At 37.5% G+C, this 72089-nt stretch overlaps 3 protein-coding genes across 4 annotated transcripts; 2 read left to right on the top strand and 1 right to left on the bottom strand.

The window, feature by feature from the left end:
- Positions 1-11591: 11591 nt before the first annotated feature.
- Positions 11592-20006, top strand: LOC104105086 (homeobox-leucine zipper protein HDG2-like). Of its 2 annotated transcripts, none has more exons than XM_009613343.4 (13): positions 11592-11892; positions 12506-12626; positions 13490-13704; positions 13938-14055; positions 14728-14919; positions 15557-15991; positions 16674-16775; positions 16893-17093; positions 17335-17506; positions 17592-17866; positions 18107-18202; positions 18715-19077; positions 19589-20006. In XM_009613343.4, exons 2-12 carry the CDS (start codon positions 12525-12527, stop codon positions 19072-19074), a joined length of 2268 nt encoding a protein of 755 aa, XP_009611638.1. In that variant the 5' UTR covers positions 11592-11892; positions 12506-12524; the 3' UTR covers positions 19075-19077; positions 19589-20006. The 2 variants fall into 2 exon arrangements, with proteins under 2 accessions (XP_009611638.1, XP_009611623.1); XM_009613328.4 differs by having other exon boundaries at positions 11593-11892; positions 17335-17515.
- Positions 20007-36589: 16583 nt separating this feature from the next.
- On the bottom strand, positions 36590-39110 carry LOC104091990 (septum-promoting GTP-binding protein 1-like). Its single transcript, XM_009597454.4, has 5 exons — positions 38605-39110; positions 38121-38244; positions 37876-37972; positions 37594-37717; positions 36590-36972 (listed from the first exon to the last, which is right to left on the bottom strand). Exons 1-5 carry the CDS (start codon positions 38968-38970, stop codon positions 36808-36810), a joined length of 876 nt encoding a protein of 291 aa, XP_009595749.1. The 5' UTR covers positions 38971-39110; the 3' UTR covers positions 36590-36807.
- A 9054-nt stretch (positions 39111-48164) lies between these two features.
- LOC138893623 (uncharacterized) lies at positions 48165-52208 on the top strand. Its single transcript, XM_070178267.1, has 3 exons — positions 48165-48291; positions 50906-51023; positions 51854-52208. Exons 1-3 carry the CDS (start codon positions 48165-48167, stop codon positions 52206-52208), a joined length of 600 nt encoding a protein of 199 aa, XP_070034368.1.
- The last annotated feature ends 19881 nt before the right edge of the window (positions 52209-72089 follow it).

Raw genomic sequence — 72089 nt, 5'->3', positions numbered from 1 at the left:
TTCAAGTATGAAGTCACTCTACTGGGAACATAGTCTATAGAACTGCTCCACCCAACTCTCGGCAACCCCGACATTGCCAACGTCATAGTCTTAGCGTGACAATCTAGAACAACATGACATGGAGACAACCAATCCATACCCAATATCACATCAAAATCAACCATAATGAGCAGCAAAAGATCCACTCTGGTCTCCAGACCCCCAATAGTCACCACACATGCCTGATATACGTGGTCCACAATAATAGTATCACCCACAGGAGTAGATACATGAACAGATAAAACTAAAGACTCACGGGGCATATCAAGAAAATGAGCGAAATACGAGGAAACATATGAATAAATGTAACCAGGGTCAAATAATACAAAGGCATCTCTGTGGAAAACTGAGACAATACCTGTAATCATAGCATCCGAAGCAATGACATCTGGTCTGGCAGGGAGGGCATAGAAACGGGCCTGGCAACCCTTGATATTCCTCCCCCTCTCGGGCAACCCCTAGCTGACTAGGCTTCATCCCGAGCTGGCTGAGCGGGTGGTGGAGGGGCTGGTGCTGATGGCATAGATTGGCTCCTCTGTGGAGCAGGACCTACCACTATACGGTGACACTCTCTCCTCATGTGACCAAACTCCCCACACTCAAAGCAACTCCCCAATGCTGGTGCAGGGGACTGAAGGGAGCCCCGAGCATCGGGATAACTGGCAGAAGGACCTGGCATAGACGAACCCTGACCCGATGGAGCACGTGACAAACTCTGCGCTGGGAGGGCACCAAGAGATGAACGACCCTGCTGATAACTGTGAGAACCATGTCCAGATGATACACCACGGTGAACTAGACGAGCCGTATGAGCATGTCTGAAACAACGGCCTCTACCATGCTAGAACTGACTCCAGAAGGAGCACCGCTAAATCCTCCCTGTCCACGAGGCCTCTTGGCCTCCCTCTCAACCCTCTCTTGGTTGCGAACCATCTCAATCTGACTAGAAATGTCGACAACCTCATCAAAAGTAGCACCATACACTCTCTCTCTGGCCATAAGCAATAGCAGCTGATAAGTGAGGTCATCTATAAACCTCCCGATCCTCTCCCTGTTTGTGGGAACCAACCAGATAGCATGACGGGACAACTCCGAGAATCACATCTCATACTGCGTCACAGACATATCACCCTAACGAAGTTGCTCAAACTATCTGCGTAGCTCCTCTCTACGGGACTGAGGCACGAACTTCTCCAGAAAGATACCGGAGGACTACTTCCAAGTAAGGGGCGCTGCGCCGATCGGACTACGCCTCTTGTAAGCCTCCCACTAACTGAATAGAGCCCCAGAGAACTGAAAGATAGTGAAGGAGACCCCACTGGTCTCCAGAATACCTGTTGTACGGAGTATCCTCTGACACCTGTCCAAGAAAACCTGTGCATCCTCTCATTTTGCACCACTGAAAGATGGAGGCTGGAGTCTCCCAAACCTCTCCAATCTACGCTGCTCATCCTCAGGCATAGAAGGAACCACATAGTCCTGAGCAGCTACAACCGACTTGGCTGGTGGTGCCCCTGGTGTCTGGAATCCCTGTACCACCTGCACTGGTATGCGGGCGACGGGAGTCTGAGCGCCTCCCCCGGCCAGAGAAGTAGTTGTTGCGGCCAGAACAGAGACCGCCTGAGCAAGATCGGTACACGCGGTCAAAATCTGAGCTAAGGCCTCCTGAAGGCATAAGCACAAGAGGTGCCTGAGCTGGTGCATCAACAACTGGAATCTGATCATGTTCTAGGGCAACTGGTGGATCTGCAGGTACTGCCCCAGCTGCTGTGCGGGATGCACCTCTACCCCTACCCCTACCACGACCTCGGCCTCTCGCGGCGTTGGCTGGTGGTACTGGTGGCTGTCCATCCTGCCCGGTAGTGCGAGTCATCACCATCTGTGAGAGAATGAAACAACAGATGTTTACTTACTAAAATCAACAGATTCGCACGACAAGAATTCAAGAATGTGGAGTTTCCTAAGGGTTCTGCAGCCTCTCGAAGATACGTACAGACGTCTCTGTACCGATCAGCAATACTCTACTAAACCAGCTCATGACCTATGTAACCTAGGTGCTGATACCAACTTGTCACGACCTAAATACCTAACCAGTCGTGATGGCGCCTATCGTGGAACTAGGCAAGCCGACATTCTCAATATGCTTTCAATATATAACAGAAGTGAGCTAAAGCAATTATACTAACTGAAGGTTTACATAATAACGGGGTAAAAACCGAAAACACAAGTGCGGAATGATAGCCCAACATCGGGGTGTCACTAATTCATGAGCATCTAACAACCAATCGAGAAAATAGAGTCTACTACAGTCTGTGTCAAATGCCAATACAAGAGAGAAAAGATAATAAGAAAGGAGAAACAAGGAGCCCATGCACGAACTCAGCGACCGCCAGAACCGTACACACCTGGATCTGCACATGATGTGTAGGGTATAGCATGAGTACAACCAACTCAGCAAGTAACGGAATTAAATAAGGAATTGAGAAGCAGTGACAAACTATGAAAATACAGATCATTTCAAAAGTTTTCAGTAAAGAGTGAACATGCTTTCAAATCCGGTGGTATAAGTCAAATCAGTTCGAGCTCAAGTAAAACAGATATAAATCTTCCAGAAATTTCACAACAACAGATAACAACTAAGTGCAACAATAAATAAAAGCAAGTACAGCCTCTCAAGGTAGCAGTCACTCAACTCATCTCAACAGCTCATACTCTCGGCTCTCAGCCCTCAATACACACTCTCAATAGGTACATGCGCTCACTAGTGTGTATAGACTCCGGAGGGGCTCCTTCAGCCCAAGCGCTATATTGTTGCGACCCACAGCCCAATCCAATATTGTTGCGGCGTGCAACCCGATCCAATATTATTGGGGCGTGCAACCCAATCCAATAATATATATAGCTCGAAGGCTTGTTGCGGCGTGCAACCCAATCCATATACCTCACAGTTCGGCACTCAGGCCCTATCTCAGTCACTAACCTCTCCAGCCCCTCAGGCTCACAGAATATCATAATAATTAGCCCAAACAGAGAATACAACAAGTATCAACAAGAAATGAAAGGGAACGGAGATATAACACACAAGTAAGACTATGACTAAGTACAAGACAGCAATTAGCAGTCAATTCAACAAGTATACAACCGTTGTGGGTCCCAATAGTGATATCATATGGCCTAAGAATGGTTTCTAACATGAAAGGCAGTCAATTGTTCAAAAATAAGGAAAAACAAGTAATAACAATGGCTATTCGACTTCACAATCTCACGGGACAAACCAAGTCACAATCCCTCACGGTGCACGCTCACACGCCCATCACCTAGCATGTGCGTCACCTCCAAATATTCACATCATACCAATTCTCGGGGTTTCATACCCTCAAAATCAGATTTAAGATTGTTACTTACTGCAACCGCGCAGAAATCCTACTCCGAAATGCCTTTGCCTCTCGAATCGGCCTCCAAATGCCCCGAATTTAGCCACAAACAATACGAGATAATCAATATTGGCTAAAATGATCAATTCCATAAGAAAACTACTAAAATATAGTCCAAAATTTAAAATCGGCTCAACCCCCCTCCCCTCCCCCTCCCCCATCTCGAAACCCGACGAAAGTCACAAAACCCGAAAGCTCATTCACTCACGAGTCTAACCATACCAAATTTATCAAAATCCGACCTCAATTGCCCCTACAAAATCCCAAAATTCACTCTCCAATTCCCAAGCCCTAATCTCATCTCAAGCACTCACCAACTAGGTGTAAATTAGTGGGGAAACACCATTATTGAAGAGAAAATAGGAACAAGGAATTTACCTAAGTGATTACTCCGAAATCTATCTCAAAATCCCCAAAATCCGAGCTCAAAAATGATGAAAATGGTGAAAAATCTCGAAGTATTCTATTTATAGGTTCTGCCCAGACTTCTCGCACCTGCTGCTCCATTTCCGCATCTGCGGGCAAAGCCCTGTTTCTGCAAAAAAATCCCTAAACACTGCCTCCGCTCCTGCGATCAAGTGACCGCATCTGCGCTCTTCGCGGGTGCGGGAACTACATCGCACCTACGGTCCAAACTCGCACATGCGCCCCTAAATACGCTTCTACGACCATCGCAGGTGCAGGAATTCCATCGCACCTGCGTCCTCTGCCCAGATCCTCCTTAGCCACATCTGCGGCTCCTCCTTCGCTTCTGCGGGATCGCACCTGCGGTTCCCACTCTGCAGATGCCGTTACACCAGTAGCAGCAGCTTCAGCTGCATTTCCTCAACTCCCATCAAGCCGTTAACCATCCGAAATCACCCCGAGGCCTCCGGGACCTCAACCAATCATACCAACAAGTCATATAACCCCATGCGAACTTAGTCGAACCTTCGAATCACTCAAGACAACATCAAAACACCAATTACACTCGAATTCAAGCCTAAAGATTTTCTAAACTTTTAAATTCCACAAACGACGCCGAAACCTACCAAACCACGTTTGATTGACCTCAAATTTTACACACAAGTCAAAAATGACACCACAAACCTATTCCAACTTCCAGAAATCCAATCCAACCTCGGTATCAAAATTTCCACTGCCGGTCAAAATTGCCAAAATTTTAACTTTTGCCAATTCAAGCCTAATTCTATTACGGACCTCCAAATTATATTCCGGACGTGCTCCTAAGTCCAATATCACCTAACAGAGCTGACGGAACAATACAATTTAAATCCAAGGTCATTTTCTCACAAGTCGACATCCAGTCGACTTTTCCAACTTAATCTTCTAATTAAGAGACTAAGTGTCTCAATTCACTTCAAAATCGCTTCGGACCCGAACCAACCAACCCGGTAAGACATAATACAACTGTAAAGCACAAAAAAGCAGAAATGAGGGAAACGAGGCTATAACTCACGAAACGACCGGCCGGGTCGTTACAACGAAACAACTACATAATATCAAACTCAGTTTATGAATTTCAAGCTTCAAGGTACTTCAATGGTGGATTTTTTAATACCAAATTTTCAAACACACACTCATAAGCAAAACAAGTACTTCTAACCTCCAAGAAACTTGGCCAAACATGCTCTAAATGGCACAATTTAAATAAAGATTAAGTGTTCAAATGGTTATAGATTTAATTTGGATGGCTAAATTAAATATTCACACAGATTTAGAGGGTTGTCTATGCGTTTGACCTTTTTAAAACTCTAAATCATCACCGGTAAATTAAAATGAAAAATCAGCATAGCTACTAAGTACAAAGAAATCTTACTTTGATATTTTTTTATAAAAGAACAGAGGGGACATAAACGTTTGGAACCAAATATAAGCTTCAACGAGAAAGGAAAAAAAGAGAAAAGGAGAAGAAAAAGATGGGGATAAGTGCAAGACAGTTGCAGTAGAAGAACAAATTGTGAAGTTGGGTATGGGGGTAAATACTTTTGGTCGCATAGGTATTTAATGTAACTAGTTTGAGAGTAGGTAAAAACGGGTAATCATGTTGTATTAGGTAGGTATATAGCATAACACCTAACTAAAATATAGCTTTCTCTTGAATTTTGGATCAACTCCATAATTATCCAAGACAATTTGGGCCTCAACAAGGCCCAGATTATTGTGTTTGAAAGGAAAAATTCAAAACACTATTTAACGAAGTTCAAAGAGCCTTTTTTCTCTTTAATGCAAAAATACTAATTCAGGCGAGCTTGTTTTGATTAACATACTATATCAAGGGATATAATTTAATGTAAATTTTAATAGTAACAATAGTAATAAATATAATAATAATGTTAATAATAATGACAGTGACGACAAAAATAACAACGGTTCTACAAAGTTCGTTTAATGGTTAAGAAATCACACGAATCACAATGACGAATTTGAATCCAAGGCGAAAGGCCAATTGTCTAGTTGAATAACGGTAGTTCTACAAAGCCAGTTTAATGGTCAACAAATCACACGAGTTATAATGATGAATTTAAATCCAATGACGAAAGGCCAGTTGTCTAGTTAAATAACAACAATTCTACAAAGTTAATTTAATGATCAAGAAATCACACGAATCACAATGACGAATTCGAATCCAATGGCAAAAGGCTAGTTGTCTAATTGAATAACTTAACGGCTCTACAAAATTAATTTAATGATCAAGAAATCAAACGAATCACAGTGACGAATTTGAAACCAATGGCGAAAGGCCAGTTGTCTAACTGAATAACAAAGGTTCTACAAAATCAATTTAATGTTCAAGAAATCACACGAATCACAATGAGGAATTTGAATCCAATAGCGAAAAGCCAGTTGTCTAATTGAATAACAACGGCTCTACAAAATCAATTTAATGATCAAGAAATCACGTGCACGAATCACAATGACGAATTTAAATCCAATAGCCAAAGTTCGGTAGTCTAGTTGAGTTCCCTTCTTTCACTATTATATTTAAAAAAAATAAAAAAAAGCCACCACAACAATAATAATGTTTCCTTAGAATATATGTAACCTGCATGAAAAAGATAGTTGAAATACTCTCCTTTATTGTATTTAATTAATGAAATATAACCATCAACATTCATCACATCTCTGAAAAGTGATGCAATATGTACCATGTCTCCTCAAGAAGTACTGAAGCCCATAATCAATTGTACATTAATAACATTGGGGTACAAGATGGGAAAACTTTAATGAAAGTGATCAACAAATAAAATCTAAGTAGTGAAGTTTCTTGTTTATACCATTCTTCAATTTCTTATTCTATAACAAGATCGACTAATAATTTGTTTGGCCAAGATTTTTTTTTTTTTTTTTTTTACTTCTAGAGGATTTTCTGGTCAAAATGTTTGCTTTGCATTTTCTTTAGGGCTAGCTAAACTCTTGACTGCTTGAGAATGCGAGGACATAAATGCAGGGTGGTAGTTGGTATTCAGAGAATTATAAAGAGAGAAAGGAAAAGTAGGGGTATGAGGAACAGGAATTCAGTATTTGGATCCATATATGTTGACTCATTCGTTATTAAACAACTTTTTCATTGTTTCAAAATTTTGCTTTCGAAGAGTCAGATAAACGGTAAAGGGTCAAAACAGTCCTAAAACTATACGAAATGAAATAATTTTATCCTTCGTTAAAAAGTGATATCGAATAGTTTATCCTTGTTATTGTTAAAGTGGCTCAGAGGACTAACGGGCTTGAATCATACACATAATATAAGGACAACACTAATCATATCAGGAGTGTAAGGATAAATATCGTCCACTTTGGTTTAATTAGGACAAGTGACATATAATTTGGGCTAAAAATGCTAATTAAAAAGAAAAATACACAAAATGAGGTTCATTAGTCCACAAGGGCAAGTTTATTTGAGTCATTTTGATAAGTACGGGGATACATTTGAGACTAATTTCTAACGGAAGATAAAATATTATTCCATTTATTATAGGTTAGGGGCATTTTGACCCTTTTCCTATACATATATTTCGACTAACATCTTTGTCATTTTGATTTGAGAAAAATTATAATTTGTAGTATATTTACGTGGCTTTTACTAGTGTTATATTTTGATTTAATAGCTCAATTATATAATTAAATCACTATTTTCTGATTATTTGATGAGTAAACAGTCGAAAAGCTGAAATTGCCAAAAGTTTAAGATGAAGGGAGTATTTAATCATCTCCCTCAGGTCAAATAAATTTCAATGCATGTCAGCTGATTGATTATACTTATAATGTATTAACGTGCTAACAACATTAAAATTCTTAATTCAATATAATCTTTGAACAGTTATTTAATAACAAAAACTTAGATACATGAAGGGTGGGAAAATATGCCTTTTTAAACATCCCTTTTGATAATTTAATTACCTTTGTTTGAAAATTACTCATTATTTTCTTCCGCTCAAGTCAAGAAAATAAATAGCTCAAAGTTATTTTCAAAATTTAGTGGACACTTGAACAGATCATGAAAAAAGCTCTAGTATACGCTGTGGCGGAACTATAGTAAAGGAACATAATTGAATTCACTTCATCGAAAATTATAATACGCATATAGATAAATAATTTATAAGCATATATAACTTGTTCAGTCCCTCTGAATCCCCTTATTAGAATTTTTACTTTCGCCCCCGTGTACGAGTAGTTACTTCCAAGACCAGGGCCAGAGCTAGAAGCTCGGCTACAGATTCGGCAGAACTCAGTAACTTTTGCTCAAACAGTATATTTGTACATTTAATATGTACAAATATTAAATTTAGAACCCAGTTATTAACACTTGAAATCGTCATTCTAAAATTCAGGACCCATAAAGTTGAAATCTTCGATCCACCTCTGTCCAAGGCCTTTACGTCGTGGTGATGCCACAGTGACTTCATGCAATATACAATTTATGTTTTAAATTTTGTCTAATTATAATTAATAATGGGATGCTCAATAGAGTCAAATAATCCAGGTTTAGTTACAAAGTCAGTAACTTCACAACTGACTTGTGATGTCTTTTTTATCTCTATTATTTTTGTGAACTAATCTCTAAGACTCAAAGTACTGATTATTCAAATGAAAAGGTAAAAAAGTCCAAAGACAAAATTTAATGCTAATTTGTTTACAAATATGGTTGGGATTCAGATGGTTGAGATTATATTGCATGGAGAAGCACAAATGTCAAGGCTGTGCCTTTGCATGTAGTACACTTGTTTAAGCTTTGACTAATGACTTGAAACATTTTTAGTTAAAAAAATGATTAAGGTCAATTTTTTAAGTCCACAACAACAAATACTGATTTTTAAATAAATTAAGCTTGCCAAAATAACTACTCAACAAATTTAGTAAAAAATACATGAGTGTCGCATTGCAACAAATTTGGTAAAAAATAAGTGCCGTATTGCACGAATTTGGTCAAAAATAAGCGTCACTTTAAAAAATCAAAGAAGATATTAATTATCTCTTTCCAAATCTATCAATATAATATTCTGATAAATAATCTAGATAATCTTTTAAAGTTTTCTCATTGTTTAATACTCGTTTTGACCAAAGATAAAAGGATAATTTAATTTGTCAAATAAGCCTAATGATTAATGTTATTAAGTAATTTATTTTATGATTATACATGGAGTATTTCTTTTATGAGTATATCAAAATCTTAAACGACATTCAACAACGCTGGAGGGAGTTATAAGTTTTGGATCTGGACTAAGTATCATTTACGCAAAGAATTGTAAAGGCTAGTCATTAATAAAACGTAATTGTCTCTGTTTCTTTTTTCTTTCTAAAATGCAAAAAAAATCTTATTTAATTGACTTTCAGAGAAGGATATGTTGTAACAGGTAAAAATGACGTGATAAATAAAAATTAATTACACTAACCATGAATATAATTTAAATTTTTTCTCGTAAGTTACCTGGAGCATATCACCATATGCAGTTCTTATACTAAAAACACGTGGAAGCCGGGACAGAGCTTTACGGTTTCAGCCGAACCTAGTAATTTTTTTCTAAATTCTGTATTTATCTTAACAATTCATTGAATATGTGTAAATTATTAATTTAGAATCTATTAACTTAAACAAATTAGAATTTTGAACCCATACACATCAAATTCTGACTGTGCCCCTACGTGGAAGACTTGATTGTTGAATTAACTTTAGTCAAAACAAATTTAGTTTTCACGATTCTTGTAATCTGAAACTTAATGAAAGTTGTAGTCAACAAATTTAATGTTTTTCTCGAAGTCTCTAAATTTTATTTTCAAAAATACAAATTCTATGTTACCTCAAAAACTATTAAAATGGAGCCATGGCCTTTATTCAGAAGGCCGGCTTATTTTCCATATCCCAAATTGATTTAAATTTTCACCGTGCTACATTTTTTCTGCAATTGTAATAAGTTATATAATTCTCCTACGTGGATTGCATAAGAGCTTGCAAGATTTTTTTGTTAGATATTCAATTTTTTTCATACTTGAATTAGGCCGTATTAAACTTTTTAATTATGTTTTATGAATCACTAACTTCCAACTTTGGTAGATTATTTTGGTTTACTTCACTAATTTTGGCGCGACTAAGTGTTCAAATTACTAAAATCAAGTTACACGTGCATAGTTAAACTTTTTTGCTATTTCACCCATTTTGAACGGAATGCACAGATTACTATAATTTTGTTACGAGTGCATTTTAGTTTTTTTTCACACGATTTACATGTTCAAATTTTTTCACACCATAAATTTTAACTGATAATTAGTGGCGAAAGTAAAATTTTCATAGAGGGAATTTAAATTTTTTTAAAAGTAAACACGCAAAGAATTGATATCAATAACGTGTATCTTAAAAAAGACTCAATATTTGCAACAATTTAATTACTTTCATAAACAACTTTGGTCTTTTTTTTCATAATTCACGAAAAATAACTTTAACCATTAAGGTGCTATGTAGGGGTGTACATGGACCGGGTTGGTTTGATTTTTCTCAAAACCAAATCAAACCAACTATATCGGTTTGGATTAGTTCAATTTTGTCGGGTTTTTTGTTCATTAAATAGTATTTCAATCTTACTTTGTTAAATATTTGATAAGTAAATATATATTTAGTAAAAATATATAAAATTGACAAACATATTATCGATTAAAATATTCTTATGGGAGAATTCTATTAGTAACACATAATAGTTATTTTTTTAGTCATCTGACAATAATTTTTTGTTGATGTACACTTTCAATTTAACCGAATTTAGTAATTATACATAAAAATCAATATGATACCTAAATATTAATAATCATTTCACATTCGAAAAATATATAAGAATTTAATAGATCTTAACATATGATATGAATATGGAAGAACAAAGAGATAGACATATTTCAGTAACACTTGATAAGAAAGTGATCATATAACCCATTATTTAAGGTCAATAAATATAGAGCACTTCATATTCTATTAAAATTTATATCCCGTAAGAGAATTCTAAATATTTCTAGACATTTAATTCTTAAAGAAAATTCTATATAAAATCTTAAAAGTATATATAAAAATTATATATTTATATGTCGGGTTGATTCGGGTTTTTTACTCAATACCAAACCAAATCAAACCAAACCAAACCAAGTCGAATTTTTTAATCAATTTGATTTGATTTTTTGGTTTGATGCGATTTTTTCGTTCGATTTGTACACCCTTAAAGAATAAAAAAAATCTTATTGGGAACGGTTCTCCCTTAATGGGTTCTAAGCGACATCAGTTTGATTTAGACTGGGCCAATATATTTCCGACACCTGAAAGTTAAACCTAAAAAGAGTTTTATGAAAATAGAGAGGAGCAGTAAATAGATAATTCCACTCTAATACGAAATTCAAACTCTGAAACCATTGTTAGCATTATTCGATTCACGTAATCTTCACCCCAATATTGTACATACACACACATATACCTACACACAAAAAGACATACATACACATATACATACATATACACACTGTTTTTCACCCCCCCCCCCCCGGAACACCCCCTGGGGAGGGGGAAGGGCATGCATGTTGCTTCTCTATTGCAATAATAACATCCTCAGACCTCCATTTAATGCAATATCACCATCTCTCTTCACATAGCATTTACTCCTTCTTCCTCATTTTTTCTCTCCATTTTCTCCATCTCCTTATCTCTACAACACGAGGGGGTTTGTCCACGCTTTCTTCTTCGTCTTTTTCAATGGTCAACTTCATCTCTATATACTTCACTTCTTGACTTGTTTACCCTATAAAACCCCCCCCTCCTTTTCACTATTTCTTCATCACATTAGCTAGCCACCCACAAATTACCCCCCTCTATTGTTAGATCTCACAAATTCTTCTTTCTTCGTAGCTTCTTTAAGTTCAATTTAAAGCAAGAACCTCCCTCACTAGAGTATGTACTCAAAACCATTTATTTTTCCTTTTCAGACGCATTTAAATCATTTATTTATTATTTATACACTCGTGTACACATACATATAGTCTGTTGTTCCTACCAATTCTTATGTAGTAAGCTTCTGAATCTTTCTTTTTTTGGGTTTCATCTAGGTTTTTAAGGTTGGTTGATATCCACACACACACAGAAAGAGGAGAGAAAGTAAAATATTTAGTTGCATTTCTCAAGATTTTCGTCGAAGTGAGTTATGATCTTTAAAAAAAATAAATTGGGGGTGTGATGTTTTTTTTTCTTCTACATAACTTAACCCCTATATATATCTGTAAAGTTCACTCTTTGACACTCTTACTATAAATGCAGTAGTCTTTTGAGATTCTCTAATAAAGACACCTATTAATTTCAATAGCAATAAAAAAAATAGTCAAATCTGCCTCATCCTTTCCCAATCCGCTCCCTTTTATTTCCTTCTCTTTTTACTCCATTTTCATCAGCTAAGCAGCTGGTTCGTTTGGCACAATTCAAAACCATAGCTGAAATAAAAATGATTAAGAACAAAAAATTAGTTTTTTTTTCTTTGACTTTCTTGAGCTATATGGAGTTTTGGTTTTAGGGTTTTTGCAGAGTGGAGCATGCCGTCCAGAATTTCTCGTCGGGCAAACAAGATGTCATCGTTGGTCGTAAATGATGGAACTGATATTGGATTTTCTTCTTCTGGGCTTCCACTTGGACAGGTCAAATCTAAACACTTCCCTTTTCCGCAGTTGAACGTGTAAAAATTTCAGTATATATATAAACTTTAATTCCTTAATTTATTTTTCTATATCTGTGTCTTTTGGGTGTTTTAAGATCGACTGAACTTAAAGTAATGCATATTTGGATTTCTGAGAAACTTTTATAGGTATGATGTCATCAAATTGAATTCCTTACTCGCCTAGTTTGAATTTTGAGGGTCAAACGAGTTTTTTAATTTTTTATATATATTTCTGAAATTTTTTTTAAAATTTTAATTATTGTAAATTTATAGTACTTTTTATATAGTTTCCAAATATATAAATTTTATTTTAAAAATATAAAGATTATATGTCCCAGTCAAAACTAAGTAGTTTGACTTTTCCTCATCATAAATTTGGTTATGTATATATCTGTTTTTCGTTTTGTTTTACTTCTTGAAAAGAAAAAAAAATAGAGTCGAGATAATTTTGTTCTCCTTTTAATTAATCCTTTTAATTTAGTAAAATCTATAATTTTGCAATTTCGAGTGAAATCCTTCTCGAAACTTGGAAACCGCGTCAAAGGAGGTTTTTTTTTTGGGGGGGGGGGGGGGTATAAATATTGGTCAACCAATAGTTTACTGTATTCCAGACATTTTCAACATTGGCTTTTATTTACTAACCAAACTAATTAAAAATAGACCATTTTACTCAAGAAAAGACTTATGTCCCTTTCTCTGTCTTCTGTCTATTTATAGTAGTAGGGTTCTTGACTTCTTTCCTCACTTTCTTAACACAAAATCAAAAGCATTATTATATGACAATTTTCTCATTATTTTTACGATCAAAATTTTAGCTTAAATAATAAATAATTTTTGTTACAGTCTAGTAGCATGATGGACAGTCAGCTTCATTCACTGGACATGTTATCAAATACATCAGAAAGTGAAATGCCAAGACTGAGTAGTGAAGATTTTGGAAGCAAATCTGGTAATGAAGGCAATTCTGCTGGTGATGAACAAGATGTCAATAATAAGAGCCTCAATAAGCGAAAGCGTTATCACCGCCATACTCAGCATCAGATCCAAGAATTGGAAGCGTAAGCCTGAATCCATGAAAATTAACAACAAAAATAAAATAAAAAGCTTAACTTATATCCACTACAGTATAATAAAATATAACTAAAAAAACAATCGCGAGAACTTTATGGAATTTATGGTTTGACAAAATGTGAGGGATCATGGTATCCACCACTTGGGTCTTTTTTTCTTTTTTTGCTATAATGTTTTAATATTTATACGATTTTATTTGTTTTTTTTTTATGGTGTTCAGATATTTTAAGGAATGTCCTCACCCAGATGACAAGCAAAGGAAAGAGCTAAGTCGAGAATTAGGGTTAGAGCCTTTGCAAATCAAATTTTGGTTCCAAAATAAGCGTACTCAGATGAAGGTATAATATATTGCACTTAATTCATTGATTCCACAAAATATTTGTTTATTATAATAACTCCACAAGGAAAAGCAAATAAAGAAAACATGACAAACATGTTAAACAAATCATATATATTTTGCAAAAATAACAATGAAGTCAGCGGTTTCCTTGTTATACTATGAATTTGGACAATACTTAATCTATTCTAATTTATATGACACTCCTTATAGTCTATTTTTTTTTTAAAGGTACATGCTTATAATTGAAATATTTTAACTTTAAACTTCACATTTTACTCTTGATATATATATATATATATATATATATATATGATTTTATAGCTACAGAAATTATCATGATATTATTAAAACCACAATCTAATTAAGTACTAAAAGTTCTACTTTGTTTTTTTGAAACTTTAATTTGTACCTGATCAAACACCACTACATAAAGTGAAACAGGAGTATACAATTTAGAAAATGTGTCAAACATGGCTAAGTGAGTCATTTTCTTACCTTTGCTATTTAAATTAAGAATAGAATATGTATCCAAAGTCATGTCTTTACACTAACTTTAATTCTTCTCTGAAATCTTCATGTGATGTAGCTAGCAAATATATTCACACATAGCATTTTGGAGTCCTTAATTTTTAACTTTTATTTCATGTGGATGCAAATTCTACCTTGACAGACTAAAAATGAGCGCAGTGAGAACTCACAGCTTCGAGCAGAAAATGAAAAGCTTAGGGCAGAAAATCTGCGGTTCAGAGAAGCTCTGGGCAATGTCTCATGTCCTAATTGTGGTGGCCAACAACCCCCTATTGGCGAAATGTCATATGATGAACATCATTTAAGATTGGAAAACACTCGACTTAGAGAAGAGGTAAACCTTCAACAACTAAACATAGTTTTTTTGGATTCTCACCCGGTATTCACATCGAAAAGTTTCACATTATGGATAAAGTGTTCTCTAACAAATACGACTCCATACATAGGACTCGAGCCCGAGGCCTATGTTAAAAACTAACCATATTGATTTAATGTTTAGTCCTATTTGCGAGAGATTTACCTTATATTCACGTATAGTGTAAATAAAGTTTTACCTAAATAGTGCAATTTAACCTTCTTTGGAAGAAGTTTATTTGCCTTATTTTTCAGGTAATTATTTCTACTAGTTATGGATCCTCACCTATACTTGCCTTTAAGATGACCTGATATTGTAAATAATTTTTAATTTGTCAGTGTGTAAAAATAAACCCTTTTTCCACGAGTTTTACTTCTATTCTATACACTGACATTGTAGACATATTTGTATACTATCAGGTCATTCAAAAGATAAATATATGTAATTTTGAATTAAAGGTAAGATTAATAACTTAAAGAATAATGCTTTTAATTTGCTACAATATGTTAAAATACATTGATAGTCATGTAAAAATTCTTTTATATTAATGTCACTTGGAGGTTGCTAATGTAATTTTACTTTTTTTCTCCCTACCATCCCCACCCTCTTTTTATAGATTGAGCGCATTTCAACTATTGCATCAAAATATGTGGGGAAGCCATTTTCAAACCATAACAATGGTTACTCTCCTCCGCTTGACCTCGGCGTTCCTGCATTTTCAACGCCACAAAGTGTCAATGGAGACGCGTATGGAGATGGTGAAGATGTTATAATGAGTTCACTAATCGGACCGAGTGATACTGAGAAGCCATTTATCATAGAACTTGCAGTTGCAGCCATGGAAGAGTTTGTTCAATTGGCACATATGCAAGAACCACTTTGGTTCCCAAGCATTGAAAATGGAACTAGCTTGTTAAATGAAGAGGAGTATTTTAGGATTTTCCCTAGAGGAATTGGACCTAAGCCTGATGGATTTAAGACTGAAGCTTCAAGGGAAACTGCTATTGTTATAATGAACCATGTTAACCTTGTGGAAATTCTCATGGATGTGGTACGTTTTTATTTGGTTTTTGTTTCACGTTTGGATTTAAGTTATATCCACTAACAATTAAAATAATTTTGTATATTATCTATACAATTTAACTGGTTGTAGCACGTTGTCACTTTTTTTCCAGGTTATCATATCAGGATTGATATGAAAAGTTACCTATATTGTAGATCAATTTTACTTGATGGCGTAAAAACTTAAATATTGTCGGTGCATAGAACTTAAACTCTTAATAACATTCTACCCAAGGAGCTAGAATTGAGTGTCCATGATATTGAGTTTGCAAATAAATATTAGTGTAAAAGAATATGTTAATTAGCTTTACCCATAAACTATAATTCCTAGTCCTAGGACCTCTTGTAGTGTGCTTAGCTTGTTGCTGTTTTAGATAACATACTTTTTTAACTTTATTCACCAAAAGGTCAACTAATAAGATTATAATTGGCAATTTGGATTCAAAATAAATTAGTTATAACAAGGTCACAAATATAAAGATATATTGCTGCTCTAAGTAATTGTCTTACGATCACTAATTGGAAATAATGTTTTCGATATAGTCTTGTTTTCCAATATCCAGGCCCCACTTGTGGGATTTCACTGGGTTTGTTGTTGTTGTTCTTGTTTTCCAATATGTCGATACGGGAATAACGTATTAATAAGTCTTAGTTTGTCTTGTGATTTCCAGAATCACTGGTCAAGTATGTTTTCTGGTGTTGTGTCGAGGGCTTCAACTATTGATGTACTATCAACTGGAGTAGCAGGAAATTTTAATGGAGCATTGCAAGTGGTAATAAATAGCATTCTCCTTAATTAATCAATTAGTCCAATTACTATACCTATGTGTGTCCCTGATTGTAGAAAAAATTCTTTTACTATAAAAGTTGAACTCTTGTGAATTTTGCAGATATTAGCAGAATTTCAAGTACCCTCTCCACAGGTTCCAACTCGAGAATGCTACTTTGCTAGGTATTGCAAGCACAGAGTTGACGGTACATGGGCTGTTGTCGACGTTTCATTGGACCATTTACGCGCTATCCCATCTGCTAGGTGCCGGAGAAGGCCCTCCGGGTGCCTTATTCAAGAGATGCCAAATGGGTACTCAAAGGTAAAAATACTTATCAAGAATCATCCAACTACATTGCGATACAAATAGATTAAACTTATATACAGTGACAATATAATTTAACATATTGTAACAAGTTACTTGTCTTATTTTCAAGGTTACTAGTACATGTTCTTACTTTTTAAGTGACATGATCGTGTAAAATCTTTTATTAGTGTATAGAACTTAAACTTTTCAAGAATATGCTAACAATTCCTATTAATTGATGTGATTTTTGCACTAGGTCACATGGGTTGAACATATTGAAGTTGACGATAGTGCAGTCCACAATATTTACAAGCCTTTAGTGAGTTCTGGCCTTGCCTTTGGGGCAAAGCGATGGACTGCAACTCTAGATAGGCAATGTGAACGTCTTGCAAGTGCTATGGCCACAAATTTTCCAACCAATGACCTTGGTAACATTGGTAAATACATTAATATAACTGTTAGATGTCACAAGTTAGTAATATATATTCTCCTCAATTAGTATTTCTTATGCAGTGTTGACAAATCAAGATAGCAGAAAGAGTATGTTGAAGTTAGCAGAGAGAATGGTGAATAGCTTTTGTTCTGGAATGAGTGCCACGGCTGGTAATCAATGGTCGACGCTTTCTGGAAGTGGCTCCGATGATAATGTTCGAGTTATGACTAGGAAAAGTGTAGATGATCCTGGGAGACCACCTGGTATTGTGTTAAGTGCTGCAACTTCATTTTGGCTGCCGATTTCTCCTAAAAGAGTATTCGACTTCCTCCGCGATGAAAACACTAGGAGCGAGGTATCACATCGTCGAAGACTCTTAAAATCTAGTTTTATACAAGAGTTTTAACTTATGTCCGATGACAATATAAAAGATTCATTGCACTAACTCTAGTTTTATGCAGTAGTTAAACTTATATCCACGACAGTATAAAAGATTCATTACACTGACTCAAGTTTTATGCAGGAGTTTAACTTATATCCATTGACAGTATAAAATTTTTATAACACTGACACTGTTACTCTCCTCTGGTTATAGTGGGACATTCTCTCCAATGGGGGTGTTGTTCAAGAAATGGCTCATATTGCTAATGGAAGGGAAACAGGCAATTGTGTCTCATTATTGAGAGTAAATGTAAGTCAACTATAATCTTCACTTTTACTTTCTTACCTCAATATTCATAAAGTTCCATGGAATTATGTAATCATCTCATCTAAAAGTCTAAATTGCTAGATGATGCACTTTTATTTAATTAATTATACACGACACATCACATGTGAATCTGATTTTTTTTGTGAGCCATGCATGCGAAAACTCTTTTTTGGTAGTGTACTGGATCTCTGCTCACTCTATTATCATGTTGAACTGACGACCTTCTCTAAAAGTATAAGTTTTTAGAAAAACCACAATTTTGATTAATTAATCATATTCTTAACAAGTTTAACTAAATTAGAGGGATGAATTAAGATACTAATGACTGTGCTTTGCTTGAGCCGAGGTTCTATCAGAACCAGTCTCTGTACCTTTGCAAGGTATGAGTAAAACTGCATACACACTACCCTCCTCATACCACACTTGTGGGATTACACTAGGTTTGTTGTTGTTGAATTAAGATACTAATCCAATCTTTCATTTGTAAATTACAGAGTTCAAACTCAAGCCAAAGCAATATGCTAATATTGCAAGAAAGCAGCACTGATCCAACAAACTCCTATGTTGTCTATGCACCTGTTGATATTGGTGCAATGAACATAGTATTGGGTGGTGGAGATCCAGATTTTGTTGCACTTTTACCCTCCGGATTCGCGATACTACCAGATGGCCCTCCAGGAAATAGTAGAGTTGGTTGTGGTGGATCTCTACTAACTGTTGCATTTCAGATTTTGGTTGATTCAATTCCTACTGCAAAGCTTTCACTAGGATCAGTTGCTACTGTGAACAATCTCATTGCTTGCACTGTGGATAGGATCAAAGCTTCTCTTTTATCCGAGAGTACACCTTCTTAAGCTGTAAGTATTTCTTTGGCTATTAAATATGAGCATAAATATATATTTTCTATGGAACATAAATATATATTTGAATTGAATGAGGTATTTAAAGGAAGATTTGAAATGGGAAGAACCTATTTTATGGAGGGTCTATGAGTTTTAATGATAAGGGACCGTGTACACTGATGCTTTGGTCTAGGAGTAAGAGTGCAGCACATGAAATACGGCTGAGGTGCACGTCACGGATTCGAGCCCTACCACATTAAGAGGCGAGCCCGTTATCCTTCTAATTAGAACCATGTGCTACTATGCACACTCTTTATTACTTATGCACAGAGAGTAGAAAAAAATTTCGTCAACTAAAAGATATTGCGGTTAATTGTCCACAATGTTTGAAATTAGTAAATTGGGAAATTAGTCATGCAACAAGGTACCACAAATTAAAATTATGCCGATAACTTAAAAATTTCCTTACGTTATTAGTGTACATAAATTAAATTATTATTTTATTTTTTTACTTTTTTGGTTGCAGCTGTGTATGGACAAGGTGAAATAGAGAGGACGGCATGAAATAAGTTAAGCGGAAGTCAAGAGCGCACCTTCATCCTTTGGTTGTATTGTTTGTACAAATCAACCAAGGCGTCTAATTTAAAGCTTTTTCTACAAAGTTTAGATAGGTTAAGTAGAGGTTCGTGAACTGACTTCCGGTGGCAATTCCAAAGAGAATTAGAAAATATAAAGATTATATAGATTCTAGAATATAGAATATATCAGTTGGTCTTTTTTTTAATTTCCTTTTTCAATACAGGTCTTGATCCTGTGCAATTAGGGTTCACCTCCTGTGTGTCTAGTGCTTCTAGTCTTTGAACTTGAGAGCATTTGGCAGACTTTTTTGTCTGCTTTTGCTTGACTATATCAAAATATATTAGAATTGTGGTTTCTCTTGCTTAGTTTTTTGGAACAAGTAGTCGAATTCACTTCACTGTTTACTTTTTTTGCTGGCACATAGATTATATACTAATTATGCATAATTATACAAATATTATATAATTGCTGTCTATTTTTAATTTAAGCGATTGAGTAGTCGGCTATTTAGGTTATTTCTCCTTCTTTTTTCATTCGCTTGAGATGAACATTTCTCAAGTTCTTTTTTTTGATACCTCATAGTTATCATCGGTACATGAATAATACTCGGCCAAACAAATAGAGAACACCTTAAAGTTAATATGTCTTTTCAGAGGCGGATTCAGGATTTAAATTTTATGGGTTCAATTTTAAAATTTTTAATATTGAACTCATTATATTTTTAAAGTTATGAGTTCATATCTACTATTTTTACAATTTTAATAAATTTTACATATAAATTTTTACTCTGCGTCGAAAGTTATGGGTTCAGTTGAACCCGTAACTAGTAAGCTACATCCGCCTCTGTGTCTTTTCATTTAGGACAATTTAATGGAAGCTATTACCTATTAAACCACTGCAATGTTTGTCCAAATGATTTTCGCTTGAAGTTAAGCTCATAAAATAACGTATATATATATATATATATATATATATATATATATATATATATATATATTATTTTTTTGAAATCTTTCATGCATCTTTTTCTCAAAAGTTAATAGTAATTTTAAATCATAATCGTAAGTTGATGAGTAAATTTGAACCTTTTTTTCCATAAAAATTTTGGACATGGAATCTGCCCATTTCATAGAGTTCTATTAATATCAAGAGCAAAAGTATACATGAATTAAAAATATAATGAGATCAAATCGAGCAATCTCCAATATTATAAAGGTAAATTGACATTTCCTACATAAATACTAGTATACTACTACTAATATTTATATTGAAACCGGCACGAAAATTCCTCCTAAATCATTTCTCAAACTATTTCAAAAGGGAAAGAAACTGAAATCAAGTAACTTGAGACAGTAGAGAAGGAAGATAGTGAGAGAGTCCATGGGGAATGCCTGAAGGCGACAACAGACAACCAAAGCCCCTCAGATGCAACGAATGGGCGACAACAGACACCCATTCACCATTTGAGTTATTGGGTTCAAATTTTAATATTTTACACTTTTAGTATTTCTTGTTGCATATATAGGGATTGAACCAAAGCTACTGAGTTCGACTAAACTTATAAGTTATATTGTACATCTGCCCAGTACATATAGTTGGGCTCTAGAATGTGTCCGGAGATGTTTGTTTAGGTACTTGTGTGGCAGTAAGTAATGTAGAGAATGTCTAGTGTTTTAGATAACCCTTAGTTTGTCATAAACTATTGTGTATTGGAATTAAGCAGGAGAGAGATGGATATAGAGGATTTATATAGCTTATGCATTACCATGATGTTGTTATTGTTGTTGATGTTGAGGTGTTGTTGTGGTATCCTCAATTTAATGGGGAAGATTGTAGACTTCAAATTTTTTGTTCAACTTGATTTTAGGTTCCAAAATACTTGCGTTAACTTGGGTATGTGGTAAGGCTAGAGTGTAAAGAGAGAAACTAATTTGTTAGATCCAGTTTGTAGTGTCGTGGAGTCATTGACTCATTTTTTACCAATAAAGATCGACCCAGTATTTCATTTACACTTGAAATGCAAAGATCTTAATTTGGTTAAGTGTGTCATTAGATGATTAAGCATATTATCTGTTTGGACAGTCAGTGTTTCTTTCAATTTACTCTGTATGTGACATGTGACTGGGGAGGTAGTTAAAGAACATGTTTTGTTTGAAAGGGGAAAAAAGCCTAGCACTTTGCATTCTGTTAAAGAAGCTTGTTGTGTCAAAGATAAAAATGTTTGAAGATGTAAGATCAATAATATAGACTAGTTTTTCCTTTATTAATTGTTTCCTTTTCACAAAAAAAAAAAAAAAAAAAGTCCTGTCCGACTGACCGGATGTTTGTTAGCTAACCAAAATCTATTATTCACTGAGTTTCGAAGTTGAAGAAAACTGATTTCTCAGTTATTTAAGAAAAAGGTTTACTAGCTAACTGAAAGGCTCAAAACTCATTATCAAAGTCATTTTATGATCTTTCTATACTTAGACCAAGTTGGTAAAGTTTTTTTGTACTAAAAGTTGTTTATGCCTTTTAAGTTGTGAGATATTGTACTAAAAGGGTGATATTCTCTAAAACATGGTCTCTAAAGCAGAGATTTGAATTCACTATCTGTATGGGTAAAAGATTATCTCTAATATGATTAAGTCATATTAGCATTAATGAGGCATTCACAGGTCGTCGTGTGTTACAAATGCGACTTGTAGAGACCTTTCCAAGGTCGAAGTGGTTCTAGAAACAATGAAGGTTGCGATCGAAGAGTCAACAAGGATTAAGGTCGAGGAGTCGTCAAAGATCAAGATCGAGGTCGAACATCCTTGACAGAGTTATAACGGCTATTTTTAAGATAGGAAACTAAAGAGAATATTCTAGTAGATATTCTCTGCACCTATACTATTAGGGTTAGCAACATGTTCCCTATAAATAGAAAGATACACAATGATAGGGGACATGAGATATTCATTTGTAAAAAAAACACATTGACGTGATAGAGAGAATCTGGTCCTATTACAAGCATACAAAAACAACTTTTTTACTAAGATTCTTGTCTAGCATTTCCTTTGGATCCAAAACAACCTAAGTGTTCAAAGGCTTATCAATCATTCATCATTATCAGAGAGAATATCCACTGATCTCATCCCTTTTCGGGTGACTCGCACATTTTATTTACTTAAATAACACTTATTGCTATTTATTACTATTTAATGTCATATTCCATCTTTTTGGATCATTGAATACTGTTATTATTGCTTATATTCATTGCTATCCAGACAAATGTCCAAGTTATTTGTCACAGCACCGATAGCTTTGTCATTAGCATATTATTATTAACTAAGATTAGGTCTTCTTTATTTAAATCTAATTGGTTGGACCAAGATCTATATTTTTGATCAAATAGTTTGGTACCGTCTGTGGGGACTTCTTAGTTAATTATTTTGGTTTCCTTTAGATATATAGCTAACGTGAGTCACTAACCTCACAAACCCCAAGATCTTTCTCTTTCTTTGCACGTACGAAAACCTACATGGCAGGTAACCAAGGAGAGAGGACTAAAATAATAAGTTACTTCCCTAGCTACCTTATGAACGCTATCAACGAGAGCTGTGAAACATTAGGCGAGGACGTGACGCCCACTGCGTCCCAAAGGAGCGAGAGGTCGCGCATAACAAAATCAAACGGAAAAGGGGCCTCCACGTCCATAGAAGAAGGGACGCCACGGGCCGTAAAAAGCTCCTCGAAGCATGGTTGACCGATACGCTAGTGAGCATTCTCAACAAGCCCACTCCATGCAGGACCACAGAGACTGCAAGAACCTACATAGTGCAACGAGCAGACGAACATAACGACCAACCGGACCCTCTAACACCAGGTATCACTCATAATGTTACTAACAATACAGGTGACATCGCCATCGCCGATGTTCTAAGGAGGATGTAAGAAATGGAGAATGAAAATAATGCACTCAGAGATCGAATGAAAGAACACTAAGAATGAGTCGATAAGATACCGGGCGCCCCTAAGCTATTGCCAAAGAAGGACGCTGGCAGGTTCGTAGAGTAGCCGTACAACGAAGAAGCAGCCCTTCATGCCATACCAAAGACCTTCAAAATGCAGTCATATCTCAGGATATACGACGGAACGAATGATCTCGAAGATCATGTGACTCATTATATCACCACCGTGAAAGGAAACAACCTCACTAAGGAACAAGTATCTTCTATTTTGCTGAAGAAATTTGGAGAAACTCTTACGGGAGGGGTATTAATATGGTACTCATAGCTACCAACCCACTCCATAGAAACCTTCAAGGAAATGGCCGATAAGTTCGTAGTGGCGCATGCCGGAGCCAGGAAAGTCGAAACAAGAGTTGACGACATATTCTTCATCAAGCAGTCCTTGGGAGAAGGACTTCCTCGCCTGATTCAACAGGGTAATGATGACCCTATAAAACGTGTCCCGAGGGGATGGCGGTCGCGACTTTTCAGAACGGGTTGAGTAGAGATGGTTTGAGAGCGACTAGAAAACTGCTGAGCCGATTGATAAAATATCCTCCAACCACTTGGGACGAGATCCATAATGCTTACTGTGCCGAAGTCCGAGCAGATGAGGACGACCTCAACGGACCAACTCAGCTCATCTTTGTACAAGCCGAGTCCAGGCAAGAACGAAGAGACAACATCAGGAGGGATCACCTTGTCTCACGACCCAACATGGAATGACACCAACCATACGACAGGGCCTCCGCCCCACCTTCTATTTGCTATGAGGAGGGCCATCTAGGCCAAGAACGGGGACTCACCGGAACAAGAGAGGTATGCCCCCTTATTATCTGCTCATAATTTTTGTGTATCACTTACAGAAATAGTCTATACCCTCGAGAAACTCGAAACAAAGGTGAAGTTGCCGCCAAAGATGAGGTCCTATCTGAGCACCAGAAAATCTGACACTCTCTGCGAGTTCCACCAAAAGCGCGGGCACAAAATAGAAGATTGCATCTCCCTCAGGCAAGAAGTTGTAAACATGTTGCGGCAGGGACACCTCAAAAAGTTGTTGAGCGACAAGGGGAGAAATAACTTCACCAGAGGACGTGAACACCAAGGCCTGCCAAAGCTGCCATCACCAGCTCATACTATCAATATAATCATTGGCAGCAACGACGATGCCTCCATCAACGGTGTTAAATTCACCACCACTCACAAACTCAAACGATCTATCACCAGTTAACTGTATGACGGACTCGAAAAAAGTATCATCTTTGACGAGTCAAATGCCGACAGTTTGAATTTCCCTTATAATGATGCTCTCGTCATTACTTTGTACATTTTAGATATTGATGTCAAACGTATCATGGTAGACGATGGAAGTCGAGCATACATTATCCATCCCCGAATCCTCGCCCAAATGAGACTCGAGGACAAGATAGTGCCACGCTGCATCACACTAACCGGTTTTAATAATGCAGTTGAACGGACATCGGGAGAAATTACACTCCCTGTCTTGGCTGGCAGCGTAACACTAGAGACAATATTTCATATCATGGACCAGGCCACCGCGTACAATGCCATAGTAGATGACCATGGATACATCCTATAAGAGCCATCCCTTCCAACCCATACCAAGTAATCAAATTCCCAACACCTTGGGGGATATTCAGCATACAGGGAGAGCAGCACGCGTCCCGGGAGTGCTACCGCATCGCCTTAGACGACACCACAAACGAATAGAAAAAAGATTAGGAAAATAAGGCATAGCAATCAACAGGGTCGAGGTCGACACAAGAAGAGACCAGGGACCTCATCATGGATCTCGAAATGGTCGAAGTCGCGGACTCGACTGTAGAGGACCTCTACCCCATTCAATTAGACCCTATCGACTACAGCAAAAAGGCCTACATCGGCTATAAACTCCGAGAACCCGGTAAATTTAGCCAATTCTTAATAACAATTGCAGATTTGTTTGCCTTCAGCCATGCAGATATGCCAGGCATCCCCAAGGAGGTTGCCACACACAAATTAAATGTTGACCCGTTCTACCCCTCGGTAAAGCAGGTCAGACGTAAATTCAATCCCACCATCAACGATGCCGTCCATGAGAAGGTGGAGAAACTATTAGAAAATAGCTCTATCAGGAAGTCAAAGTACCCCAAATGGATTGCCAACGTAGTGATGGTCAAAAAGAAAAATGGAAAATGGCGGATGTGCGTAGATTTCATGGACTTGAACAAAGCATGCCCGAAGGATTTGTTCCCGTTACCACATATCGACTAACTCATCGACGCAACGGCCGGACACGAGTTGTTGAGTTTTTTAGATGCGTACTCAGGCTATAGCCAGATACTTATGGAAGAAGAGGACCAAGAGAAAACCACGTTCATCACTCACCGAGGAACATATTATTATAGGGCCATCCCATTTAGGCTGAAGGACGCAGGGGCTACATATCAAATATTGGTCACGAAAATGTTTAAAGATTAGCTCGGCAAGACCATGAAAGTATATATAGACGATATGCTGGTCAAATCCTTAAAGGCTGAGGACCGTATCGACCATTTGAAGGAAGTTTTCGATATACTAAAACGGTATGGAATGAAACCAAACCCAGAGAAATACGCGTTTGGCGTAGCCTCTGGAAAGTTCTTGGGCTTCTTAGTGTCACAACGGGGGATCAAGGTTAACCCCGACCAAGTTCACTAGGTGAATCACCGCCTTATCGAGATTCAGCTCACGGTCGTCTAACAGATGTCACCTATTTTTTGGCGTACTAAAAAAGGACAACGACCTCGAGTGGACACCTGAGTGTATAGAAGCTCTACGATAACTGAAGGCGTATCTTTCATCACCACATCTACTCTCAAAGCCCGAACCCGAGGAACATCTCCTCGTCTACCTAGCCATCTCCGAAGTAGCAGTAAGTGCAGTCCTGATTCGAGAAACCAAAGGTAAGCAGTCTCACATTTATTACATCAGCAAAACACTCGTCGACACTGAGACGAGGTACCCTCACCTCGAGAAACTGGCCTTGGCACTAATCGTAGCTTCACGAAAGCTTAGACCTTATTTCCAATGTCACCCTATCTCGGTTGTTAACACCTTTACCCTAAGAGGAATTTTACATAAAACCAAGCTGTCGGGAAGGTTGGCCAAGTGGGCCAACTAACTAAGCGAGCACGGTATCACGTATCAACCACGAACGACGATAAAGTTGCAAGTGCTAGCCGACTTCATCACAAAATGCAGTGCAAAAATAATTACTGAAGTCGAGAAGGAAGTCGTTCAAGCTTCTCTCCAAACACAAGAACCCTGGATCTTATACACCTACGGCGTATCCAACGCCTCCAGATCCAGACTGGGACTCGTACTAGAGGTCTCTACCGGCAAAGTAATTTTCTAGTCCATATGATGACTAGATATGACTAACAACGAGGCCGAGTATGGGGCCATAATTGCAGGATTGAGGCTAGCACTCAAGTATGGGGCAAAGCGGTTGAAACTCCGATGTGATTCCCAAATTATAGTCAACCAAGTCATAGGTACTTTCCAAATTAAAGAACAAAGGTTGCAAAAATATTAGACGAAGATTTGTAAGCTGCTGCCCGAGTTCGACGAATGCCAGCTCGACCATATCACCAAATTGGTTGCGGCTACCAAAAGTATCACGACCGGGGATAAAAGTGTAGTCCACCTCCTCTATTCATCGCTAGACCAAGTCGAGGTAAGATCTGTAAGCTTAACCTGGGATTGGCACAATCGTATTATCGTATATTTCCATCATGGCGCACTCTTAAACGACAAAAAAAGGCAAGAAACTAAGAATGCAAGCAGCCAGATACAATCTCCTCCATAGTGACATGTATAGGAGGACATATGGTAGCCCTCTGGTGAAATGTTTGGGCCCAAACCAAACCCAGCGCATCCTCGAAAAAGTCCATGAAGGCCATTGTGGTGCTCACTCCGGCAATCGAGCACTCATCAGGTGCCTCATACGGGCAGGATACTATTGACCCACCATGAAAAAGAAATGCGAACAATGTCAGAAATACGCCCCAGTAATTCACCAAGTAGGAGAACACCTCCACTCAGTCACCTCTCTATGGCCGTTCATCAAGTAGGGAATGGACATCGTGGCCCCCCTCCCAACAGGGCGAGGTAATGTACGATTCCTTTTGGTTTTAACTGACTATTTCTCTAAATAGGTGGAAGTAGGAGCGTTCGTCCAAATATGCGAACAATAGGTAATCACCTTTATATGGAGAAATATCATCTGCCGATTCGGCCTACCCAAGGAGATCAGTTGCAACAACAGACCCCAGTTCACGGGAAAGAAAACCATCGAATTCTTCGAGAAATGTCATATTAGGAGGATACTTTCAACCCCGTATCACTCGGTGGGTAACTGACAGGTAGAATACTCTAACAAGTCCATATTAAACATCATGAAGAAAAGCTCGAAGACGCCAAGGGACTGTGGCCGAAGATACTCCCAGAAGTATTATGGGCATATAGAACTACCCCGAAGACGAGCACATGAGAGAAACCCTACTCTTTGGCCTATGGGACCGAAGCAGTCATACCAATCGGAGAACCCATTCTTAGGTACACCCACGAAGGCGATACTAGTAATGATGAGAGTAGAAGGCATGAACTAGTTGAAATCGAAGAATGAAAAGATATAGCGTACATAAGGATGGTCTCCCAAAAGCAACAAATAGAACATTATTACAACAAGAAAGCAAAGGTTCGACCGCTTAAATTTGGGGACTACGTACTCAAAGCCAAAACTCAAGCGAGCAAAGACCCACATGAAGGCAAGTTGGGAACAAACTGGGACGGCCCATACAAAATAACACCCAAAAGGAAGAAGTGTCCCCAAGTTGTACAATTCTTCCATCACTTGAGTTTTATCCCATTAGGGTTTTCTCAAAGAGGTTTTTAACGAGGCGACAAGGGGAAACTTCGATTTGAAGTATGCGATGGAGGGACTATTTTTCTATTTCATTACCCGACTCCTCAATACTCTCCAAGTCAAGCAATAAAGGGACTAGATAGATTGGGACTGGGACTGAAACGTCAGCCAATGCCCAAAATTTGTAACTTTCTCTAATCATGTAATCAGAGCAACAACGTCAAAATAATAAGAAACTTACGTTTATCATAAACACCTATCATCCCTCGGCCGTAACTAACAAAAGGTTAAGTTTGACCCCACTTGAACAACACATATCGGCCCTCGGTCGCGATTAACAAAAGGTTACGTTCGACCCCACTCGAACAACACCTATCAGCCCTCGATCGTAACTAACAAAAGGTATTGTTCGACCATGCTCGAACAACACTTATCGGCCCTCGGCCGCGATTAACAAAAGGTTATGTTCGACCCCGCTCGAACAATACCTATCGGTCCTCGGCCATGATTAACAAAAGGTTAAGTTTGACCCAACTCAAACAACATCAATTGACCCTCGGTCTCAATTTAAAGAGGTTATAATTCGACCAAGTTCGAATGACACCTATCGGCCCGCGGCCACACCCTAACAAAAGGTTAAGTTCAACCCAACTCAAACAACACCAATCGGCCCTCGGCCGCAATTTAAAAAGGTTATAAATTGACCAAGTTCGAATGACACCTATAGGCTCTCGGCCATGATTTTAGGTGGTTAAAATTCATCCAAGTTCGAATAACACCTATTGTCCCCCGGCCACGTTTCAATAGAAGGTTAAACGCAACCAAATAAGAAGCTAAGTTCGATCAAGTTCAAACCTAATCGATCGGTCCGTAGACATGCTTGACCTATACGGGCAAAGGGGTAATTTGGCCCACAACTATTCGACCCAAGGACTTTGATATTTACAAGAACGATGACAAACAAAGTACAGAAACAAACTAGGGCAAATAAGAAAGGTACAAATGAAAGCAAAACCCAACTTTGATATTTATAAACAAAGGTTTCTTACAAAGGCTCTTGAAGATGCCAACAAAAATACACAAAAATGATAGAGAAAAAAGAACTACTGCTGGCCATCACTATCACGACCCACGACATCCTCACCGGATCAATCTTCAATTCCCTCTCCCTCCTCGCCTGAAAGGTATATAGAATCATACCTGGCCTCATCCTCAAGGTGATCTACAACATCCTCACCGTCCTCATCTTCATCACCAGGACGAGGCGTAGTTGGGTCTTAGCCACAAGCAACCCGAGACTCGCGAGCCTTGACTCGAGCATCTTCAAAGTCTGCGGCAGGAACAAAACCCACCACATGCAACTCACGAAGCACATCCAATCGGGCCTCGGTGTGAATCCACTCTTCATACAACTCACAAGGAACATTGGGAAAGCCAGAAGTCGTAGATGAAGAAGGTTGTGCAAGTAGTTTGGCCTTCTTGGCCTCTAAAGAGGCAACATGATCATAAATATCGAATGTCTCTTTCTCCAACTCCCTAATCCTTTTCATCAAGCCGTTCTTATATAAGACTCGCCGTCGATAAGTCATTTTCTTGCTCAGAATTGAGGGTTCGATTTGCCACTTCAAGGAACTCCACCCTCCTAAGAGCCTCCGACTGAGCAGACTCTGCCTTATTAAGCTCCTCCTGTTTATCGGCGACCTCGCCACTAAGGAAATCCTCCTTGAACTGGCACTCTTCGAGTTAGCCTCGCAACAAGACCACTTGGGCTTAGAGATCACTGCATTGGGCCTCTACGCCCCTGCCAAGCTCAAGCTCCTCCTCTTTGCTCTTCAATATCCCTTCAAAGATGTTGCATTTCTCTATGACCCGCATCATCTCCTCGTCCCTCTTCTTCAAGTCCTTCCTCAGGACCCGTACGTCATCGCCTTCACGAAGCCGACACTGGAGCTCCTGGTACTTCTCAAGGCACCTTGTATACTTGTCCTTCAGCTTCACGTAAATGTATTTACGCCTCTTCTCCTGATGAGCACTCTCAATCTCTAGAATAACCGTCAACAAAACAAAAAAAGGAATTAGGGCTTACGAAAGAAATTGAAGCATAAGGAAAAGAACATATGACAGTCATATTTACCTGGCGAGCAAGACCAGCAATGTTATTCGACAGAGTACTGTCATTTATCATCTCGAGGGTCGTACCCTCAATCTTTGAAAAAAGAGGACCGAGGGCAAAAACTATTTCCTCGGTGTATACAAGAAGATTACAATCCATTGGGATCACAATAGTCCTAGAGCCTCCTTCCAACCTTACTACAAGTTAAGTGAGTCTTTCATCGATCATCCTCAACTCGTCCAGGTCCATATAAAAGGCAGATCCAACGTCCTCCTCAGTAATAGCCTTCTCTCTATCATTAGCCACATATGGGACATCTACTAGGACCCTAGAAGATGAAGCCTCATCTTGCCTCGGAAGTGCGAGGCCGTCATTATGCATCCCGCCATCCACCATCTCCACCACGGGACACATTGATGCACTCGTTTTCATATCCTCCAAGTGCGGGACCTCAGAACCCGCCTCGGGGCTCACTCCAACATACACTGTGGCCATCTCTCGAAGAACAAAGTCATATTCTTCCAAGTCGACGTCTACTGGCTTTTCTCCTCCCGCATCCATGGCTCTCCTCTTACGAGGTATTAGGATACCTTCATCAGTAGAGTTATCATCGTCCTCATCAATCAGTGAAAGGCATTGAGGAGAAGAAGCAGAGGATGAAAAGGAGGCATGGTCTTGGACTGAGGTAGCCGAAGATGAGGTCGGCACAGAAGCGACAATAATCACAATAAGGACAGAAATCGAAAGGGCATCAGCCTTCCTCCGAAAGGATGGCACTGATACCCATCCTCTTCTAGAAGACCCCCTACCTAAGAAAGAAATAAACGTTGAAGTCAGCAAAACGAGTCAGCATACAATGAAAAATGGAACGACCACAGGCTAATAAGGAAATTTACACGTCGAAGGGAGAGCCGGTCTGAACTTATTGATAAAGCTCGGCTAGTCGACGTGGTGGAGGATTTGCTCGACCTAGTCAGAAATGTGTGTGACTAGAAGGGGATGCTGAGTGTTGGCTACAAAGAAAGAAAATGTCCTTCAATAATCTCCAAGTAAGTAAAAGAACGCGAACAAAAAAGGAGAACATTGAGCCAGAATTGACGACTGGCTTTATCGTCCGTCTTCACCATCAAACACTTGCCTCCACGATGGAAAAGATTCAACATCGCTCCTATAAAAGCTAGGGGTGAAGAGATGAACCAAATGCTGCAACGTCAGCTCGACCACGGCCAGCTCCACAAATTTTATCAACATCCTAATAATTTTGTAGACATACGGCGCAAGATGAGCAGGTCAGACACCGTAGTGATAACAGAATTCCTCCACCAACGGAAGGAGGGGGAACGAATAACCGATGATAAAAGGATAAGCGTATAAAGTGTAGTATCCGGGGAGATAAACCTGCACCACGTTCCCACTAGCCGGGATCAGTTCGACATGGTTTGGAAGGCCGAATTTGGCCTTGAGTTCCGCTGATTCCTTAGGCGTCATCGTTGATTTAAAACCTCTAGGCGCAGCGTCAGGTAATTTGGTGAGCTCAAACCTAGAGTCAGGATTGTGGGAGATTTTTTCCTCCACTGACGGGAATGCTTCGTCGTCAACAATGGTGGAATCACCCTCCTCATGATGGGGAAACACAACTGCCAAAGGAGGAATACGACTCCCTTCACCATCATTTGATGGTAAGTCAGACATAGGGCAAAATAGTAAAGAAGAATAATGAGAGGGAAAGAATGGAGATGGAATAAGGCAGCAGAGTGAAGAGGGAAGTTTAGAGAAGAAAATGGCAAGAAGGATAAAGCTTTGGAAAGTTAAGAGAAGCAAACTTCAAATTCAAGTCCAAAAACCTCAATTTATAGAGATCATGGCACTGAACCCAAAAATGGCTCGTCATCATTGGCACCAGAATTGAAACGGCATATCCAATCAAGGGTCACATATGAATCGAGGTGACATATAAAAAATATACGTCATAATTTTCATGACATCATTATGCTCCTTGGACAGGGTAACTCCAACAAATCGCCTGAGAAACAAGAGGTATTTGAATTTTACGGCCCACAAAGGGCCATGCGTTCTGCTCGGAACGGCGATTACGACTCTTATAACTAACTCGATAAGCACAACTAGAAACGACAATTATCCGCTCATTAAGTTCACCTGCGAGGACGACCTCAGTAAGCGGATGGACTAACTGTATGGGTCAAAAATTATCTCTAATATGATTAAGTCATGTTAGCATTAGTGAGGCATTCACAGGCTGTTGTGTATCACCAATGAGACTCTAGTATAGACCTACCCAAGGTCGAAGTGGTTCTAGAAACAATGAAGGTTGCGGTCGAATAGTCAGCAAGGATTAAGGTCGAGGAGTCGTCAAAGATCAAGATTGAGGTCGAACATCCTTGACAAAGTTATAACGGCTATTTTTAAGATAGGACACTAAAGAGAATATTCTAGTGTATATTCTCTGCAACTATACTATTAGGGTTTCTAGGAACATGTTCCCTATAAATAGAAAGAGAGATAATAATAGGGGACATGAGATATTCATTTGTAAAAAATACATTGACTTTATAGAGAGAATTTTGTCCTATTGCAAGCATACAAAAACAACTTTTTTATTAAGATTCTTGTCTAGCATTTCCTCTGGATCCAAAAGAACCTAAGTGTTCAAAGGCTTATCAATCATTCATCGTTATCAGAGAGAATATCCACTAATCTCATCCCTTTTCGGGTGACTCACACGTTTTATTTACTTAAATAATACTTATTGATATTTATTACTATTTAATGCCATATACTATCTTTTGGATTATTGAATACTGTTATTATTGCTTATATTCATTGCCATCCAGACAAATGTCCAAGTTATTTGTCACAACACCGATAACTTTGTCTTTAGGATATTATTATTAACTAAGATTAGCTCTTCTTTATTTAAATCTAATTGGTTGGACCAAGATCTATATTTTTGGTCAAACCTGGTCATCCTTTCTATTCCTTTGTTACATTATGTTGTCTCATTCTTCAGAGTCCAATTCATAAGTCTTTTTGATACATGGGTTTGTCCCTGGAGCCGATGCATCATTATCTCACATGTGCATCATATGCATGTTATGCTTGTTCATATTCTATTTTCAAAAGGCCGAGTATGTTAATTTGCTAGTACTCTACAGGCCTGTTTTGAAGGCAATCCATTTAAAAGAATTCCAAGGTATTTCAAGCTATTCAGGCAGTGGCGAAGCTACAGCCTATCAAGGGTGGTCAACTGATCATCCTTCGTCGAAAAATTATATTGATCCATGTATGAGCTGTGAGCTAATTCTAATATTTTGTCGTTTTGCAAAAAATGAAGCTAAACAGTAAGCTTGCCGCCTCTCCCCTCCACCCACCCTTTCTCCAAAAAATAAAAAGAAAAGGTGCATTTGAATGAAGTGCCTAATTTAGCTCTAGGTCAATAAGTTATATTCAATCCATTGAAATATCTTTATTCTTTTCAATTGACATATTTTATGTTTCTATATTATCTAATTTTATGGATGACATGTTTCACATGCTTAATCAACGCGCAGGGAAGAACCTACTGAGCCATTCTATTACTTGCAGTTGGTTCCCCCCAAGAGAGAACTTCAACTTTATAGAGCATTGCTCTCTTGTTAGTTAAGGTCAACATTTCAAATACTGGGTTAGTTTTGCTATTCAAGATACTGAGTATGATCGCAGATTCTTGATGATAATATGTTTTCTTAAAGATATAAAGCTCTTCAAAATTTCAAGAAACTTTTCCATATGGAAGTTTGTTTCCTTTTTGTCAATGTTCTTTCGTTGCTTTCCTGGGAGGACTTGCCTTGTTGAGACGAGTTTTGATACGGTACAGTCTTTCATCCCTCTTTGAAAAACCTCAGTCCTAGTTAAATTCACCTCTTAATTTTTGAGCAGTTTTGATAGTTATCGGAGTCGGATCCAGGATTTGAACTTTTTGTGTTTAGATTGAAAATTTTACCATATTTTATTTAATTTAATGGCTTCAAAATCTATTATTTATACATATTTAATGAGTTTTCTGACAGATATACAGAGTCTGAGTTGAAACTATAGATTTAGGTGAACCCATAATTTCTATTCTGGATACGCCCCTAACAGTTGCTACTTCAATGATTGATCTTGTAGTTGCTGATTAACTAACTTTATTATTTTCTAACAATTCGGTTTTATACCGAAGTACTTGACTACGGAAGCCATTCACCTTGTTAGGAGATTGATTGAGCAGTATAGGGAGAGGAAGAGGGACTTGTATATGGTTTTCATTGACTTAGAAAAGGTCTATGATAAAGCCTCGAGGGAGGTCCTGTGGAGATGTATGGAGGCTAGAGGTATACTTTTTGCTTGCATTAGGGCGAGTAAGAACATGTATGAAGGAGCTAAGACCAGGGTGAGGATAGTAGGAGGGGGCTCAGATCATTTTTCGGTCATGATGGGGTTGCACCAAGGGTCAGCTCTTAGCCCTTTTTTGTTTGCCCTGGCGATGGACGTATTGACGCGCCACATCCAAGGAGAGGTGCCATGGTGCATGTTATTTGCAGATGATATTGTATTGATTGATGAGATGCGAGGCAGCGTTAATGCGAGGTTAGATATGTAGAGGCAGACCCTGGAGTCTAAAGGTTTCAAGTTGAGTAGGACTAAGTCGGAATACCTGGAGTGTAAGTTCAGTGGGATGACTCAGGAAGTGGAAGGGGGTGAGGCTAGATTCACATGTAATCCCTAGGAGAGGAAGTTTTAAGTATCTTGGGTCAATTATATAGGGGAATGTGGAGATCGACGAAGATGTCACATATCGTATTGGGGCGGGATAGATAAAATGGAGACATACTTTCGATGTTTTGTGTGATAAGAATGTCCCAGCAAAATCCAACGGTAAGTTCTACAGAGGGTAATCAGGCCGACTATGTTGTATGAAGCTGAATGTTGGCCAGTCAAGAGCTCTCATGTCCAGAAGATGAAAGTAACAGAGATGAGGATGTTGAGATAGATATGCGGGCACACAAGGTTAGATAGGATTAGGAATGAAGTTATTCGAGACAAGGTGGATGTGACCCCAATTGAGGACAAGATGTGGAAAGCGAGAGTTAGATGATTTGGACGTGTGAGGAGGCGGAGCACAGACGCTTCGGTCAGGAGATGTGAGAGGTTGACATTGGAAGGCCTAAGGAGCGGAAGAGGTAGGCCGAAAAAGAATTGGGGTGAGGTGATTAGACATGATGACATGGCACAGTTTTAGCTGACCGAGGACATGACCCTTGATAAGAAGCTGTGGAGGCTGAAGATTAGGGTAGTAGGGTAGTTAGTTTAGTGTTCTCCCTGTCATACCAGTAGTATTAGTACGTACTTTAGTATTCTGTTGGCATTAGATTTTTATGACTACCTGTCATTTCTTTCATTGTGGTCTCCTGATTATTTGGTTGTTATCTATGTTACTTTTACATGGCTTCTCAGTATTGTGATTCTTATTTTTTTATTCTTTAATGTGGTGCTTATGCTTCTCCGAGTCGAGGGTCTATTGAAAATAACCTCTCTATCTCCACAAGGTAGGGGTAAGGTTGCATACACACTACCTTCCCTAGACTCCACCATGTGGAATTATACTGGATTTGTTGCTGTTGTATTTTTTTCTAACATTTCTATCATGGCTGACTTGTGCATACCTCAACCATTTTACCGAGTACGTGCTCCCCCTCACCATACATATATTAAGTAACTCTGTCTATCAAGGTTTTGGCGGATAAAAAAAAAATAATCTTTAGTTTTTGCCTTTGCTGACATTTGGACTCTAGTTTTTCATATTTTTATCTTCCGACCGTTAGATCATACCCTGGGGTGTCTCTGATTAACTAACTTGTCAAACAACTCCGAAAAAAATGGAAATTACAACTGCATTGTGTACTTCAAAGGAAATGAGAAAAAGAAAATTGAAATTTCTCCAATGCATAAAAATGTCATATGAAGACAACCCGAATTTTCACTGGTTGAAACAATTTCCAGTGACCGGTTGACTATGCGAATCATTTCTTTCTCTCTGATTTTTTTTTTGGATTCTCTCATATCTACAACTAATATAAAAAGGCAAACTCTTTTTTTTTTCTTTTTCTTAATTACACAACTGAAGAGAAAACCTAAAAATCTATAATTGGTTCTCCAATGGTAAGGTTACGCTCCAATGTCCATGGCAAATTGAAGAGCTTTGCTGTAATGAACTTGAAGATCTTATTCACATTGATATTGTAGGTTGCACTTGAGAAAAATAGTGTTGCATTTATTGCCTTTGCATATGCTCTTGCCTGTTAAAAATGACGTTAGAACACTGTGAATATCAAAAAAACTCCAAGACATGTGATTAGAAACTTTCTAATTTTAGACTACTTTAAAATTCTAAAGAGAAAATATGAGGACTTAAAAACACATGATGAACAAATATCTAATAGAATCCTTTCCACTGTGGGCTTAATATGTTAATAGACATTCGTACTTACACGAAATTCAGTTTTCGACCCCTTAACTCGACTCAAATAGAGGTATCTGGTTGAAAACTCGCGGATATAGGAGGCCAGGAACAAAATTCCGTGCAAGTACAACAGATGTCTACATTCAAACCTCTCTATAACAGTCTAGTTTGTTCTGATATTTTTTGGCTGCTATAGCGAAGTGCTGTTATGAAGGATATATATTATAACATAACATTAGAATCGATTCTGAGAAAAATATGACTTTTATAGTGAATGATTGTTATATAAAGAGGTCTGACTGTATTTGTCTATTAAGCGTCCAATGATATTCTCTCCACCCCTGTCCTCCCTCCCCATTTAAGTACTTTTATTATTGTGTGTGTGTGTTTTTTTTTTGTTTCTTTTCTGTTTATTTATCATAATTATAGTCTTCTCAAGAAAGAATGAGAATTATACCTGACTTGCAATTGTCCACTGCAGATCCAATGGCAATTTCACAAAGTCATCAAACTTTGTCCCTATCATTACAGGAATTGCTGTCTGATTATATTGTCGTGCTTGTTGATACCAGCTAATGACACTGTAATTAAACACGAAAACAATTTTAGACACAACTATGTCTTATTTCTAAACAAGTTAGGATCCACTGTAAAAGCAAATTTTTGACCATAAACTTAAAAATTATGATCCTTAGCTTCTTATTCTTTAGTAAAAAAAAATAAAAATAAAACCTCATACCTATTGAGCGTACAGCGACTTGTGAGATCAAACATAAAACACATAGCAACAGAATCCTTGCAAGCCATCGGAATATTAGTTGGGGCAGAAACATCATCTGCATTATTAACAATCATTTCAGAAAAATTCCAAAATAAAATATTTTGATTAAATTCAAATCGTTTTAGATCTAAATTGCTATTTTCTAATACCCTTTTCTCTGTTCTATTAAAAGAAAATAAAAGAAGATCGAATGCATATATTACCTTTAACTTCCCAAATGCTATATGAGATTCTTGTCCCTCTCACACACAAAGTTTTGTCCATCTGATTTAACCCTTTTGTTGAAAAGTCTTCTTCTGCTGCTTTCTCCTTTCCAACATACTTTGTCTTCAATTGAAAAAACACACAAGAAAAGTCAAAACCAAGATTGAAAATGGATAAAAACGACAAATTCATAAACTAGAATGGAGAGAATCCTAATTATTGTTAATAAAATTGACATATTGCCGAGACTCAAATCCAAAAGTTAACTCACGAGCTAAAAATTATAAATCCAACATAATATAAAACAACAACTCATTCCTCGGCCAATGTAATGTATTAAATTTTGAAATCATATTTTTAAAAGTATAATGATTTCAATAAAAAGAATCTAAAGATTGAATCCATCAAATTTAAATTTCGGAACCGCCTAAAAAATGAGGCCAAGATTCAATAAACCAAGAATAGAAAGAGAAAAGAACTAACCAAGAAACATGTCTTGCCAATTTGATTATCACCCAAAAGGCTAATCTTCAAAGCAACAACATCCTCAGACGAATCCTTAGAATGATCACAACAACATGTAGATGCTAAACTCCCCGAAAATCCACTCTCCGAACTCGCGACGGCGGACAACGGCGGAGAAGCCATATTCATGGTGGTGGTGGTGCTCGGAAAAGATTGATTATGTGACAATTGTCTATAATTAATAGACTTACCTATCCAACAAGCAAGCATTTTGTTCCAAAATGAACTAAAATATTTGTGTAGGATTGTGAATTTGCAAACGATTTTCCTTTTCATATTCAAATGAAGCATTCTTCTGTAACAAAGGAGCAAACGTTTCGTCATTGTTTTTGGCTTTTGGTTTGTTTTGTTTTGAGTTTTAGGAGAGGGAATTATAGAGAAAAAGGCCTAAAGAGGGAGCTGCTTAATGCTAGCTTCTTCTTTTGGCCTTAAAAGTAAAGGGAAGTCTCTTTTGGAATATTAATCATATTTCTTTTTTTTAAAGTGTTTTTTGGGATTTACTTTGAATTTTTACCATTCAATTTTTTTAATTCTTGTTTTGATATTATGTGTGGCTAACGGCTATTGAAATTGTAACTATGGCCGTGTATTGAGGGACGGTTGACCGTTTTAGTAGGTTTAAAAAATCAGAATTTTTGTTCAAACGTGGTTGTCATTTTTTTCCTTCTTTTTTTTAATTAATTTCAAATATGGTTGCCTATAGGTTGGTGAGAGATTTTTTCTTCTGTTTTGGTTCATCTTATGAATCAGCAAAATGTTTGTTGAGCTTTAATTATTACTCCTACTGAAAGGGAAGATCCACATTTATTTTGTGAGTTTTTGGTTGCCATTTATTTTCAGTTTTTATTGAAAACTTTGCGTTGGTGCTTTAAATTATTGATTTTTGACTAACTTTGGAAGAAAAATAATAAAAAAGACAATAATACTTTTTTCCAAACATTAAAATTCAAGGAGGTTATTGTATCAATTCAAAGAGTAAATGGGGTATTATTTTCCAAACATTAAAGGTTAAGATGGTGAAATAAAATTTACTCTTTAATAATATTTTGTTAAAAAGTTGCATTTAGAAACAAGTATATTGCTTAACCTCAAGAATTGTTATAAGTAAAAATTTCAAGTTCACCAAATTAGCTTTTGTACTTTCTCTGTATACTTCTCATTTTTTGATATTCTAGTTATGTGAACATATTTTGACTAATATAATATTCTAAAGCATATTCTTTTGTTTTTTATTTTGCAAATATCGAATAATACCACTTATCAACAATCTTACAAATAAGAAGAAATCACTTGTAATTATTTGTATTGTTGGAATCTGATCTGTGAAACTCTCATGATTTTCATCCCATGAATGTTAAAACACGTGTTTGAGTGATATTATTAAACAAATTGGGATAAATAGGGTAATTTTCTTATGAGGCTTTAAGGATTAATCCACAACCATTTTTAACTTTTTATATTTTTTCCATTGGCTTTTATCAGAATATTAGAGAGTAAATTACATCCTTTGACACTCTTCCACATCAGTATTTATCACTCCCTATAATGTTGCACTAGCCTATGAATTATCCAGGGATTATTGTGGTAGTAATTAATTAAATAATCACAAAAAGACAAATCATAAGTCAATCAGGTCAGGCTTATATTGAAATTCAAAATTCAGAGAGAACCGACAAGTGTAAGAGGAAAGAGTCAATTTTCACGTGTAGCCAAGTTAGCCAATAATCATGCATCAATGTAAGGTGAGAGGAGCCCCACTAATGTTAGTCGTTATAAACAATAACTCCCTCCTTTTTTTTCGGTTTTTAACTCGGTTTTAACTCGGTTCCGATATCCTGAGCCCAACCAATTTGAATTCGCGTCAAAAAATTCTACTTTAAAGGTAAATCACTCCATAACAAAAGCGACATTCATCCTTAGGACTCGAATATTTTGGTTTTTAACTCGGTTCAACTATTTGTTTTGGGACCCAACTAAGTTAAATTCGCACCTAAAAATCTCACTTTAAAATAAATTACTCCATAGCAAAAGTGATTTTATCCTCAACACTCACATCTCAACAGCACATTAAGGATGAACGTCTACTTGCCAACCCACTGCAATATTTTGGTGGTTCTTCTTCCACAAAGGAAATGATAAATTTTGAAGTATACAAATCAACTCATCTAATTTAAAGTTTGGATTTTGGACTCTTAATTTTAAAATTATCTTGAAATTAATTTAGATATTCATAAATGTTACAAAATTAAATTAAGTTTACAATAAATTTGTTTTAAGAAATTGCAACAAAAAAATCTACGAAAATCTACTATTCTCATTGCATTTTAATGACATTATTGTGATTTTAAAGAGTCAAATAATTTTTTCTTTTACCAAAATTTATCATATTTTAAATTTTTCTAATTTTAAGAATTTACACATTTTAGTGCTCCTTGTATAACTAGTTTCCAATTATGTACATTTATCATTGTCCGAAATAAAAATTAAAAGGTTTAATCCTTGTACTATGAACTTCTAATTCTTTATAAAAAAAAGAGTAATAATGTCATTCTTCAAAATAAGAGAAGTAAAGTATTGGACCCCACAAACATACGTGTTTATCAATTGAGAGCGTGTTTTATGATTCTCTGTAGTGGCCCGCAAAACCTAATGAAGGAGACATTGAACTGATTTTATTGATTAAAATTATTGGATGATATTCGTCTGGTTTGGGAATTGTTAGGCAATTTGACATTAGAAAACTTAACAGTTAACAAATGGTAGGCCATCGAATAATTTCTATTTTTAAAAATATATATAGCATGTGAGGGTCATTGATTCGAAAATATATCTACTCAACTTTTTCTCTTTTTCTATAAAATTTATAAAATAGCCATTTTTCATACCTTGTGTAGCATACATGCTAAGGTGATCAATCAAGGACCGTGGCGAGATAAATAGAACCCTATCATCCTAATCTGAGCCTCGGGTACGAGTCCTGAAAATAAAAATAAAAAATCTTAATATGCAATACTTTCCCATTTAATGGAGCTTTGATGGATTATTATAAGTAGCGGAAGCAATCCTAGTATCAAAATCACATATAATTTATTAATAGATTATTATAAGAAGCGGAAGCAATCCCAGTATCAAAATCACATGTAATTTAGACAACTAGCATATATGGGGTTTCACAGGTTATCTCTTGAAGTGTGAACAAATCTCTTCTATTACGTGAGCCTTCAGTTCCATGACGTCTCAATGGAATCTCCATCACGCGCACAATTATCATCCTCGAACGTTCCACGGTCTTCTGCTGTGTTACCCAAATAATATCCAGAAATAACAATTTCGTGTGGGCGAAATTTCTAGTTCTAGCAAAATATGGCTGAAAATTTCCGCCACCATGTCCCCTTTTCCTCTAGTTGGAAAACTTTATGTATTTATAGCACAAGTTTTAAGGGTTAAAACCCTTTTTCCAAAACCTGTTGGGTTTTTCTTTCCACCAGAAAAATAATTCCTTTATTTTCTATTATTTAGGCACCGCAGAGACCACAAAATTTAATTAACAAGGCTTCCAATTATGGAATTAATTTATAATTTTCGAAATTAACATCCACCATAATTACTTACGAATTATTCCACTAAAAATTCGTAATTGCACTCCTTATTAAATTTTGAAATTCATCCATTAAATTTTATTTAACTCTCCATGTTAAGATTGAGATACTAATCAATTAAATTAAATTACTGACGATTTAATTTATTGATTATTTCCTTTAGACTTTCGCATAACTTATTTCATGCGTCGGATACAAAATCTACCGGTCGGGTTTACACATAAAAACTTATAAGCTTTCATAAAGGTGTATCATCAATCTCTAAACCGAGATATGGATTCCATCAACTAACTATTATTTCGCGAATGTACATTATTATTATCTAATTTACCAGGCATATTGACCCACAAAAGAATCTTGTCTTTCAATAAATCAAAACAATAATATACACAACTAATAATAATGTAACGATCCAACCGGTCGTTTTGAGTATTACAAATCCGTTCCCCCATTTACTGCTCAAATTGTGATTTACGGTTGTTATTTGGCTTGCCGGGGGTAATCGGTTCGGGTTCGGTGAGATTTTGGAATAATTTGAAACACTTAGTTCTAAGGTTTAGAATTTAAGTTGAAAATGTTGAAGGGATGTTAACTTATGTGTAATGACCCCGAAGAATTTTTGCTAAGGAAATTAAGGTTTTGTGGTGCCGAGCTAGATCAATTAGTACAAAGGCTATAGAAATTTCTCGCGGCGTCACAGACTTTTTGGGTTGAACAATACACCGGTGTGTAAAGTTAATTTTTTGCCGGAAAAGGGTGATTTTTGTGGCCCACTATGCGGTCGCAGAATCACTCTGCGGACCACATAATGGCCGCAGAGTGAATCAGGAGTGGGCAAGTGTGGAGGAAAGTTTGCGGCGTATTATGCGACTGCAGATCAGTTATGCGGTGCATTATGCGACCGCATACTGAGGCAGCCTTGCCCAGTTCTGGAGGCCACATTTTGCGGGCCGCAGAAGCGTTATGCGGTCGCATATGCGACCGCAGAGTGTGTTTCGGGGCTTAATTTTTCTGGTTTTATAAACCCGACCCCATTCCTATAAAACACTGTTGGGGGTCATTTTGAAAGGTTTCATCTGACATTTTAGAGAGAGGTGAGAGAATTTTAGAGAGAGAAAGTGAAGACTTAGTCATTTATCCATCAATTCTTGTTCAAGGTTTGAAGATTTCACAAGGATCTTGCTATGGCTCCAAAGAGGTAAGAATTTCTTTCCCCGAAGAGGTATGGTGATCCCCATCTGCTTGTCCTTGAGGACACGATTCAACATGGTGATACCAAGGAAGACACTATTGAAGATGATGGTGTATTACGGATGTAGGGCAGGCTATGTGTGCCTAATGTAGATGGTTTGCGTTAGTTGATTCTCCAGGAAACGCATAGTTCGCAGTACTCCATTCATCCAGGTGCTGCGAATATGTATCAGGATTTGAGGCAGCACTATTAGTAGAGGCGAATGAAGAAAGATATAGTTGGGTTTGTAGCTCGGAATTTAAATTGTCAGCAGGTGAAATACGAGCATCAGAGACCGGGAGGATTGCTTCAGAGACTTGAAATTCCAGAGTGGAAGTGGGAGCGAATTACCATGGACTTCATAGTTGGGCTTCCACGAACTTTAAGGAAGTTCGATGATGTTTGGGTGATTGTGGATCGATTGACCAAGTCCGTGCATTTTATTCCAGTTGGTACTACTTGTTCTTCAGAACGGTTGGTTGAGATTTATATCCGCAAGATTGTTCGCCTGTACGGTGTGCCAGTGTCCATCATTTCTGATCGGGGTACGCAGTTTACATCACATTTTTAGAGGGTAGTACAACGAGAATTAGGTACACAGGTTCAACTAAGTACAACATTTCAGCCTCAGACGGACAGACAGTCCGAGCGCACTATTCAGATATTGGAAGACATGCTACACGCTTGTGTCATCGATTTTGGAGGTTCTTGGGATAAATTTCTACCACTCACAGAGTTTGCTTACAATAACAACTACCAATCGAGCATTCAGATGGCTCCATATGAGGCTTTATATGGGAGACGGTGTCGGTCTCCGGTGGGTTAGTTTGAGTTGGGTGAGGCTAGGCTATTGGGTACTAATTTGGTTCAAGATGCTTTGGAGAAAGTTAAATTGATTTAGGAGCAGCTTCACACGACGCAGTCTAGACAGAAGAGTTATGCTGACCGGAAAGATCGTGATGTTGCTTACATGGTTGGGGAAAAGGTTCTGCTCAAGATTTCACCCATGAAAGGTGTGTTGAGGTTAGGAAAGAAGGGCAAGTTGAGCCCTCGGTATATTGGGCCTTTTGAAATACTTAAGAAGATTGGAGAGGTGGCTTATGAACTTGCATTTCCACCTATTCTATCGAATGTTCATCTAGTGTTTCATGTATCTATGCTCCGTAAGTATGTCGGGGATCCGTCTCATGTTTTGTATTTTAGCATAGTATAGTTGGATGGTAATTTGACTTATGATGTGGAGCCGGTGGCCATTTTAGACCGGTAGGTTCGAAAGTTGAGATCAAAGAACATAACTTCAGTGAAAGTGTAGTGGAGAGGCTAGCCAGTCGGAGAAGCTACTTGGGAGACTGAGCGGGAGATACAGAGCAAATATCCACACCTATTTGAGACTCCAAGTATAATTCTAAACTCGTTCGAGGACGAACGTTTGTTTAAAAGGGGAAGAATGTAATGACCCCCCGGTCGTTTTGAGTATTACAACCCCGTTTCCCCATTTACTGCTCAAATTATGATGTACGGTTGTTATTTGGCTTGCTGGGGGTAACCGGTTTTGGGTCCGGTGAGGTTTTGAAATAATTTGGAACACCTAGTTTCAAGGTTTAGAATTTAAGTTGAAAAGGTTGACGGGATGGTGACTTATGTGTAACGACCCCGGAGAATTATTGCTAAGGAAATTAAGGTTTTGTGGTGCCGAGGTAGATCAATTAGTACAAAGGTTATAAAAATTTCTCGCGACATCACAGTCAATGCACCGATGTGTAAAGGAAATTTTATGCCGGAAAAGGTCATTTCTGCGGCCCACTATGCGGTCGCCGAATCACTCTGCGGACCGCATAATGGCCGCAGAGTGAATCAGGAGTGGGGCAAGTGTAGAGGAAAGTTTGCGGCATATTATGCGACCGCAGATCAGTTATGCGATGCATTATGCGACCGCAGAGCAAGTCTGCGGACCGCATAATGACCGCATACTGAGGTAGCCTTGTCCAGTTCCGGAGGCCACATTTCGCGAGCCGCAGAAGCGTTATGCGGTCGCATATGCGACTGCAGAGTGTGTTTCGGAGCTTAATTTTTCTTGTTTTATAAACCCGACCCCATTCCTATAAAACACTATTGGGGTTATTTTGAAAGGTTTCATCTGACATTTTAGAGAGAGGTGAGGGCATTTTAGAGAGAGAAAGTGAAGACTTAGTCATTTACCATTAATTCGTGTTCAAGGTTTGAAAATTTCACAAGGATCTTGCTAGGGCTCCAAAGAGGTAAGAATTTCTTTTCCCAAGTCTTCAATTTCGAGTTTGGGTAAAGATGGGTTAGTAAGAGTATGATTCTTGGGTTATACATATCAATAAGGTTTATGGAAAGATTGTGGAGTTCAAATGGGTAAAGATTGGGTTGGAAATGGTAGAAATCTTTAAAGACTTTAATTGAAGATTTGAGGGTCGAGTTGATGTCAGAATTTGGTAAAATTTGTATTGGTGGACTCGTGGTTGGATGGGCATTCATATTTTATAACTTTTATTGGGTTCCGAGATGTGGGCCTCACGGGCGATGTTTGAGCTAATTTCGGATTTTTATTGGAAAATTAATATTTCCTTGTGGAATTAATTATAATAATTCGTATTGACTGAATCGAATTAATTGTGGCTAGATAGGAGTCTTTCGGAGACCAATTCTCGTGGCAAGGGCATAGAGGAATAAAGAATTACACGGTTTGAGGTAAGTAACAGTTTTAAATTTGGTCCTGAGGGTATGAAACCCTGGATTATGTGTTATGTGATTGGTTTTGAGGTGACGCACATGCTAGGTGATAGGAATGTGGGCGTGCACCGTAGAAATTTTGACTTAGTCAAATTCCATGGAACTGTGTAGTTGAATAATCTATTGACATTTGTACATTCTCTACGTGTTAGAGAAAATTTAGCTGAGAATCGTATTAAAAATCATGCTTAGACATATGTTGTTATTATTGGTACCCATTGGGGTCATTTTTGTGGTTGAATTATATGTTCAAATTGTAATTTCACAGTCAGTCATGTTCATTCATTTCATATCTCAATCTCTATTGCTATATATTGATGCATCATATTATCATTTTTGGGCTAAATTTCATGACATCTTGAGCCCGAGAGACTGGAGAGGTTGATGACTGAGTGAGGCCGAGGGCCTTATTGTGAGGATATTTATGGGATCGGGTTGCACGCCGCAACATGTTTCATTGTTATATGCCATGATTGGCTTGATATAGCAATTGGGATGAAGGAGCCCATCCGAAGTCTGTACATACCCCCAGTGAGCGCAGGTACCTACTGAGTACGAGTGCCAAATGCTGGGTGACTGTGAAGAATGAGTGACTGTGAGGAAAGAGTGACTGTGAGGTTGGAGTGAATGGGAGGACTAAGTGATTATTACTTTGAGAGGATGCATTGTTTGCTGCATTTCACCTGTCATATATCACTATTTTGGAAATTCGAAAAAACATTATTTCCTGTGTCAGTCAAATTTGATATGAAATTTCTGTGAAATATTAAATGTTGAACTTGAGAGCATGCCTACCCTTTTATGTTGGAAAGTACTGTATTTGGACTTAGCTGAGAAGCTCGTCACTACTTTCAGTTATTTATTTATTATTGTTACTTACTAAGTTGGTTGTACTCATACTACACCCTGCACTTCGTGTGTAGATCCAGGTGATCCCAGACACAGTGGATGTTGATTCTTTCACACAGTTGATTTTCCAGAGATTTAGAGGTAGCTGTCGTATTTTGCAGACCTTGTCTCTCCTTCCCTATCTCCTTGTTTACTGTACTTGGTCTCAGACTATTATAGACCGTATTTTTCAGGCTTGTATTCATATTAGATGCTCATTTACTCAGTGACACCAGGTTTTGGGAGTGTTTGTATCATAATTTGCTAGATTTTTGGTATTGTATTAAACATTATGTTTTCAAACTTAAAGGAAATCGTGGGTTATTGATGTTGTCGGCTTGCCTAGTACTGAGATAAACGCCATCACGACAAGTTAGGATTTTGGATCATGACAAGTTGGTATCAGAGCCTAGGTTACATAGGTCTCACGAGTCATGAGCAGGTTTAGTAGAGTTTTGCGGATCGGTAGAGAGACGTCTGTACTTATCTTCGAGAGGCTGTCGAACCCTTAGGAAAATTTCACTTTCTTGTATTCTATCGTGCGAACTTGTTGATTCCGGAAAACTAAAAATTCTGTTATTTTATTCTCTCATAGATGGTGAGGACACGTACTACCGAATCAGAAAGTCAACCACCAGTGCAACCAGTTAGGGCCGCGGGAGGCCGGGGTCGTAGTAGAGGCCGGGGCTGAGGTAGAGGTTGAGATGTCGCTCGTACAGCAGTTGGAGCAGCACCTGTAGCACCACCAGTTGCTCTAGCTCAGGAGCAGGTTCTAAATGTAGTTGAGCCGGCGGGACCCGCTCAGGCACCGGTTGTGCCCATTGCGATTCCAAGCCTACATGAGGCTTTGACTCAAATATTCAGTTTACACTGGCCTTGCTCGGGTGGTTTCAGCTCAGGCCGCACCAGCCACTTCTCAGGCCGGGGGAGGAACTCATACCCCTGTTTCCCGTGCTCCAGAGTAGGTAGTGTAGGGACTTCAGATACCGGGGGCACTACCAGTCCAGTCAGCTGTAGCTGCTCAGGCCCCTGTAGTCCCCGTTATGGCAGATAATGAGCATAAGAGACTTGAGAGATTTGGAAGGCTTCGACCTCCATCATTTAGCGGTGCTGAGTCAGAGAATGCTCAAGGTTTTCTTGATAAGTGCCAGCAAATGCTGCGGATACCAGGTATTTTGGAGACCAGTGGGGTCTCGTTCACTGCTTTTCAGTTCTCTGGGGCTGCCTTCAGATGGTGGAAGGCTTATGAGAGGCGCAGGCCAGTTGGGCAGTACCACTTACATGGCAGGAATTCTCCGTTCTCTTTTTGGAGAAGTTCATACCGCAGTCTCGCAGAGAGGAGCTGCGCAAACAGTTACGTAAGGATGGCATGTCTGTGACGCAGTACGAGATGAGATTTTCTGAGTTGGCTCGTCATGCAGTTTGGTTGGTTCCCACTGATAGGGAGAGGATTAGGAGGTTCATTGATGGCCTCACATATCAGTTGCGGTTACTTATGACTCGGGAGAGAGTATCGGGTGCTACTTTTGATGAGGTTGTTGACATTACTCGACAGATAGAGGTGGTCTGTAGTTAGGAACGTGAAGAGAGGGTGGCCAAGAGGCCTCGTGGAGCAAGTGATTTCAGCGGTGTTCCTTCAGGGGGGGCAGTTTTACCGCGGTAGGGGTCGGCTTTACAGACACGCACAGACGGGTCGTCCAGTTCACTGTGGTGCACCATCCAGCCATGGTTCATATAGTTCTCATCAGGGTCAGTCATCTCTCAGTGCCCTCCCAGCCCAAAGTTTGTCCCGTGCCCCTTCAGTTCAGGGTTCATTTGGACCGGGTGCTGTGAATAACTAATTTTTGATCACACTCATTTAGTGGTGCTGAGTTAGAGGATGCTCAGGGTTTTCTGTATAAGTGCCACCAAATGCTGCGAACATCGGGTATTTTGGAGACTAGTGGGGTCTCGTTCACTGCTTTTCAGTTCTCTGGGGCTGCCTTCAAATGGTGGAAGGCTTATGAGAGACACAAGCCAGTTGGTGCAGTACCACTTACATGGCAGGAATTCTCCGTTCTCTTTTTGGAGAAGTTCATGTCGTAGCTGCGCAAACAGTTTGAGCAGTTACGTAAGGATGGCATATCTGTGACGCAGTACGAGATGAGATTTTCTGAGTTGGCTCGTCACGAAGTTTGGTTGGTTCCCACTGATAGGGAGAGGATTAGGAGGTTCATTGATGGCCTCACATATCAGTTGCGGTTACTTATGACTCGGGAGAGAGTATCGGGTGCTACTTTTGATGAGGTTGTTGACATTGCTCGACAGATAGAGGTGGTCTGTAGTTAGGAACGTGAAGAGAGGGTGGCCAAGAGTCCTCGTGGACCAAGTGATTTCAGCGGTGTTCCTTCAGGGGGGTCAGTTTTACTGTGGTAGGGGTCGGCTTTACAGAAACGCACAGACGGGTCGTCCAGTTCACTGTGGTGCATCATCCAACCATGGTTCATATAGTTCTCATCAGGGTCACTCATCTCTCAGTGCCCTCCCAGCCCAGAGTTTGTCCCGTGCCCCTTCAGTTCAGGGTTCATTTGGACCGGGTGCTGTGAACAACTAATTTTTTATCACACTCAAATTCTTTATCATTTTAGTGTAAATATTTCCTATAGATCTAATATTAATATTTTAAACTTTTATCTCACTTTTAGTAGAATTTATTTGGGAAAATTAAAATATATATATATATATATATATATATATATATATATATATATATATATATATATATATATATATATATATATATGTATGTATGTATGTATTCACCTTCTTAGACTACAAGTTTTATTTCTATTGGTTAAAAAGAAAAAGAAAGTTTACAAAGAAAAATATATAGTTTCTTTTAATTAGAATATTAATAGGTAATCCAGTGACTTTAATAATTTTCTTAGTGTCAATTAAATTCTAGTTTAAATATTTAATTTTTTTTCTTATATTTCTCAAATCTAAAAATAACTAACTAATACCTTTTATTTTTCTAATCTAAAGTAGTTAATTAATATTCTTACTTAGGTATTGTTCAAATAAGTACGTACTCTATTATTATAGGCTTTAGTAGGTAGTGATTTTTTTTGAATAATTTCTTTCATATTAGTATAAATAAATCTTTTGCTTTTATTATTTTAATATTTGATTAAGTAGTCTTGGTAATTGGTTTCTATGTTAAAAAAGGATAAGAAAATTCTTTCCTATTCCACAACTAACTCCCTAATAAATCTCATGTTAATCCCACCTCCCTCATGTCTCCCCTCAAAATTACCCCATGCACATATTGACTTTTGAACTTTAAACAACACACAAAAACCCATGATCCCCTCTTCTGTACTCAAAAAAGCACCCACTATAACTTGCATATCCGATTTTCATGGGGAGATGACGGGAACCATCTAACAAACTTTGCTATTTAATATCATTTTCTCCACCAAAAAAAGGGGGATCTGAAAAACAAAAGGAAAACTAGAAAAAGAAGAAGAGCGAGTTTTGGAGCAAAGAAACATCTCGGGGATTTTTAAAAAAAAGAGAAAACTTTGATCAAAAAGGAGAAAGAGAGTTTAAGAGTAGCTAAAAGAAGAGCTTGAAATCTGCGGCTTAAGGTCACCGGAAAAGTTCCTTTTCGTAGCCAAATTTGCTCTTAGTTCAAGTTCCATCACTCAAAAAAATTTATCTGTATTTTCGTTGTCTCTAAGGTTCATCCCTTTCACCTACTGTTTTAATAAAATTTGTGCTTTGTTTATCAAATGTCCTACAGTTCTTGGTCTACTTATTCGGCAGGCTCAAAGTGATTGGGAGACTCGAGACATCAAGCTCATTCCATATAGACAATGTGTGGAGGATCTTAGCAAAAGGTTCAAGTCCATCGAATTCAGGTACATTCCTAGGTTTCACAATGAATTAGTTGATGTCTTGGCCACCCGTCAATGCTTCCATATCCGAGTAATACTCACATTGACCCATTCGAAATTCAAATTCGGTATCAACATGGTTATTGCAATACAATTGAAGCAGAACCAGATGGTGAACCATAGTATCGTGATATTAAACAGTTTCTGAAAACAAGAAAATATCCGGAACATGCTAATAGGGATCAAAAGAGAACTATTAGGCGACTCTCTAATGGTTTCTTTTTTTAGTAGGGAAATCCTATACAAAAGAACTCCGGATTTGAATTTGTTGAGATGTGTGGATGCCAAAGAAGCTGAAATGATTATGAACGAGTGCATTCGGGAGTTTGTGGTCCGCACATGAATGGATATGTTCTAGCAAAGAAAGTCCTTCGGGCAGGATATTATTGGCTTACTATGGAACATGATTGCTTTCGTTTTGTTCGCAAGTGCCACCAGTGTCAGATTCACAGTGATTTGATTCACTCGCCTCCTTTAGAGTTGTATCCTATGTCGGCTCCTTGGTCTTTTGTTTCTCGGGGAATGGACGTCATTGGCCCAATCGAGCCAAAAGCTTCAAATGGGCACATATTCATCTTGGTTGCAATTGATTACTTCACCAAATGGGTGGAAGCTATTACATTGAAAGCAGTTACCTAGAAAGCAGTAGTAGACTTTGTTCACTCCAACATCATCTGTCGTTTCGGTATTCCAAAAATCATTATCATGGATAATGTTGCTAATTTGAATAGTCACCTGATGAAGGAGGTATGTGAACAATTTAAAATTGAGCATCGCAATTCTACTCCTTATAGGCCCAAAGCTAATGGAGCTGTTGAAGCTGCAAATAAGAACATCAAGAATATTCTTAGGAAGATGGTCCAAGGGTCTAGACAATGGCAAGAGAAATTACCTTTTTCTCTTTTGGGATACCGGGCAACTGTCCGTACATCAGTTGGCGCAGCGCCCTACTTATTGGTTTATGGAACTGAAGCGGTCATACCTGCTGAAGTTGAGATTTTCTCTCTCCGAATCATTGTTGAAGCAGGTATCGAGGACACTGACTGGGTCAAGTCCCGATTGGAACAGTTAAGTTTGATTGATAAAAAATGTTTGGCGGCAGTTTGTTTTGGTCAGTTATACCAACAAAGAATGGCACGCTTGTTTTAAAACTTATCTTTCCACACCAGGAAGAAGCAAAAGGAAAGTTCGCCCCGAATTGGCAAGGTCCTTACCTCATCAAGAAAGTATTGTCAAAAGGAGCTCTACACTTGGCAGATATAGAAGGAAATGTGACGGATATAACCATCAACGCAGATGCGGTCAAGAGATACTATGTCTGGCATGCCTCTGTTGGGGCATTTTTTATACTTAGCATTCTCAGGTTGGGATGACGAAAGGTTATCATTCTCGCTACCCAAACACTAGTCAACCCTAGTTAGCCCTTTGAAGCCTTGTTTATATTTCTTTGTTTTTCCCTCTTTTGGAACCAATTTACTTAAAAAAATGAAAAGAAAATCAAATTGAAAAAAAAAATCATCATCAAAACAAATTCATGTTCATTGAACTACGTCTGACCTGATTCCGAAAGGATACGCAGGCCGCCTCACTCTGGGGTTCGGTCACACCAAAATAAAAATCCACATTTCCCTAGTGTTCAAAGAAATTGGGGCATGATTTTATTTTATTTTCGATGGTTGTTCCATCAAAATGATTCCGAAAGTTGTAATTCAGTTGAATAGTTCTTTTTACCTTTCCCTGCCAAGACTTTCTGATCAACTTTCGAGAATGCTAAGTCAGTATACTATGAGTAATGCCTTAGCCATTGAAGCGAGAAAAAATAAATGAGAGAGTCTTATTGATAAAAACCTTCACGGGCACTATAAGGCAATGGTGAGTTGAGAGAAAGGCAAGTGAGATAGGTTAATTGGTGAAAACCCACAAAGGGCATCATTGATCAATTTAAGGCTTTGTACATCCTGGCACAAGCACGGTTAAGACAAAGAACTCAGTTTCAAAGTTAAGTTTACAACAGATTTCGAGAATTAAACGGTTCAAACGGATCGGGCATCCAGTCCAAAGTGCATGTCATGTTCATTGAAGTCAGCATATTTCCTTCAGATAAGTCATTTCTTATTTTTTCTTCTGAAAGGGACACTTCTTGATTAAGTTGTAATACCTATTAGTTCACCTTCTTGTTTTATTTTGCATTACTTTTTTGAGTCCCTTTTAGTATAATCTTGTCAAAGCAAAGCAAAGAAAAGGCCGCAAAATAAGTTACAGTTTCCCCATTATATAAAGCAAAGATTGTTGGGCATAAACCGTATAGGCAAAGGCATAAAGCCATCTGTGATTTTCCTAGACGAGCAAAAGGCTGGAAGGACTGAACAATATTCCAAGGGTCAACAAAAGTTACTCCGTTAAAAGATTTTTGGGAGCAAGATTGTTTGCACCATGAACACGAATGGTGATAGGCGCAAAATGGTTAGGTTTTGATGTTGAGAAAGAAGATCTCCAGAAAGAAAAGACAGAATCTCCCGGCAATTTGTACAATCATCGACGGAGTCAGTTTTTCTAACAAGTGTAATAGACGCAAGGTCAAGTCGCCCAAGAAATCAAGGCCACAAACTGACCAACATTTTAAAGCTAACAAATCTTTCTTTGTTTAGAACAGGAACATAACAATTTTAGGAAACAGTTCGTGAAAAGACGAACACCACCAAGTGAAGTTCTCAAATCCTTGATTTCCTCCTAATATATATGTAATCATGTTATTTTTAGTTTCATTATAGGGAATCAACACCCTATCTTCAATACAAGGTACTGCATCCCCTGGCTGCATTATTTATTGCCTACATAGGGTACGCCATTCCCTAGTAGCATCCCATAGTGCCACGAGCCTCATTTTATTTCTAACACAGGGTACTACATCCCCTTCTCGCATTATGTTTTGCCTATGTAGGGTACGACATTCCCTAGTAGCATTCCAGAGTGCCACGAGCCTCATCTTATCACCAACATAGGGTACTACATCCCCTGATTGCATTACTTTCTGCCAGCATAGGGTACGACATTCCCTAGTAGCATCTCAGAGTGCTACGAGCCTCATTTTTATTGCAAACATAGGGTGCGACATTTTCTAGTAGCATCCTGAGGGCCACGAGCCTCACCTTATTGCCAACACAGGGTACTACATCCCCTGGTTGCATTTCTCATTGCTAACATAGGGTACGGTATTTCCTAGTAGCATCTCAGAGTGCCACGAGCCTCATTTTATTGCCAACATAGGGTACGACATTCCCTAGTAGCATCTCAAAGAGCCACGAGCCTCATCTTACTACCAAACACAGGGTACTACATCTCCTGGTTGTATTTTAGTGCCAATATAGGGTACCACATTCCCTAGTAGCATCTCAGAGAGCCACGAACCTCATCTTATTGCCAAACACAGGGTACTACATCCTCTGGTTATATTTTAGTACCAACATAGGATACGACATTCCCTAATAGCATCTTAGAGTGCCACGAGCCTCATCTTATTGCCAACACAGGGTACTACACCCCCTGGTTGCATTACTTTTTGTCAATATAGGGTACGACATTTCCTAGTTACATCTCAGAGTGCCATGAGCCTCATCTTATTGCAAAACATACTGCATCCCTTGGTTTCCATCTATCTTGTTAACATAGGGTACGACATCCCCTATTATCACCACAAAAAAAAAAGCAAAACAAAAAAGGTCTTTTTCGATTCTTTATTCTACAATAGCAAAGATAGTTTAATGTATTTTTAATAATTCACAAAACTTTTCTAGTGCAAACTGGAGCAGAAATTTTTTATTCGTTTTGTTTGTTTGTGATGGCTTGTAGGTTTTTCTGTAAAGCACGGATTGGATGTGCAAAAATAAAATTTCAACTCTTGCCAAAAGAAAGTGAAACGTTTGATCTCAATACCAGCCGCAACTAGCTTTGACGTAGTGCATGCGGAGACATAGGGTCTCAAGATCCATCTTCTCATCATTTGATCAAGAAACAAGCCAATGAGAATATTTCATAGTCTGTTGCATCGAGAGTATCAATTCTCAGTCTAAAGTCAATGGGAGAAGCAACTCAAGAATTAAGACTAGACTCCGGACGACTTTTAGATAGGAATTTTGTAACTCTTAGATTTCAATAGTATGTAATTTTCTTTTTATTTTGATGTAATAGTAGGAACCGCGGATCGAAATCTCGACGGAACTTCACTCGACTCTCCCTCTAAGCATACTCCATCATTCTTCTTTCACTTGAACTACACATGACCTGATTCCCTTATAACCCGGGATATGTAGGCTGCCTAAAGTCAAGGCTCGGTCGCAACCTTTTCTTTTCTCTTCTTTTCCTTTTTAAATAATAGTGAGGTCAAAAATCAGTCACCTTGTTCATTTTTCTTTGCCTGAAAACTCTTCATGTTTCCAAGCAAAGAGGGGCATGCTGTGAACAACTAATTTTTTACCACACCCAAATTCTTTATCATCTTAGTGTAAATACTTCCTATAGATCTAATATAAATATTTTAAACTTTTATCTCACTTTTAGTAGAATTTATTTGGGAAAATTGAAATATATATATATATATATATATATATATATATATATATATGTGTGTGTGTGTGTGTGTGTGTGTGTGTGTGTGTGTGTGTGTATTCACCTTCTTAGACTACAAGTTTTATTTCTATTGGTTAAAAAGAAAAAGAAAGTTTACAAAGAAAAATATATAGTTTCTTTTAATTAGAATATTAATAAGTAATTCAGTGACTTTAATAATTTTCTTAGTGTCATTTAAATTCTAGTTTAAATATTTAATTTTTTTCTTCTTATATTTCTCTAATCTAAAAATAATTAACTAATACCTTTTATTTTTCTAATCTAAAGTAGTTAATTAATATTCTTACTTAGGTGTTGTTCAAATAAGTACGTACTCTATTATTATAGGCGTTAGTTGGTAGTGATTCTTTTTGAATAATTTCTTTCATATTAGTATAAATAATTCTTTTGCTTTTATTATTTTAATATTTGATTAAGTAATCTTGGTAATTAGTTTCTATGTTCAAAAAGGATAAGAAAATTCTTTCCTATTCCATAACTAACTCCCTAATAAATCTCATGTTAATCCCACCTCTCTCACGTCTTCCCTCAAAATTACCCCATGCACATATTGACTTTTGAACTTTAAACAACACACAAAAACCCATGATCCCCTCTTCTGTACTCAAAAAAGCACCCACTATAACTTGCATATCCGATTTTCATGGGGAGATGACGGGAACCATCCAACAAACTTTGCTATTTAATATTATTTTCTCCACCAAAGAAAGGGGGATCTGAAAAACAAAAGGAAAACTAGAAAAAGAAGAAGAACGAGATTTGGAGCAAAGAAACATATGGGGATTTTTTTGAAAAGAGAAAACTTTGATCAAAAAGGAGAAAGAGAGTTTAAGAGTAGCTAAAAGAAGAACTTTAAATCGGCAGCTTAAGGTCACCGGAAAAGTTTCTTTTCGTAGCCAAATTTGCTCTTAGTTCAAGTTCCATCACTCAAAAAAATTTATCTGTATTTTCGTTGTCTCTAAGGTTCGTCCTTTTCACCTACTGTTTTAATAAAATTTGTGCTTTGTTTATCAAATGTCCTACTGTTCTTGGTTTATTGAATTAGCATGTTAAGATATGAGTTTGCATTTAATATATTTTGGAGTTATAATATTTTGAGAAATTTGGTACTATTATGCTTTGCTCAACTTCATTAATTTTGTAACATACGGCAAAAGTTTTAGTATAGGAGTTTAAAATTTGAAAAACAAATGTCGCAAGTATCAGCTTAGAGTTCTCGAGGTACTTGACTTTATGATGTAGTTATTAGGATGCATAGCGTTCCAATTATTTGGACATAAATGTCAAAATGAACGAAATTTTTTCAATGATTGTTAGGTTTATATATGCAGAAACCTTTTATTTTTAGGCAGGGTTCTTATATTCAAAATTCGTTGAGAATTAGTTAGAATACAAGATCATTTGTAACCTTGTTGGAGTGCAGCCATAATATAGTTGTCTCTGCCAACTATTGTAAATTTAACTTTTAGGGTATATGTCTTTAAAGCTTCTCTCCTATTCTGTATAATATTGGTTTCCTTGGTTAATGCATCCGTGGGTGCTAATGCAACAATCTGCTATTTAAAGTTGTCAACCTTATTAATCTAGTAATGTACAAGAAACTGTTTTCATTTAAAAAAAAGTTCAATTTCTTGTTCTTTACTGCCCGTTTCATGTTTATATTTTCCTTGTTTTTGAGTGTTTTATGTGTTTGCTGCATTAGTTTTGCATAAAAATTGTTTCCTGTTGGCTACTGTATTTGGATAATTTTAGAAATTGCAAAGAAAGTTGAACGACATGACTAATTAAAACTAGAAGAATTTTGGTCCATGTGTTTTAAGACTGAAGAAGGTAAAAGATGAATTGGTAAAGTGGACCATCAGGTCATTGGGCCAAATAAATTAGTTTCGGATTCGAAGTAATAATTCACAAGTGTAATTCACTCGGTCATAATTCATAGCTGAATTATATCACCTTTCTCGTCCATAACTTTAGCTTCACAATAATATCAAAACTTCTTTTTTTGGAAAAATAATTCTTAATTCGTAGAAGGCTTTAGGCACACTTTAATAAATTGTCGTGAGTATGTACACGTACGCGTGACATGATCTTAACACACCAAATAAAACGAGTGCACGTACGCATGACTCGTTTCAAGATAATTATATAATCACACCATAATCAAGCAATTAAAAGCAGTAAAAGTTAAAATACACATAGGTTCTAAAATACGTAATAATCCGTTAATTAAGCCAGGTATATGATTGTAAAGATACCATGATAAAATTACGGAATTCGAGAGTGCCTAATACCTTCTCCCGGGTTAACAGAATTCCTTACCCGGTCTTCTGTGTTCACGAACCAACAAATAGAGTCAATTTTCTCGATTTAGGATTCTAAAATAAGCCGGTGACTTGGGACACCATAAATATTCCAAGTGGCGACTTTGAAATAAATAAATAATCTCATTTCGAATAATGTCACTTAAATTGAAAAAAACCCTATCCCTAGGGAAAAAGGAGGTGTGACATGTGCTTCTAGCAGTTATTCTTGTTCTCGGGGCCCGATTCAGTCCACACCACCACCAGTACCGGGGAGCTGCTTTGAGTGCGGGGAATTTTGGCATATGTGGAGACAGTGTCCTCGTCACTCGGGAGGTCCAGTACAGTAGATGAGTCAGAATACGACTTCAGCACCAGTTACTTCACCACCCGCTTAGCCAGTACGGGGTGGGGGTCAGTCAGCCCCAAGAGGGGGAGGCCGATCAGGTGGCGATCCGGACCGATTCTATGCTTTTCCTGCCAGGCCAGATGATGTTGCCTCAGATGCAGTGATCACAGGTATTGTCTCAGTGTGCCATAGTGAGGCTTCTATATTATTTGAACATGGTTATACTTATTCGTATGTGTCATCGTACTTTACTCATTATCTGGATATTCCCCGTGAGTCCTTAGTTTCACCTGTTTGTATATCTACGCTGGTGGGTGATACTATTACTGTGGACCGTGTGTATCGATCATATGTGATAATTATTAGGGGACTATATACTAGAGTGGATCTTTTATTGCTCAATATGGTTGATTTCTATGTAATTTTGGGTATGGATTGGTTGTCTCTATGTCATGCTATTCTGGATTGTCACGCAAAAACCGTGACATTGGCAATGCCGAGGTTGCCAAAGGTCAAATGGAGAGGGTCTCTAGATTATGTTCCCAGTAGGGTAATTTCTTATTTGAAGGCATAACGTATGGTGGGGAATAGGTGTTTTTCATATTTGGCTTTTGTGAGAGATGTTGATGCAGATACTCCTACTATTGATTCAGTACCGGTAGTGAGAGACTTTCCGGATGTATTTCCTACAGACCTGCTGGGTATGCCACCCGATAGGGATATTGATTTCGGTATTGACTAGGTACAGGGCACTCAGCCCATTTCTATTCCTTCGTATCGTATGGCACCAGATGAATTGAAAGAATTAAAAGAGCAACTTCAGGGACTCTTTGAAATGGGGTTTATTAGGCCTAGTGTGTCACCTTGGGGTGCACCGGTTTTGTTTATGAAAAAGAAAGATGGTACTATGCGGATGTGCATTGATTACAGACAACTGTACAAAGTTACAATCAAGAATAAATATCCTTTGTCGTGTATCGATGATTTATTTGACCAGCTTCAAGAAGCGAGGGTGTTCTCCAAAATTGATTTGAGATCGGGGTATCACCAATTAAAAATTTGGGATTTAGATATTCTAAAGAGGGCATTCATGACTCGTTATGGTCACTGCGAATTTCTTGTGATGTCATTTGGGCTAACCAATGCCCCAAGAGCATTTATGCACTTGATGAATAGTGTATTCCAACCGTATCTTGACTCATTTGTCGTGGTATTTATTGATGATATTCCGGTGTACTCATGTAGTCAGGAGGAGCATGCACAACACTTGGGTATTGTATTGCAGAGGCTGAGAGAGGAGAAACTTTATGCCAAATTCTCTAAGTGTGAGTTCTGGATTAGCTCGGTGGCATTCTTGGGACACATAGTGTCCAGCGAAGGGATTAAGGTGGATCCGAAAAATATAAGGGCGGTTAAGTGCTGGCCCAAGCCATCTTCAATTACCGAGATTCAGAGTTTTCTCGGCTTGGCCGGTTATTATCGTCGCTTCGTGGAGGGTTTCTTGTCTATTGTACCGTCTATGACTAAATTGACCCAGAAAGGTGCTCCGTTTAGGTGGTCGGATGAATGTGAAGAGAGCTTTCAGAAGCTCAAGACAACTTTGCCTACATCTCCAGTATTGTGTTACCTACCGGTTCATGGTCTTATATTGTGTATTATGACGCATTGTGTATTGGTGTCGGTGCAGTACTGATGTAAGACGATAGGGTGATTTCCTATGCGTCCAGACAGTTAAAGGCACATGAGAAGAATTATCCAGTGCACGACCTTGAGTTAGCAGCTATTGTTCATGCCTTGAAAATTTGGCGGCATTTCTTGTATGGTGTCCATTGTAAGGTTTATACCTATCACCGGAGTCTACAACATCTGTTTAAGGATCTTAATTTGCGGCAGCGAAGGTGGTTAGAGTTGCTTAAGGATTATGATATCACCAGTCTCTATCATCCCGGAAAGGCCAATGTGGTGGTCGATGCCTTGAGTCGTAATGCGGAGAGTTTGGGCAGCTTAGCATACTTACCGGTAACAGAGAGGCCTTTAGCCTTGAATGTTCAGGCCTTGGCCAATCAGTTTGTTAGATTGGATGTTTCCGAGCAGAATCAAGTTCTGGCTTGTGTGATTTCTCGGTCTTCTTTATATGATCGCATCAGAGAGCGCCAGCATGATGATCCCCATCTGCTTGTCCTTAAGGACACGGTTCAACACGGTGATGCCAAGGAAGTCATTATTGGAGATGACGGTGCATTACGGATGTAGGGCAAGCTATGTGTGCCTAATGTAGATGGTTTGCGTGAGTTGATTCTCCAAAAATCTCACAGTTCGCGATACTCCATTCATCCAGGTGCCGCGAAGATGTATCAGTATTTGAGGCAGCACTATTGGTGGAGGTGAATGAAGAAAGATATAGTTGGGGTTGTAGCTCGGTGTTTAAATTGTCAACAGGTGAAATACGAGCAACAGATACTGGGAGGATTGCTTCAGAGACTTGAAATTCCAGAGTGGAAGTGGGAGCGTATTACCATGAACTACGTAGTTGCGCCTCCACAGACTTTGACGAATTTCGATGTTGTTTGGGTGATTGTGGATCGATTGACCAAGTCCACGCATTTTATTCCAGTTGGTACTACTTATTCTTCGGAGCGGTTGGCTGAGATTTATATCCAGAAGATTGTTCATTGCACGGTGTGCCAGTGTCCATCATTTCAGATCGGGGTACGCAGTTTACATCATAGTTTTAAAGGGCAGTACAACGAGAATTAGGTACATAGGTTCAACTGAGTACAACATTTCACCCTCAGACAGACGGACAGTCCGAGCGCACTATTAAGATATTGGAAGATATGCTATGCACTTGTGTCATCGATTTTGGGGGTTCTTGGGATAACTTTCTGCCACTCGCAGAGTTTTCTTACAATAACAACTACCAATCGAGAATTCAGATGGCTCCGTATGAGGCTTTATATGGGAGACGGTGTCGGTCTCCGATGGGTTAGTTTGAGCCGGGTGAGGCTAGGCTATTCGGTACTCATTTGGTTCAGGATGATTTGGAGAAGGTTAAATTGATTCAGGAGCGGCCTCGCATGGAACAGTCGAGACAGAAGAGTTATGCCGACCGAAAGGTCGGTGATGTTGCTTACATGGTTAGGGAAAATGTTCTGCTCAAGATTTTACCCATGAAAGGTGTGTTGAGGTTTGGAAAGAAAGGCAAGTTGAGCCCTCGATATATTGGGCCTTTTGAAATACTTAAGAAAATTGGAGAGGTGGCTTATGAACTTGCATTGCCACCTAGTCTATCGAATGTTCATCCAGTGTTTCATGTATCTATGCTCTGGATGTATGTCGGGGATCCGTCTCATGTTTTGTATTTCAGTACAGTGCAGTTGGATGATAATTTGACTTATGATGTGGAGCCGGTGGCCATTTTAGACATGCAGGTTCGAAAGTTGAGATCAAAGAACATAGTTTCAGTGAAAGTGCAGTGGAGAGGCCAGCCAGTCGGAGAAACTACTTGGGAGACTTAATAGGAGATGCAGAGCAAATATCCACACCTATTTGAGACTCCAGATATAATTCTAAACTCATTCGAGGACGAACGTTTGTTTAAGAGGGGGACAACCCCGTTCCCCCATTTACTGCTCAAATTATGATTTATAGTTGTTATTTGGCTTGCCTGGGGTAATCGGTTGGGTCCGGTGAGGTTTTGGAATGATTTGGAATACTTAGTTCCAAGGTTTAGAATTTAAGTTGAAAAGGTTGACGGGAAGTTGACTTATGTGTAACGACCCCGAAGAATTTTTGCTAAGGAAATTAAGGTTTTGTGGTGCCGAGGTAGATCAATTAGTACAAAGGTTATAGAAATTTTTTGCCACGTCACAGACAATGCACCAATGTGTAAAGGAATTTTATTGTCGAAAAAGAGTCATTTCTGCGGCCCATTATGCTGTCCGCAGAGTACAGGAGTGGAGAAAGTGTGGAGAAATATTTGCGGCGCATTATGCGACCGCAGATAAGTTATGCAGTGCATTATACGATCGCAGAACAGGTCTGCGGACTGCATAGCAACCGCATACTGAGGCAGACTTGCCCAGTTCCGGAGGCCACATTTCGCGAGCCGCAGAAGCGTTATGCGGTCGCATATGCGACCACAGAGTGTGTTTCAGGGCTTAATTTTTCTTGTTTTGTAAACCTGACCCCATTCCCATAAAAAACTATTGTGGGTCATTTTGTGTTTCATTTGATATTTTAGAGAGAGGTGAGAGCATTTTAGAGAGATAAAGTGAAGACTTAGTCATTTATCCATCAATTCTTGTTCAAGATTTGAAGATTTCACAAGGATCTTGCTAGGGCTCCAAAGAAGTAAGAATTTCTTTCCCCAAGTCTTCAATTTCGAGTTTGGGTAAAGATGAGTGATTAAGAGTATGATTCTTGAGTGTAAGAGTATTATTTATACATATCAATAAGGTTTATGGAAAGATTGTTGAGTTCAAATGGGTAAAGATTGGGTTGAAAATGGTAGAAATTTTCAAAGACTTTAATTGAAGATTTGAGGGTCGAGTTGATGTCAGAATTTGGTAAAATTTGTATGGTTGGACTCGTGGTTGGATGGGAGTTCATATTTTATAACTTTTGTCGGGTTCCGAGATGTGGAACCCACGGGCGATTTTTGAGATAATTTCGGATTTTTATTGGAAAATTAATATTTGCTTGTGGAATTAATTACAATAATTGGTATTGATTGAATCGAATTAATTATGGCTAGATATGAGGCTTTCAGAGATCAATTCTCGTGGCAAGGGCATAGCGGAATAAAGAATTACACGGTTTGGGGTAAGTAACAGTTCTAAATTTAGTTCTGAGGGTTTGAAACCCCGAATTATGTGTTATGTGATTGGTTTTGAGGTGACGCGCATACTAGGTGACAGGCATGTGGGCATGCACCGTAGGAATTGTGACTTGGTCAAATTCCATGGAATTGTGTAGTTGAATAATCTGTTGACATCCGTATATTCTCTACGTGTTAGAGAAAATTGAGCCGAGACTCGTATTAAAAATCATGCTTAGACATATGTTGTTATTATTGGTACCCACTGGGGTCATTTCTGTGGTTGAATTATATGTTCACCTTGTAATTTCACACTTAATCATGTTCATTCATTTCATATCATATCTCAGTCTCTCTTGTTATATATTGATGCATCATATTATCATTTTTGGGCTAATTTTTATGACATCTTGAGCCTGAGAGACTAGAGAGGTTGATGACTGAGTGAGGCTGAGAACCTAATTGTGAGGATATTTATGGGATCGGGCTGCACGCCGAAGCATGTTTCATTGTTATATGCCATGATTGGCTTGATATAGCGCTTGGGCTGAAGGAGCCCCTCCGGAGTCTGTACACACCCCAGTGAGTGCAGGTACCTACTGAGTGCGAGTGCAGAGTGCTGAGTGACTGTGAGGAATGAGTGACTGTGAAGTTGGAGTGAATTGGAGGACTGGGTTATTGTTACTCTTAGAGGATGCATTGATTGCATTATTTGTTGCATTTCAGCTGTCATATATCCCTATTTTGGAAATTTGGAAAAACATTATTTCATGTGTCAGTCAAATTTGATATGAAATTTCTGTGAAATATTAAATGTTGAATTTGAGAGCATGCCTACCTTTTTTATGTTGGAAAGTACTGTATTTGGACTTAGCGGAGAAGCTTGTCACTACTTTCAGTTCCTTATTTATTATTGCTACTTACTGAGTTGGTTGTACTCATACTACACCCTGCACAACGTGTGCAGATCCAGGTAATTCCGGACACAGTGGGTGTTGATTCTTTCACACAATTGATTTTTCGGAGATTTAGAGGTAGCTGCCATGTTTCGCAGACCTTGTCTCTCCTTTCCTATCTCCTTATTTACTGTACTTGGTCTCAGACTATTATAGAACGTGTTTTCCAGACTTGTATTCATATTAGATGCTCATGTACTCAGTGACACCAGGTTTTGGGAGTGTTTGTATCAGAATTTGCTAGATTTTTGGTATTGTATTAAACATTATGATTTCAAACTTAAAGAAAATCGTGGGTTATTGATGTTGTCGGCTTGCCTAGTACTGAGATAGGCGCCATCATGACATGTTAGGATTTTGGGTCGTGACAAATAATTATATCAAGATTAAGAGTATAAGTATATTTAATGGCTAGAGAGTTTATTTTATTAAGTCAGTATAAAATACTTATCTCTACTTGGTCCGTTCAATACATACAAAATGTACTAGCACAAGAAGTTGGAATTAAACCATTCCCATAATCAAGATAAATTATGTTTAACCTTGTGCTACAATCATCCATGATAGTTTGTCCAATTCCATCATTAGATTGTGAACTCAAACTTTATACTTATAAGAACCGATGATTTAATCTTTCTTATATAAGCTAAACTCTATGCACTAAATCATCTACAATATAAGCAAAAGACACGGACTAATATATAATCTATTTAAAAATTTATTAAAAATGAATAAACAATTATTTCATAATAATTACTATATCTAAACCAAACCCATGGTTAATGGAGTAGTATATATCCCAACAAGCTCCCACTTAGACTTTTAACCATGACAATTATTAGAATATAATATATCCAAATGCATGGTTAATAGTATATGCCCCATCAATCTCCCACTTAGACTCATAACCGTGCATCTATAACTTTCTCATGCTTTCTTTTTACATGACTATTAAAAGTCTTCACCAAATAAGGTTTTGTTAAAGAATCTTGCCAAGTTATTTCTTATGCAATCTTTGTCCAGTAGTGCTTTGTCGTAACTTCTAGTTTGGTATTAAACTCTTTAGAGATCCTGTTACTGAAACTATCCCAAGAGTGTACACCGAACTATAATTTTTCTTAGTATTCTCCAACTACGACGAAGTACTACTAATATTACCTTTATTACCTTACAGTATTGAAATATTAGCGACTTCTTACTATAGTGTTCATTGTTCAAAAATCACTCTCATTCGATAAAGGCATACTCTGCCTATTAACGTTTTCCCACAACTTAAATGTAATGGGACGTCAATTCCAACATTTGGGTTTTGAGGTTCTTGAACATCTAGTTATTTCTTTTCCTAGTTCCTGTAAAACTAGTTTACTTCTAGGAACATGGTTTATTAAGCAATCCTTATCTAGAAAACTTTATTTGTTTTAACAATTGCCTTATTTTCTTTAGGACAATAAAATAAATTTTCATTCGTTTTCATGAATATTCAATAAACATGCACCTATCCATTCTTAGTTCCAACTTACATATCCCTTTTCCCTTTCAGCACATATGCTGGACAATCCTATATATGAACATGTCGCAGACTGAGCTTACATTCAGTCCACAGTTCTATAGATGTCATAGGTACTAACTTAGAAGGAACTAAATTCATAATGTAATTTGTAGTTTCTAGGAAATATTCCAAAAACGAATAAGGCAAATCTGAATAATACTTCATTAATCTATCCATGTCCAAAAGAGACTTATTTCTTCTTTTTACCACACCACTCTATTATGGAGTTTACGGTGTAGACAATTGAGATGTAATCCCTTATTCTGATAAGTAACAAAAGAATTCTTTAGAGAGGTGTTCGCCACTACAAACAAATTGCAGAAACTTAATATATTTCCTTGGTGCTTCTCCGTTTCAAGTTTTAAAAACCTTGAATTACTTAAATCATTAAGACTTACGATGCATTAAATAAATATATTAATATTTTGAGTAATCATTTATGAACGTCACAAAAATACTCAAAACAATCTCTTACAAGTATGTTCATTTAACTATACAAATCAGAAGGGATTCATTCTAGCTTATCACTAGATTTATTTCCTTTTGAAGGAAAACACCCTTCAGTCAAATTTCCTTCCAAATATGATCCACAAGTTGTTAGTGCCTCTACTTTCAATGAACTTTAAGGTCCATCCTTGACCAACTTGAAACCCTATCCAGATTAATATGACTTAGACAACAGTGCTCAAATAGGTTTTACTCAATTTTGAAGAACATATTCTTGTATGAGATAGACTAATATTGTTTTATTCATGAGAGACATTAATATACAATAACAAGGTCATGCATTCATGTACCACAAGAGATAAAATGTTTATCATGCTCAATAACTAAGAGTTATTCAAAAAATAAAATAAATATCCATCTCTTATTTTGCCCAGAAACCAGAATTAAACTCCTTCTAACAAAAGGTACATCTATTGCATCCTTTAAATTAATGTATTTTCACTATCAAAGGAAAATTTTAACAAGTAATACGACAAATTGCATGAAGTCATTGTGGAGTTGAGATAAAATATTAAATAAATCATAATAAGTCAAAACACTGAATAATAAAATTCAGACTGCATTCAATATATATATATATATACATACATGCATCTTGAATAATAAATTTCGATGGAAAAAACATCATTCTTGCAAAGTATATTATATAATACAAAAATTATACAATCCTAAAAGAAACAGAACCAGCTCATGGAGAGCATACTATTATTTTCAAAAAATTGTATATAACCATTTAATACTAAAATTTCAAACACACTACACATATATGTATTCATGCATCTTGAATAGAAAATTTTGATGGGAAAAGAACTACTCATGCAACATACATATGTAATGCCAGATTATTCACTCAAATAAATTAAAACAGACCCAACTTAGATGAAGAGTATGCTGTTAATTTTAAGTCAAGTGAACATCATAATTAATAGCTCTAGTTCCATTGATCCAACATGTATACTCAGATGGAGAGTAAGTACACGATATCAGTTACTAGTATTTCACCTAGTGAGTTTACAATAAATTAATCCGATATGGAGGAAGACCTAAAGTCAACGCGTAAATTTATTACTCACTTGAAATTAATAGTGAAAGACCATAGAAATATATTTCTATCACCACTTAATCATGATTGTATTTTAATTACAAAATTGATTCAACCCTTAAACTCAGATAGAGAGTTATTATAGGTTATCAATAACTAGTAACTATACCCCATGATCATAATAAAATTTATCCGATATGGAGGAAGACCTAAAGTCAAGGTGTAAATTTATTATCTCACTATAAAAAAGTGGATACCATAGGGGTTAATTCCTATCACCACTTGATCACAACCACTGACTTTTCTCTCAGGATTAAGTTCCATAATTAAAGAAAATGCTCAAAACCCCATTTATACAATCTTAAAAATGATAAAATTAATGTTTTTCACGGCATAGAAATGACTATTGATCATTGGGCTAGTTTTGATAGACCTGCCAAATTTCAAAACAATCGGAGGCCGTTAAAATCATAATCTCCAAAACTGCGACCAAATTTGAAAAATTATCATTTTAAGCATTTTTTAAGAATTTATAATATGACCTACATTCTTATAATATACCAATTCATGTCAAATCAACATATGTTATCATGTTCTAGATTAGACATAAATAAAATGATAGAAAGAATGACTTTTCGTATGTAAATCATATTTTAATCCGCCAAATCTCTAAAAAAAACTCATCTAAACGATCTCGAATCGTCAAAATACGATGTGATTAACTGCATAGCAGTGCCTTCTTCTTAAAAGATCATTTTCGATGATCCAACCAAATTTCAGGTCCTTCGGAGATCGTAAAATTCACGATCGCCAAAATATTAGACCAATTCGAATAAATTTTTTTTTTTTTTGCTTATTTAGGATTATATCCATGTGATTTGCATTCTTGTTATATATCATATCAAGTTAAATCATCATGTTTCATCATGTTCCAGATTTAACACAAATATAGCCAATATATAAAGAATAATCGTTTCATATTTATAACAAATTCAATTTAATAAATTGCTTGAAAACTCATCTAAACGACCTCAAAATATCGAAAAACAACATGATTCACTGCATAGCAGTGAGTTTTACTCACTAGATCGTTTTTGATGAACCTACCATGTCTCAGGTTAATCGAAGTTCGTCAAATTCATGACCACGAGCCTATAACCAAACTTAGAGAATAACTGTTTTAAGCAGTTTCATGAATTAAAATAAATATGATACTAATTTCCATTCTCCTTATAATTATACTATGAGCTCAAGGCATATATTATGTTCATCCTATTTCTACGATAAATAATACCTCCTTTTGCAATAAATTATCCATTTATTAAACACACAAGAACCCAAGATATTATATTTTCTCCCAATTCGGTGAAAACCCAATATCTCTTCTCATGGATGGAGTTGGTGTCACTAGTACCCAAAGATAAAACTCTTTATCTAGTTAAAACCTTCACCATTAGTGTAGATTTATCAAGGACAACTTTCACATGTTCCATTAAGCATATTCAATGACTCAAATAAATAGACCATTTTTGTGGATCCTATTTATTAATCATATTTCTCAATCCATGAATCAACAAAATTACACATGTATAAATTTATTAAGAATTTTCCATGAGTTCAAATAAACAAACTACTTTAGTGGCAACTATTTATTACTCACAAAATTCTCAATTTATGAGTGATATGTAACTCATAAAAATTATTTAACAGAAGAATATGGACCACAACTTAAAAGCCATATCAATAATATAACACTCATACAAAAATCAGTCATATTTCACTTAATTACAACCTCCAACCACAGAACAAATTTCATCGAAAATCCAAGAATAGTAATCACATAGGGCCTGAAAACATAAACCAAAATTTGAGAAATTGTTTATGCACAAATATGCCAAACGCACTCATCATTAGTCATCCAGGATATCAAACTGAGGATTTCACTTTCTTACTAAATGATTATATCATGACACAATATTAAGTATACCTTTTAAGACCTAGTTAATAAAATTCTACACCTCTATTGTTGAATTCAATACAACAACACGTCTATTTACTAATAGTGTAATGATTCGACCGGTCGTTTTGAGTTCTAACATGTTGTTCAGCGGTTTGAGGTCTTGAGTAGCTTCACTTCAGGTATTATGACTTGTACGTGTGGTCAGGATTGAATTTCGGGGAGTTCGGAGTTGGTTTGGAAGAAACTTTTTATTTCGGAAGCTTTGAGTTGGTAGAATTAGATAAGCTTTGACTTTTGAGTAAACGACCTCAGAATCAGAATTTTGAGTAAACGACCTCAGACCTCAGAATTAGATAGGTTCGTATGATGATTTCGAACTTGGGCGTATGTTCAGGTTGAGTATCGGATCACTTGGGATCATTTCGACGCTTATTAGGGAAGGTTGGTTGTGATGACCCAAAAGGTAATCTTATATTTTAGAACTCGAATTTGCGCTCTTAAGCCTTAAAAATCTCATTTTTACCCTTCTCAATTTACGTGCGTAGTCTGGGCATGTTTCCGGAAAGCTTTTATGTTGAAAACTAATGAAAATAAGAAGTTTTGCCTTAAAAGTTAATTTTAGTTGACTTTGGTCAACATTTTTTATAAATGGGCCCGGATCCATATTTTGATGGTCTCGGTGGGTCCGTATCGAATTATGGGATCTGAGCGTATGCCCGGAATCGAATTCGGAGGTCCCTAGCTTGAGTTATGAATTTTTGATGAAATTTAAAAGTCTAAAAATTAATTATTTTTAAGAATTGATTGATGTTTGGCATTGTGAGTATCGGATTCGTATTTTGGTTCTGGAGCCCAGTACAGGTTCATTATGATATTTAAGACTTGTCTGTGAAATTTGGTGAGAAACAGAGTTGATTTGACGTGATTCGGGCGTCCAGTTGAGAAGATAGGAATTTTAAAGTATTCTTGAGAACTTCATTTGATTTGGTGCTAAATTCGGAGCTCTAAGTGTTATTTTGGCGATTTGATCGCGCGATCAAGTTCGTATGATATTTTTAGACTTGCATGCATGTTTGATTTGGTGCCCCGAGGGCTCCGGTGGGTTTCAGATAGGCTACAGGGTGATTTGCACTTAGAAAATCTGAGATTTTTGCTGCAGTAGCTGTTCTGGTGTGCCCTTCTTCGCATTCGCGTAGGTAGTGTTGCGAACGCAAAAGGTAAAATGGGGGGAGGAGAATTTTCTTCTTCGCGAACGCGATCAGTCTCCCACGAACGCGATAGGTTAAAGGACCTGGGGGAGGGGGATCATGTTCTTCTACGCGAACGCGTCCTTTGGGTCGCGAACGTGAAGGCTTGGGAGGAGCTTCCTTACGTGAACGCGTAGCAAGAGTCACGAACGCGAAGGCCTTAGCCCGCTGTGCATCGCGATCGCGACAGGCCTCTCGCGAACGCGATGAAGTCCTGTCCAGTGTTTTAAAACAGAATCCAAAAACGGGATTTAGCCATAAAATTCATTTTTCTCTAAAACCAAACGGTGAGAGTCAATTTTTCAAGAGTTATTTCTTTCCCAAATTGTTGGTAACTGATTCTAAACTATTTTTTTTCAATTACCCATTTCATTTCTTGAATTATCAACCTAAAGTCTAGAGTTTTCATGGTAGAATTAGGGGTTAGGGTAGAAACTAGGGATTTCGAAAATTTAAGGATTTAGACCTCGATTTGAGGTCGGATTCCAAAACCAATCACATATTCGGTCTCGGGGGTGAATGAGTAAATAGATTTTTGTCCGAACCTCGGGTTTTGACCAAGCGGGCCCAGGGTCGATTTTTTGACTTTTTGGAGGAAAATTTGAGAAATTTAATTTATGCAATATAATTGATTCCTTTAGCAATATTTGATATTATTGAGTCATTTTTGAATAGATACGAGTAGTTTGGAGGTGAATTCCAAAGGAAAAGCTATGATTGAGAATTGAGTGGACTTCGAAGCGAGGTAAGTGTCGTGTCTAACTATGGCTTGAGGGAATAGGTATTATGTGTTCATTTACTACATGTTTGGTTGTTAAATATGATATATAGGTGAGGTGACGAGTCATAGCATGCGAGTGAAATTCTATTCTTGTCTATGTTGTAGCCTTAAATTCTACTATCCATGTTTAGCGGGTTATTTGAAATGTTGGGTGACTTATATCTGGTTTCACCGAGATTTGGTAACTTTCGAATATTGATTCAAGGTTGAGTTTACATTGTGCTATTGATTATGTGATTCTGTGATTTGTGAGGAGGAGTATAAAAGCACGAAGGGTGATGCCGTGCCATTCTATTTATTTATTTATTTATTTATTTGGTGAGACTGAAAGTAAAAGCACGAAGGGTGATATCGTGACGTCCTATTTATTTACTTGGAAAGGTTGAGAGTAAAAACATGAAGGGTGATGCCGTGCCATTGTATTTATTTATTTGGTGAGGCTGAGAGTAAAAGCACGAAGGGTGATGCCGTGCCATTCTATTTATTTATTTGGTGAGGTTGAGAGTAAAAACACGAAGGGTGATGCCGTGCAGTTTTCCTTTGCTTTTTTATTTGCTTAATTCATTTAAGGATTTTCTGTTTAATTATGTCTTTTCATTATTCTCACTCTTTATATTGTATTCCCCCATTGTATGTCCACTTCCCATTATTTCTACGTTATTTCTTTATTTATTATTGTTGCCACTAGCATGATTATATTGTTCGGGTTACATGTGAATGTCTTGTTCTAGCCTCGTCACTACTTCGTCGAAGTTAGGCTCGACACTTTCCAGTACATATGGTCGGTTGTACTGATGCTTCACTCTACACTTTCTGTGCAAATTTTGGTACCGGCTCAGGTTGATTGAGATTTTGCTATTGGTCCGTTGTCCGGAGACTCAAGATAGATATGGC

The sequence above is a fragment of the Nicotiana tomentosiformis genome, chromosome 6 (genome assembly GCF_000390325.3).
Source record: "Nicotiana tomentosiformis chromosome 6, ASM39032v3, whole genome shotgun sequence".
Taxonomy (NCBI): domain Eukaryota; kingdom Viridiplantae; phylum Streptophyta; class Magnoliopsida; order Solanales; family Solanaceae; genus Nicotiana; species Nicotiana tomentosiformis.
The sequence above is the reverse complement of the archived record's forward strand: the minus strand, read 5'-3'. Positions and strand labels throughout refer to the sequence as shown.

Bases quoted from the DNA above. Each gene is read 5' to 3' on its own strand.
- LOC104105086 (XM_009613328.4), top strand. From the start codon at position 12,525: ATGCCGTCCAGAATTTCTCGTCGGGCAAACAAGATGTCATCGTTGGTC. The intron at 17,094-17,334 runs GTAAAAATACTT...TTTTTGCACTAG, and splicing joins TGCCAAATGGGTACTCAAAG to GTCACATGGGTTGAACATAT. The intron at 18,203-18,714 runs GTAAGTCAACTA...TGTAAATTACAG, and splicing joins TCTCATTATTGAGAGTAAAT to AGTTCAAACTCAAGCCAAAG.
- LOC104091990 (XM_009597454.4), bottom strand. From the start codon at position 38,970: ATGACGAAACGTTTGCTCCTTTGTTACAGAAGAATGCTTCATTTGAAT. The intron at 38,245-38,604 runs GTTAGTTCTTTT...TTTCAATTGAAG, and splicing joins TTGGCAAGACATGTTTCTTG to ACAAAGTATGTTGGAAAGGA. The intron at 36,973-37,593 runs GTATAATTCTCA...CATTTTTAACAG, and splicing joins AGTGGACAATTGCAAGTCAG to GCAAGAGCATATGCAAAGGC.
- LOC138893623 (XM_070178267.1), top strand. From the start codon at position 48,165: ATGGCAGATAATGAGCATAAGAGACTTGAGAGATTTGGAAGGCTTCGA. The intron at 48,292-50,905 runs GTATTTTGGAGA...AATGTCCTACAG, and splicing joins GCAAATGCTGCGGATACCAG to TTCTTGGTCTACTTATTCGG. The intron at 51,024-51,853 runs GTACATTCCTAG...TACTCCTTATAG, and splicing joins TTCAAGTCCATCGAATTCAG to GCCCAAAGCTAATGGAGCTG.